This window comes from Gymnoscopelus microlampas (genome assembly GCF_963454915.1).
Source record: "Gymnoscopelus microlampas genome assembly, chromosome: 14".
NCBI classification, from domain to species: domain Eukaryota; kingdom Metazoa; phylum Chordata; class Actinopteri; order Myctophiformes; family Myctophidae; genus Gymnoscopelus; species Gymnoscopelus microlampas.
Genome location: NC_139951.1, coordinates 33,289,747 through 33,361,835, shown reverse-complemented (window position 1 = coordinate 33,361,835; position 72,089 = coordinate 33,289,747). Strand labels below are relative to the sequence as shown.

The following is a 72,089-nucleotide window of genomic DNA, read 5'->3' as shown; positions in this document are numbered from 1 at the left end:
ATATCAAAATATTTTGTTCCAGGGACCCCCAGAAGCAAAGATTTCAGTTACAAATGTTCGCTTTAAAAAAGATATATTCAAAGATTTGCTAACATTTTCTTGATTTTTCAAAAATAGCAGATCTACAAGCTCGTAGTGCGGCACTCGGTGCCGCGCTATGAGCTTGTATATCTGCTATTTTTGAATAGCCCAAAGTGTAAAATTATGCTTTTTAGCTCAAATCTAAAAGTGACACAGATGCGTTCCCGGTCTTAATGGGCTGTGAGTACTATAATCTCTTTCTGTTTGCTTCCTTCCCGATAGGAGATGAGTTGATGCGCTGTGTTGACCTCTACAACCAGTCTCAGTCCAAGTGGTTTGAAGAGATGGTCACTACAAGCCTGGTAAGTAGCCAATCATGTGTCTAATCAATGTTTCCGAATCGGCATACTGTGATGTGGGCAGTGGTGGGAAAAACTACTCAAATTCTTTACTTAAGTAATAGTACCAATACTGCAATATAGAAATACTCTGTTACAAGTTAAAGTCCAGAATTCAAAACTTACTTGAGTAAAAGTACAAAAGTATTGGCATCAAAATGTAGTTAAAGTACCAAATGTAAAAGTACTAAAATATTTGAAAATAGCAGATCTACAAGCTTGTAGATCTGCTATTTTCAAATATCCTAGGTATAAAATAGGGCTAAAGTGGTTAATACCTAATACCTAAAAAGTGTACTTAAGTACAGTACTTAAGTAAATGTACTTAGTTACTTTCCACCACTGGATGTGGGCTGTAAGTTTGCCTCGTGGTTAGAGACCTGTCCTGCAAGGTCACTGACCCATCATTGACCCTTAGAGAGGCCGTCTGGGAATCGGAAGGTCGCTGGTTCGACCCTCTCGGCTCGTCCAGTGTCGAAGTGTCCCTGAGCAAGACACTTAACCCTCGAACAGCTTCGCCCTGAGTAGCCAATGCAACTGCCAGTGTGTCCATCCATCCCTGTTTTCTTACGTTTTCCATTACCAGAACTCTTGTCTGAACTTGACCCTTCAGGTAAAATGTGCTCATAAATAAAGAACTCCAGGTATTAAGTTGTCATTGTTGCGTTTTGAAGTTATTGACCGTTCATCTCTGCCTGCATGATATAAAACCTGAGGGAGTTGATCATGTACAGATGGGAGTGAAGTCAAAAGCGTCGAATCACCAAAAAGGGTAGAAACGTAGTAAAAACTCTACTGTAGCAGAGGCCCACACACTGAATAAAAAGACTAAATACTGAAGGTCAAAGATGATCAAATCGTTTGCATTTAATATTTATTGCATTGGATTGCATTTAATATTTTTTGGCCCAACCCGTTCTCAACATAACCGCAAGCCTTTTGCTTGCGCTGATAAATATAACATTAAACATTATGTTTACACTTCTATTGCTAGAGAACAAGGTTCTGCTGATCTACGTGTATATCTATATAGGATATTTATCTGTATTTTTTTTATTTGTGTCTGATTTCGTCCCCTCTCAGGAGTTGGAGCGGTTGGAGGTGGAGAGGGTGGAGATGATCAGACAGCATCTGTGCCAGTACACCACCCTGCGTCATGAGACGGACATGTTCAACCAAAGTGTAAGTCAAACTGATACCTCCAGACAATACATATTCAACTAGAACTTTTTTTGTTTTGCTTCGGCAGGTCAATAAGAACAAAATTACATCGTTGCAGAGCAAAAGACCTTCGGCACTGCCTCGCTGAAGTTCTTTTGCGGCAGTTCTTGCACCTCCAAGATTTTCCAACTAGCCGAACACCTCCACTAGCCGTACATCGTGTGTGATTGGTCAGACACTCTATGTATGCGCTCGTGATTTATGTTGTTTTATTTCCACAATCCGCCAGCAAAGTACCATGGATTGTTTCGAAGAAAGGTTGGCTGAGGAGGGTAGGCGGCACAAACCTCTATAATCCCTGTCTGAGTGACTACTGACACAACCAGACAACAATGTATTAATAGAGAGAGATAGAACACATATTGTCCGCTGGGTCTGTGCACATGTTGTCCACTGCAAAATCTCTGAGAAAAGTTTATATCAAAGTGCTGTGCATTGTAGACTGATCACCAGCAGTGTATAGGTTCAGAGTGCAGTTTCGTCCTCGCCGAACTTTGTTCAGGAACCACTGCCCAAGTCAAACAAGTTTGGCTTTGTTTGTGGTATGCTGGAGGCTTAAGTCAAACTGATACCTCTATCCTACAGTAGAGGGAGTCAAAGGATTACTCTCCAAGTGCCTGACAAAAAAAATAAAGTGATACTATTGTATTAAAACTTAAAAGTCATGCTAGACTATTGTGCTTTCATACTTCTGTCTACTATTATACAAAACATCATACTATACAGTTTAACTAGGAAAAGTCATACTATACTAGTACTCTAAAATGTTATGAATAAGAGAAAGAGGTTGCGCATCAACAATGGGTTTTCTTGCTAGACCCAAAATCCAGAATACATATCAAAAACAGGAATTTAAAAATCCCCAAAAGGTAGGGCAATCCACATTTTGGACAAAGTACTCACATTTCCACTTTTCGTATTGGTACACACCAATAAACGAACACTACTAAAACGTTATGCTATAGCATTTTACAAATTCAAAAATCATACTATTATGTTTTCCAATAAAACATAGTGTAATGGGTAGTGTGCAAACAAAATGTATCTCACCAGCCTGTGTGGCCTGAAATTAGTTTTTATTGCCTTTGAACATGAAATGCAATAATTCTTATCTACATGAATCTGATGCAGTAAACCTAAATGAACACTTGCCAGGTTACCTGAGATTTATTTAGATGCTAAATAACAAAGTCCCACCTCCACCGCTATTGTTTTCTGACATAATAATGTGTTTCTCATAGAATGAGACTAAAAAAATCACAGGTCACAAATTATGGTTTAACCTCAGTTTCCATAGACGGATTTCCGCGCGACGTCATCACAGAGCAGAATGCGCAATCTGCGCATGCCCGGGTGAAAGGCGCGTTCGAAAATACAGCCCTGAGCGGCAGTGAGCGCACTGGCCAATACAAACTAATAGGCGAGTGTGCTCCGGTGCGTAATTTCCAAACGCACCCATAGGCTTCCCCCTCCTCTGCGCGGTCATATTCCTCTCATGTTTACTAACAGGAAACCCATCTATAGTCCATATTCACACGGCGGCCATTTTGGAATTTAACATTGCGTTGCTGTGGCAACTGGGGTGGCAACTGGGGTGGCATTTCATTGACTTAATGGCAATATGGCCGTCGTGTGAATATGGTCTATGGAAACTGAGGTTAAACCATAATGTGTGACCTGTGATTTCTTTGGTCTCATTCTATGAGAAACACATTATTATGTCAGAAAACAATAGCGGTGCCGTGTGAATATGGTCTATAGCACTGGTTCAATCTGTGGTGAGTTGATTTGACAAAATTCATGAGGGGAAATAAGTAATTTGTACTTCCAGCCCAGTACATTTTGATATATCTTGGGTGCAAATGGAAATTTAGGCCAAATAGTGGCAGTAGAGGAAGGGCTAAAATCAGTAGAGGATCAGTAGGGGCCATCCTCTCTGGATCATGAAGGTGCACAGAGTCTTCCATGGCAATGCAGTCAGTAGTTTTTGAGTTGTCGGATAATGGACAGATGCACTGACTGCATGCGTGGGTCCCCTTAACCCATTGAGGCCTGAGGTTCCGATTCTGCAAAATGTCTTCTAAATCGTTTTCTGAAAAACGTATGTTTTATATATCAGTGGTTCTCAAACTTTTTCATGTCAAGGACCCCCAAAATTATATGTACAGTATTTGGCCGCCGAACCCCATCTTAATATATTTTGTTCCAGGCACCCCAGAAGCAAAGATTTGGGTTAAAAAGGTTCGCTTTAAAAGAATATAAATATATTAATTTGCACACATTTTCGCGATTTTTCAAAAATAGACGATCTACTAGCTCATAGCGCGGCACTCGGTGCCGCGCTATGAGCTTGTATATCTGCTATTTTTGAATAGCCAAAGTGTAAAATAATGCTTTTTAGCTCAAATGAAAAAGTGACACAGATGCGTTCCAGGTCTTATAATGGGTTAAACATGTACAGCTGACTGAATTCCGAATACAAATGTTGTAATGTTGTAATGTTAATGTAGTTGCTTCTGCTACCCCCCTATACCTAGCTTACATTGTCAAAAAAAAGGTTCATAGTTTTATGCACAACAAATTGGGGATTTGGATACACTAAACATCATGCACACAACTGATTGCTGTTCCTTGTCTCTCCAGACGATGGAGCCAGTGGACCAACATTTGCAGAGCGTGGACCCAGCCAAGGACAGGGAGCTCTGGGTCCAGGAGCACAAGACTGGGGACATCAGGCCTGTGGACATAGAGATCTAAACCTCCATAAGGACTTCAACATACTGTACATTAACACCATCCATCCAGAGGCTGCCTCATGCCTTGAGGGTTGAAAGATGGATTTCATCTCGTTTTTTTTGCGGTTCATCCATTCCCCCACGTTTTGACTCCTAACAAACTGTCGAGACGTACTTGAGTGACAAGTGACCACCGTCTCCACACATCATGAGCGATGTTCTGAACTCGTACCAGTGGCGTCCCCAGGAATTACATTTAGGGCAGGCGAGATTTGTTTTTGCAACCAAAAAAACAAAAAAGAAATTTCAACTCGAAAACCGGCGAAAGTGGCCGTTTTCAAGATGTTTTGGCCATTATCTCTGGAACGGAAGGTCCAATCTGCTCAGTTCAAAGCTTGTTGGATGCGTGACTTTGAGGACATTAAGCATTGGGTTATTTGGGTTTTCTAGGGGAGGCGAGATCTTAGTTGGGCAGGCGACCGCCTGTCCTGCCTCTACAGTGGGTACGCCACTGACTCGTACATGACGAAGGTCAGGCTGCTGAGAATGAGGACAATTTCCCGTGATGTTTAGAGGATAATGGTAGATTAATGTATGTGTTGGATATTCTTGGCAATGGATGGCGGTTTGTCGGTATGCAATGACGAAGCATCCTGGTGCCTTGCTAGGATAGCACAAGACAATGGAGAATGGGGCCGTGTGCCTGTCTGAATAAAAGAGAACCTGGAAGGAAAGAATGTGTTAGAATGTGACAGTTTTCATCATCACACATCCATGGAACTCTTGGAAAGAAATTCTGTAGGGTTCATGGTAATTACAAGGACTGAACTCAGGTGAAAAATGATTTAGAAAGCAACAGTAAGAAAAGAAAATGGACCTTTCATAACTGTAAATATGAAATAGCTACTGTATATGTATGTGCGGTGGCACAGAGCTCCTGTTTGATTTTGCTTTTGCAATGCTTCTGTAATGTAATGAACTAATTCAACTGTGTAGAGACACTTGGACTGCATAACGGAAAAAATGGTTGGCAAAATGTATTTAACAAATGCTGCTTAAATCAGGCAAATCCATTTTGACCTTTTTAGAGTGTTTGTTTTTTCCTCTATATTTTAATATGGCAAATCAATCTCGATACTAGTAGGTATGTGCGGTTACTGTTGAAATCTCTGCATGCTCTAAAATTACAACTACATCTCCTGTGCTAATCGGGTGCAGTCTCAATCGAACAAATCTCAAATTTAACACTGAATGTGTTGGTTCTGTCATTGTGTCATTATGCCATTACCCATGTAAGTAAGAATGATTAATCAGCCAATTGCACTTTCTGTCCAAATGATTAAAAAAAACATTTGTTGTTCAACATGGAATCTTTTTTTCTGGAGAACATTGATTCATTTGAAATCACATTGTTTAAGGACGACTTCACCCATTTTCAACTTATCTTCATATAATTGGTCCTCACTGATACCCTTTATAATATGGTACCATTTTTGTCTTTTCACTCTGTGTCTCAGAGGAGGGCTGTGGACAGTTCAGAAACCCGCCTACCAGTGACATCATCGGTGAGGAGTCCAAGCCAATAGAAACTGCAGGCTTTCTATTCCTGGAAAGTTAGCATGTTATAATGGAAGCCATTGTTCTCGCGTTAATAAAGATCTAAATAAAAAATAAAAAATCTTGTTTGAAAAAGAAAATCTGCCTATCGATGATGTCACTGGTAGGCGTGCTTCTGAAGAACTCTGACGGGTGGTATGATGTAAGAGCAGAATGGCCGCTGTGTGAATATGGTTAAAATAAGTGTCTGCACCTTTCAATAAATAGCCTAAGCTAAGCATCTTCTACTATTCTTGGAATGTGATTTCCCCCAATGCCCTGTGGAAGGACACCGTGGCACAAACTTTACTTATATGACCATTTCTGAAGAAAGAAACTTTGAGAGAAATGTTTTAATTATTTAAATGATTGCCATGTTTTTTTCCCACCTTTTCATTAATAAATAATATATTTTATGTGAAAAGAATTTCACATCGTAATGTCCGGGGACAGAGATTATGTTTTCACCCCTGTGTAAGTGTGTTGTGCGTGCGTGCGTGTACCCAACTGATCTTACACACTGCTGGACCAATCAGGGCCAAACTTCTTGTGCAGGCTAGCCTACCACTACCAGCCTGCTTTACGTTTTTGGCCTCTAACTCTTGAACTGAAGGTCACACAATGACTTATGACTCCACATTTGGGCAAGGTGTTTCAGCCCAATCAGAGAGCCCCATTGACTTCCATGATCAAATGAAAAATGTTTTTAAGTATAAAACATACGTGAAAAAATGCAGGTAATTATTCAATAAGTAAGTACATAGGTCGGAGAGGCGTATTGCCGCCAGTATCAGCCAGAACGAGGGAGTCTATCCCTGTTTCACAATGCGCTGGACCCCTGGGAGATGGATTGCTGAGGTGGAGCGCAACAACACCTACCATCAGCTCCCACTACTTACCGCACGACTTGTTGCACCCAAGCCGTGCTACTTGGTGGCCCCGGGATCGAACCCATGACCTTGTGGTCGAAAGGCGAGTGCTCTACCACAAATATTATTCAATAAATTGAACCCTGGTCTGCTAACCAAGGTTTGGTTTATTTCTGTAGTTATATTTATGTTTACTTAAATTTTATATTTTATATGGAACTCAGTAATTATTCAATTACAACAGGGAAAGTTGTGCTCCAGTCCAACCTTTCTCACAAACTGGATATAGGGTATAAACTTCTATATAGGTCTACCCTAAAATAAATTGATACAGAATACAGTCTCTGACTGTCATTTATTTACTGTAGCTGAAGCAGTGGTTACATTGGCGGTAGTGTGGGCTGCACAGATTCATGCAAAGGCTGCATGCACTGAATTCCTATTTAATGGGATAATGGCAAATTACCTGTAGCCCTACATGTGATGGAAGACTGTGCTGTTGAATACAGTGCATGGTTACAATTCATGCTTTTTTTAAAAACAATAAATCCAAAAGATAGTGTTTTTTATGTGTATTTTCCTACCAAATAAGTTCACCATTAAAATGTATATATTGAAATTTCCCCACATTCCTGAGCTTAACTTCCCATGGAAATTTAATGGAAATGTTCCAGAATTGTACAGACCCTTTGCAAATAAAATAATTATATATATATATATATATATATATATATATATATATATATATATATATATATATATATATATATATATATATATATATATATATATATATATATATATATATATATATATATATATATATATATATATATATATAATAATAGTCTGTAATTAATTACACCATCCCCCAAATTCCCCACAGGAAGCTGTCAATGTGTTTTACTGCTATAATTATTATTTTTGTATTTTCTTTCATTTATTGTTTAAATCATTTATTTCATGGATGGATATTGGTTTGTTTGGATCAGGTATGTATTATTACCGCTATGCAGGAAGGGAAGTGCATGTTTCTGTCCGGAACTCCTTGTTGTGTTGTCAGGAGGACATAATTAGTGTTTACACTGGCTTTGAACACGTGAAGCGGCAGAAAGGTTTGTATGTAAGTTTGTGCGTCTGAAGCTTATTTTAACTCTATGGTCTGAAGGAGAATACGAATATCGCCATGTTGACGTTGTATGCAGCTGTCTGTTTGTGGACACTTGGTTTTTGGACTCTAAGCAGTTGTATACTATAATAGCCTGAATGTTCATTTCGTTTCAGGGGCTGGAGCCAGGCTAGTTGTATACATGCAGCGTGGCCGTGTGTCCACCAGTGGTGTAAAGTAACTAAGTACATTTACTCGAGTATACAGTACTTAAGTACAATTTTGAGCTACTTTTACTTTACTATTAAGCATTTCCAATTGTATATACTTTTACATCTACTCCACTACATCTCAGAGGCAAATATTGTACTTTTACTCCACTACAATTATTTGAAAAGTTTTCAAAATGGTTTGTGAGATGGATGTATAAATACTTCAGGGACTTTCAACATGAAAAATCAAGATAGGAAGCAAAAACAGTTATATACTTTGATTATAAATACTTTTATAATCTTATACTTGTATACTTACGATATATACTTTGTTTGTTTGATTGATTGATTGAATACTTTATTAGCAGTTTGCAAAAAAAAAGCACAGGAAAGTACAGTTCAATGGTCTGCAAAGAGGATTTTGATCTGCTATTTTTCTACTTTCACAGCACCAGGACACTGTCACGCAAGTATAGAACTAGGGCAGGGACGTGCACAGATAGACTCTAGGTGGTGCTGGAGCACCTGCCCTTTGCCCTCTTGACCAGAAGTGCCCTTTTGAAAAAAAGTTTTTTTTTTTTTCAGTTTACAGCAGGGGTCTTCAACAGGGGGTCCGGGACCCCTAGGGGGTCCTCAGAGTTACTACAGGGGGTCCGCCAAATCTTTATGTGATATGATTTTACTTTTTTACCATAACCACTTGAAACCTAGCGTCCCTTTTCTGAGGAGAACTTTAGCCAAAAATAGCAGATCTACAAGCCCTTGTAGATCGGCTATTTTTGGCAAAGAGGTATAGGTGTAGAGGGGAAAAAGAGCAGACCAAGTAAACAAAAAAAAGTATAATTTTCTTGAGCACCTGCCCCTCAAAATGTCTGTGCACGCCACTGAACTAGGGCATTAATTTATGAAAAAAATAAAAATAAAACCATGATCTATGTAAATGAAATGATAATGTCTTTCTTGCAGCTCTTTGGTAAACCTGGGACGTCGTCATGGCCCTGTCGGCAGCCTTCCTGTCTGAAGACCATTTCACCTGCTCCATCTGCCTGGACGTGTTCACCGACCCGGTGTCCACGGCGTGCGGACACAGCTTCTGCCGGGCCTGCATCTACTCCTACTGGGGCCGCAACCGCACCAAGCCCTGCCTCTGTCCTCTCTGCAAGGTGTCCTTCCGCAAGCGCCCGGACCTCCAGGTACGGACGGTGACCACCAGATTCAAGCCATGCGTGGGTGTGTCCCGAGTCAGCGGATTCTTGAGTTCAACAAATAATCTCTTAAATCTCTTAAATCTCTAAAAAAAACACTAAAATGTCAACATTCTCTGCCAAAATGCCCTTGTTTTCACCATAATTAACCCATTAAGACCTGGAGCGCATCTGTGTCACTTTTTGATTTGAGCTAAAAAAGCTTTATTTTACACTTTGGCTATTCAAAAATAGCAGATATACAAGCTCATAGCGCGGCACCGAGTGCCGTGCTATGAGCTTGTGGATCTACTATTTTTGAAAAATCATGAAAATGTGCAAATCTTTGAATATAATATTTATATTCTTTTTTTTTTTTTTTGCTCAAATCTTTGCTTCTGGGGATCCCTGGAACAAAATATTTTGAAATGGGGGTCGGCGGCCGAATACATATCATTTTGTGAGTCCTTGACATGAAAAACTTTGAGAACCACTCATATAGAAACATACGTTTTTCAGAAAACTGTTGGGATTTGGAAGACAGTTTAGAATCGGCTTCAGGTCTTGATGGGTTCAAATTAATTAATATATTTTTTTAACGTAATAATGTTTTTTTCAAAAGTAGCGAAAATAGCCGGTTTTAGAGATTACATTTTTTTTTTTAAATGACATGGTTGCCCTACTACCTCCAGGTCAACAGGACCCTGAAGGAGATCACGGAGCAGTTCAAACAGTTGGCCGACATGACGGCAGCGGGACCGCCCGCCCCCAGAGAGTCGGGTGGAGGTGGAGGTGGAAGAGAGGCGGAGGAAGAGAGGCGCTCTAGCGCTCGGCGCCGTCCACATCACCACAACCAGCCGCCGCCCCCCTCCCTCAGGCCCGGGGGGGCGCTAGGGGGGATGCCGGGGAGCGTGTCTGCAGAGTCGACGACACGCCGACAGCGGCCCGCGGGCGGCAGGGTCCCGCATCCTCCGCCACCCCTCTCCCATCCTCACGCCACACCCATCCAAACACAGACCCAGGCCGCCTGTGTCCCGCCCCGTTCTCCACGCGATCGGACACACCTCCCTGCACTCTGCCCACCCCCTCGCAGGTATTGAGCCGTTTAATCGAACACCTAATTTATCATCAAATATGACAAGAAAAGAGCTTTTTACTAACAAAGACAATGGACAATTGAATAGATTACCAGGACCTCATTGACAGTAATGGTAAACAAAAAGGTAGCTCCACTGGGATTTCCTGACTTTGTGGGGAGGGAGTCATAGATATAGAAACCTAGATACCTCATTGGCCTCTGCAGTTCGTTGGAGCGACCTGTTTCGTATGGTGGCCGCTAGTGATGCGCGGGTCAACCCGCGGCGCGGGTGGGTCGAGTCAGAATTTCAGAGGCAATTATGCGGGCTGCGGGTGAGTGGGTCAGCCGCACGCAAAAAAAAATAAAAAATCACATGCTCTTGTTTTGTCTTTATTCCATATTAAGAATAAGAATAATAACAATAAAACAATTTGAATACACTTGGGGATTATTTTCTAACCATGATTTTACAGAATTATAGGTACGACACGCGGGTTGAGCCATAGATTTATATATGGGTTCCGTGGCGGGGCGTGGCGGCTCATGAAAAAACCCGACCCGCGCATCACTAGTGGTCGCCATACGCGCTGTGATTGGCCAGTGCCCGTTCCCCCCCGGAAATGGGGGGAACGGTTACTGGCCAATCACAGCACGGAAGCGCGCCCGCCATACAGACGCTTCAGAGCCAGAGGAGGCGTCTACCTTTATACAGTATGTCTATGGAGGGAGTCACCTGATAACACGCACCTGGTTTCCTGCGCAAGTCCTGACATTTTTACCATTGAGCTAATAGAGCCTGCCTGCTTGCAGTTGGGATTCACTCACTAGTTCCTCCATGGAGGAACTTGTGAGGGAATCCAACGTGATCAGTCTGGCAATGCCAGGCTACTTGCTCAGGGGATAAATTCAATCTTGACCATCAGGTCAAAATTTGTGTCGGATGATCCTGTGTCTTAAGGTGAGACATGACCTTTGACACAATCTAAATGTCTCAATAGAAGAGCAGGGAGACAAAATACAACCACCCCAATTGTATAAGTTATATTGTATAAACATACTCTACCATATACTCTATCTAATTACATTTGAAAAAGGTTACATAGTGCCGTTTTAACTCAAATGTTTTTCCAATAGCTTGTCCAGTTCAAAGTTATGCACAGATTACATTACTCTTACATGACTTTATTAAAATGAATAAGATGTATCCGACTGTTTCCGATACTTGTGACAGAAGTTGCATCTCCACGGGTTTGGTCACACTTTCTGGTCTTGCCCAAGAATTTTGTTTTATTCTGGCAAAACATTTTTGCTTGGTATAGCAGAGTATACCGTTTTCATATCGAACCTGATGCACCAACTGCCTTGTTTGGTTGCTCCGAAGCTTCTCTCGCTCTGCCGTACTCTGTCCAACAGACTCTTATGCTTGGTATACTTGTAGCAACAAGAATAAGAAGAAGAAGAGTGGAAGACGTCCATCGTTCCTTGTTTCACTAGATGGCTTCATGAGTTTGTATCACTGATGCATCTGGAGAGGCTGTGTTAAGCAATATTCGAGTACATTTGGGGTCCTATCCTATCACGGGTGATCTTGACTCTGCTGTGTGGCTGCTCTGCTTTGTACAGGCCCAATTGTTAATGTGTCCAACTGTTGTATTGTGGTTGCCTATACCTCATCATGATAGGTTAATTACTCGCGTCTATTATGCATTATAGGCTGGTGTTTGTTTGTTTTATTGTTATGTCTTGTTGATGTATCTGTCTGTTATGTCTTAAAAACTAAGTTAGTTTCTAGTACTGTAGTTCTTTTGTTAGTTTAACACTAATGAGACCGTGCTCTGTCTCTGTTGTGGACAGTGTGGTGACCCTTGATCCAGCCAGCGGCCTTGCGGACTCCACGGTCAGCGACAGTGGCCGTCTACCTTGTTCTCCTACACCTTACTGCCTCTTCTGTAGGAGGAACGGGACACACTTCCTGAAGGCGGCGGACGGGAGAGTGACCTGTCCAAATCTGCGCCGCTACGTGTGTCGGATATGCCAGGCCACCGGGGATAGCGCCCACACTGCCCGCCACTGCCCACAACTCGTTCAGTCATTTTGAAGAGTCATTTGGATTCCATAGAAGTCATCATGTCTTCTATGGAAGCATGTCATGGCACCAAAAATAGCGCAACATGTTGCGCTATTTTGTACTGTAGATCGGCTATTTTCGGTTATTAGTTATTTTGAGATCAAAGAGTATTTGTTCCATGAACATGGAACCATTGTCTCAGATATTCCATGATAAACAAAGGTTAAAGCCACAATCTGTGATTGTTTCTCAAGTGGTTGGCTCTATGTTAGAACAGCAGCAACATATAGGTTTAGAATGATAAACATACTTTTACATACTGTGTTAATTGTTTAGGAAACAGTTCCAAATGTCGTGTGTGTACTTTTATGTTTCTCCTTTCATGCTGTTTTACAAATCGCAGATGAGATGTGGCATGACAAAATGTTTCAGTCGTGAGATTTTATTTTGCTTTATTCTATGGTTCTAAATGACAAAATAATATACGAAGAAATGGTACTTTTACTTTATTATTTTTCAATACTTTTACTCCCTACCATATCCTTTTATCCACGTACTTCTTACTCCACTACAATTATTTTACAGCTTTAGTTACTTTGCAGATTTATATTATTATTACAAAACATACATTAACCAATTAAGCCCTATTTTATACTTTGGCTTTTAAATAATAGCTGATCTACAACATCAGTTATTTTTGAAAGATTTTGTCACATTTAATGGGCCTTTCACTTTTAGTATTTTTTTATGCCAATACTTTTGTATTTTTATGTTTCAAATGTCTATTGTGAAGCACAATTACAAGTCTCAATTACAATGTTGAATACAGGACTTATGTGGTATTACTATACTTTTAATTTAGTAAAACAATCCGAGTACTTCTTCCAACACTGTTCAGTTGATAAAGTGAGTAATTAGATACTGCAGTGCATATGACTATGCAATAATCTGCTACAGTATGTTGGTAGTGTTTCATAAATTCATATGTTATTATTTAGGAGGAGGAAAATTTTGACATTTAAACACACCAATGCATTGATGTTAAAAAGAAAACGTGCTCCAGCAGCCTACTTTAACTCCTGGTGTTTCTGGGCACCTTTTAAAAAGAAATAAAATGATTACTATTAATTATTTTTATTTACTCACCTGTGCCCTCTACAGATCTGGTCTGAGCAGATCTTTAGAGGGCGCATGGCGAGTAAATAAAATAATTTCTCTCTGGTGGACACATTTTCTGCCCAAAAAGTGTAGCCTATCATACAAAGAAGGTGGGGTCCTGAGACATTTCCCACCGTGATCTTTCAACAACATAAAACAGACATAATTAGTGTTACACTGGCTTTGAACACGTGAAGCGGCAGAAAAGGTTTGAGAAAAGGTTTGTTGTCAGTAAGTTTGAGCGTGCAAATTGGGAAGGAATGGGATTAATTTGAGTGGACTTTTTATTTAGTCACGTTGAGTGGGCGGACACTTTTATATATAGTTGTACTGTGACGGAGTCACAGATATAGCCCAGCTGGTAGCGGTAATGCTCCTTAATTAGTTGCTAACTGCGATAAAACACGACAGAAGAAGAAGAAATAAGTTTGAGCGTCTGAAGCAAGCCCCCAGAACCCACTGCTTAAGGAGGATAAGATATCGCCGTGTTGACGTTGTATGCAGCTGTCTGTTTGTGGACACTTGGTTTTTGGACTCTAAACAGTTGTGTACAGCCAGCGAGACGCACCGTGGCCGTGTCCACTGTTGTCTTGGAGGTGCAAAGTTGCAAACAACACAGGTATCAGCACTGGGTTAATTAAGAGTTGATATATGTTTCTGTTCGTGCGCAAAATTGTGGTTTAAGTATCGTAGTTCAGGGACTTAGAATACGAGTCTCGTAGACGTGTTTATAGACCAATTATTTGTTTACCAACATTGAGACTGGACGCACATGTGATTGTTTCACGCAGTCAATTCTCAACCTGTTGTTTCGGGGTGCGCTGGTTTCAGCACACCCCAACCCCCTCTTGTGTGTTGGCTAGTGAGGCGCGTCCTAGCGAGACCTGATAGAATGGGTTTCATTGCGCGCATACTGGTTGCACGCATACTGGTTCTTATCAGTGTGACGTCGTCTGTTAAGGGGTCTATGATTCTGACGTTTTCATTCTACGAGAGTCGTAGGGTAAATCCCCCATGGACAACTGGACTATCAGCTCCTAGCCCGTAGATCTCTAAACATGAGCAAATGCACAAAAAAAAGGCGCTTATCCCCACGCCCCAAATGTTAACTCCTTCTACGGTGTAGTAGTGCAATGTAATAGTCCATATTGTTCAATAAACAAGTGTTTTAATTCCGTCTGTGGACGATTCTGTCGGAAGTTCACAATGGGCGGTAGTGACGAAGCGTATCTGGAAATACAAAAAATGTAAACAGGAAGTTAACGAGGGGGGGAGACAGACTGCATTAAAACAGTTCTTTATTGAAAAATATGGATTATTACATTGCACTACTACACCGTAGAAAGAGTTAACATTTGGGGCGTGGGGCTAAGCACTTTTTTTGTTGCATTTGTACATGTTTGGAGATATTCGGGCTAGGAGCTGATAGTCCATGGGGGATTTACCCTACGACTCTCGTAGATTGAAAACGTCAGAATCATAAATACGTCTACAAGAGTCGTATTCTACGGCTACTGTCACGCTGTCATTCCTCTCCATTCTGTTCATTAAACGAAACGTGCATACAATTAATCTCGGTCCCAGCCTGGGGTAATTTCTCCATTCCGACTCATAAGCGTGCATCCGTTGTCTGTCAACAACACAGTTCTTTCTAGTCTGTGCCTTGACTTTAGTGCGCTGACACTCTCCCCACCCGCCCCCCGGCAGAATGTCGGTGCATATCACTATCATGCAGCAGCCGCGTTCATGGGAAATGTAGTCTTTGGGTTACACGGGGGGCGGGGGGTACACGGGGGGGGCGGGGGTCAACGGGGGTACACGGTGGTCCACGGGGTCGGGGGTCCACGGGGGGGCGGAGACCCCCATGGACCCCCGGCCGCTATAAGACAAAAAAAAAATCAGGCTTGTAGATCTTCGATTTTCGATAAGTGTGGAAAAACTCATTGGTTTACGATTGGAGTCATTGGACTAACTAGCCTGGCTCCAGCCCGTGAATCGCTATCCACGGCCATTCAAAAAATATGCGATGCGAATATAGGCGATGGAGTGAAACGAAATGAAAATTCAGGCTGAGTGTCAGGCTATGGACTAACAGCTATTTCATAAAACTTGAAGAACAAGGCACTGGATTAATAAAGCTTGGCTGTTAGCCTGGTCCGAACCAGGCTAACTTCACAGCTAAATTGCCATGGTAACTAAGGCAGGATTGCTTCAATTTTCTTTCGTGAAACCGGATCATCAAATCAAATAAAAGTTTATTTATATAGCACATTTAAAAATGACCAGGTCAACCAAAGTGCTGTACAGGTAAAAGCAAAACAAGCAAAACAAAACAAAACAAAGAAAAAAAAGCAAGAGGCAAACAATGCAATGTAAGCCGACAATTGAACAATGAGTAGGCACAGACAAACAAACATTAGCACCAATAGAGGGAGGTAAGGCTGCTTTAGTTGTTGCTGAATGCCAAGGAGAAAAAATGAGTCTTTAGTAATGATTTGAAAATAGCTAATGACTGGGCTGCTTTGATACGTAGAGGTAAGTCGTTCCAGAGCCTGGGGGCAGCCACGGCAAAGGCCCGGTCACCCCTGGTAACTTTAGTGGGTGCAGTTGGCATTCCAGCAGCAGCTGGTCAGCCGATCTCAGGGCTCTGGAAGGGGAATAGTTGGAAACGAGATCTGCGAGGGACGGGGGAGCAGTGGTGGAAAAAGTACTCCAATTCTTTACTTAAGTAAAAGTACCAATACTGCAATATAAAAATACTCTGTTACACGTAAAAGTCCAGAATTAAAAATGTACTTAAGTAAAAGTACAAAAGTATTGGCATCAAAATGTACTTAAAGTACCAAAAGTAAAAGTACTAAATATTTGAAAATAGCAGATCTACAAGCTCACAACGCGTCGCGATGCGACACGTTGTGAGCTTGTAGATCTGCTATTTTCAAATAGCCTAGGATTAAAATAGGTTTAAAGTGGTTAATGTATGTTTCATTATATCATCATTGATATCTGAAAAGTAACTAGTAACTAAATTTTTCAAGTAAATGTAGTGGAGTAAAAGTACAATATTTGCCTCTGAGATGTAGTGGAGTAGAAGTGAAAGTATTGGCAAATGGAAATACTCAAGTAAAGTACAAATACCTCAAAATTGTACTTAAGTACAGTAATTAAGTAAATGTACTTAGTTACTTTCCACCACTGCGGGGGAGCCAACCCATTTCGGATTTTGAAGACAGACATTAAAATCTTAAAATCAATGCGGAAGCGGACAGGGAGCCAGTGGAGAGAGGCCAAAACTGGTGTAATGTGCTCCCGCTTTTTTATCCCAGTAAGGAGACGGGCAGCGGCATTTTGGATCAGCTGTAAGCGCCTAAGAAGTGATAGATCGATACCGACATATAATGAGTTGCAGTAATCCAATCTGGTGGAAATGAATGCGTGTATCACCCTCTCAAGGTCATTATGGGAGAGGTATGGTTTGATCTTAGCCAGTAATCTGAGATGGAAGAAGCTAGTTTTAACGACGGAGCTGACTTGTTTGTCCATTTTAAATGCTGAGTCAAAAATGACACCAAGGTTTTTAACGGAGGAGTGTATATGGGATAAACATATCCAGGTTTACTGGCTAAATTAATCTGCCGAGCTAACTCAGCTTTCGTGAAACCGATTCCTGGATAATTTAAGCCAGGATAGCCGATTAAACCCGGTTTAAACTCTGTTTATCCCTAATCCAGGTTTCGTGAAATAGACCCCTGGTTTATACCCCTCAAAGATGTCCGCCGCTACCAAAACACACTTGTTGACGCCCCCTTCAGGATTTTTGGCACGCTCTATAGCTAACCATTTCTTCCACCCACCCCCTCCTACTGTTGTTTTATAGGCTGGTCTACCAAAGAGAGACATGGCTGAAAGGATTCCAGTGTATGCCAGTGACGACGACTTTGTGTTCACGATGGGGACACATCCCAACGAGATGTTGGATGGCCTAAATAGGCTTCGGCTAAACAACACTTTCTGTGATGTGATTCTGTGCTGTGGAGGGCAAGAGTTCCCCTGTCATCGTAATGTACTAGCCTCCTTTAGCTCTTACTTTGAGGTAAATGCAGATGATCCTCAACTTTCCATGGTAATATTGACCTATTAAGGGCAGTGTTGTAAAATAACTAAGTACATGTACTCAAGTACTGTACTTAAGTACCATTTTGAGGTACTTTAACTTTACTGGAGTATTTCCAATTGTCTATACTTTTACTTCTACTCCACTACATCTCAGAGCTCAGAGAAATATTTGAAAACTTTAGCTACTTTGCAGATAATACATTATTACATCAGAAAACATACATTATCAACTTAAGCCCTATTTTACACCTAGGCTATTTGAAAATGGATCTACAAGCTCACAACGCGTCGCGATGCGACACGTTGTGAGCTTGTAGATCTGCTATTTTCAAACATTTTAGTACTTTTACTTTTGGTACTTTAAGTACATTTTGATAACAATACTTTTGTACTTTGACTCAAGTACATTTTGAATTCCGGACTTTTACTTGTGACAGAGTACTTCTACATTGCAGTATTGATATTTTTACTTAAGTAAAACATTTGAGTACTTTTTCGACCACTGATTAAGGGAATGACATTCAATTCTGAATTGTCTTTCATTTGTGAAACAAATATCATGCTATATACAATCGGTTAACTGTCGACACAATGTAAATAAAGGCTTACATTTCAAATTAAAACAGTTCACCTTTTCAACCCGCACAGGCAATGTTCACAATTGACTGGATGGAGACCCGACAGTTGAGGGTATTCATCAATGGAGTAGAACCTCAGGGGCTTGAGATGTTGGTGGGCTATGCCTATTCTTCAAAGGTGGTCATCTCCGCAGCAAATGTGCAGGTGATGTATTAATTACCCTTAGGCATTGACTTGCATCAGTGCTTTAAAAGTGGTTCTCAATCTGTCAGCCATGAATACTGGACAAAACACTAATATTCTAATCATATAACGTTAATATTTTGATAACTATTGATAACAAAATCAGAGTAAGGTCTGAGCCTCCCTGCTCGAAACGTTACTAATAAAGAAAAATACCCACGCTGGGAGCAGAATTCTGGTGTGCGGATGTTATTTCATGTTGAATTTTTGATCCAGCAGCCAGCCCAGCAGGACAGGATGTGTGTGTGCCTTTTGTCAAAATCAGTCATTGTATTTTTTCTTTAAAACATTGAAAAACATTTTTTCATTGTTTTAGGTCCTGATCCAGAAAAGGTTGAAAACCTTATTTTGTTTAATTGGTTTAGGCCCTGCTAACAGCAGCAAGCTTGCTTAATGTGATGGCTGTTCAAGAGGCCTGCTGGAATTACATGGAGCATCACATGGACGAAACCAACTGTGTGGGGATCCACTGCTTCGCTGAGGCCCACTCCTGTAAGAAGTTGGAGCAGAGCAGCATGGAGTATATTCTGACACACTTCAGTGTCATCTGCCAGCAGGTCAGACATTGAAGGATGCACACATTTCCCAAGTTTTCACCTTTAACCCATAAAGACCTGAGGCCGATTCTACAAAATGTATTCTAAATTCTAACCGTTTTTTGAAAAAACCTACGTTACGCTATATCAGTGGTTCTCAAACTTTTTCATGTCAAGGACCCCCAAAATGATATGTATTTGGCCGCGGACCGCGATCTCAAAATATTGTGTTCCAGGGACCCCCCAGAAACAAAGATTTGAGTTACAAATGTTCGCTTTAAAAATATGTATGTTCATAGATTTGCAAAAATGTTCACGATTTGAAAAAAATAAATAGCCAAAGAAATCTTGATGCGTGACACAGATGCGTTCCCGGTCTTAATGGGTTAAATCTGTGGTGACTTATAAGTATGAGAGAGGCCCACCTAAGCTGATCAAATATTAAGTGTTTAGTGTAAGTGATATATTTTGGTTAGAACAAAATGTTTGTTACAAGATTAAAGCTCTATATTCTGATCATTGCTATATCGAGTGTTTGTTCATGAATAGGGGGTCTCCCTGTCTCCCCAGCTGGTTAATAAAACAGAAAATACATTGTCAGGTGGGTTGCCAATTTCGGCCAATCAGGAGAGAGTATCAATTATCAGCTTCAATTTCATAGTATTCAACTTCATCCGCTCACGTCTTTGTGTCATCACTTCAAATTTCTCTCTCCTGATTGTATAAAATTGGTATCCCGACCTGAAAAAGCATTTTCTGTTTACTAAAGAGCTGGAGAGACGGGGAGACCCCTGTTACTGAACAAAGTAGACAAGTATTTGTCTGTAGAAACATTCAGTCAGTGATTTGATGAATATTAACCAGCTACTGTCACTTGACTTTGTCCCTCAACAAACCACCTGTCACCAGTGGGCACTTGAGAGAGGAGAAAAAGTTACTTCAAGATGTATGGAAACATCCGTAATCTATCAGCTAATCTACTGCATTCTTTATGCTCCTCCTAGGAAGAGTTCCTCTCTCTACCTGTGGAGAAAGTGACACAGATTCTTGCCAGTGATGATCTCGATGTGCCCAAGGAGGAGATGGTGGTTGAGGCTGCTTTGTTGTGGTTAAACAAGTGTCCTACCCACAGGCATAGCTTTGAAAAGGTCACTAATCATTCATTGTTTCATTGTAGCTTGCAGTCTCGGACTGATGGCTTTGTGATCTCTCGAGACCAGTTGCTGTGTAAAGGCCAGACTGCACCAATGCAACACCTTGCAACTGCCATTGCGATAATAGTTGCAAGTAGTTGCATGTTGCAAGGAGTTGCGACTAGTTGCATTGGTGTGGACTGGCCTTAAGGTGACAGGCACCCAGGGCCTGTCACAGAACTCACAAACATGGATACATGGATTCAACTTCATTAGATAAATCGTTATCTGTGCACCAGTGATTTTGATTGAAATGACAACTCTCAACACAACATCACAAAGTCGGTGAGAGGTTCTATGTTGGTTTCTGTTAAGTTTTCGGTTAATTGCACAGGCCCATCGAAGGATATACATTTTCAGAGCAATGTATTGGCTAGTGTTGTGAATTTAAATGGATAAAGTTAACCTACAACACAATGTCAATACTGCAGTGTATATCCAGGTATAAACCCCATAATGAAAATAAGTGCTCTGTGTGTGTGTGTGTGTGTGTGTGTGTGTGTGTGTGTGTGTGTGTGTCTGTGTCTGTGTCTGTGTGTGTGTGCGCCTTTGACTTGAATGACTTCATGGTGTTTTGTGTCATTGGTAGGCGTTCCAGTGTTAATGAGCAGTGGAGAGCTCTGACTGTACTCATTTAATTTATATATAGGCAATTGCATACATTGTGCATTAAGGCTGCCTGATACTGTTGAGAAATATGTTGAGTAACTTATTATATGGAGGTCAGTGGTGATATGACCGTGTTCAAAGCGAAGTGGCAAGGAAGAGCATGAGTGTACTACTCAAAACATTTTTGGTAGGTTGGCAGGTCGGATTTCACTATGTAAATGTTCAGATGTAAACAATTGTTCACCCAGTGTGCAGTTTAATTGGTAAATAATTATTGTTCCATTTGTTTTTGAAGGTGCTAGAGCAGATCCGTCTGTCTCTCATCAGCCCCTCCAACCTCCACGATGTGATTGAGTCACTGGATGTGATGAAAGAATCCCAGGGCTGTCAGAGGCTGATCTCTGAGGCCAAGGACCGGGATCTCCTGCCCCACAGCCACAGAGCTGGACCACGCAGGTGCACAGGTACCCTGCCTCACACATGCATGCATGTTGCAACTGATGGTGGACAATTTTTCTAATTGGGATTTCCAGTGCCGACACAAATTCCTCATACGTGCAAACATACCTGTCAATAAAAATAATTATGTTAATTGTCTTCTTGTGGCAGTTTGGGTTTGCCAAGAGTTTAGTTTTCTATTTGGGCTTTATAATTGTTTCATAATGTTTTATTTTATAATTCAAGCTTTATTTATATTTTCAGGTTTTATACATAAAGTTAACTATAACTTTCAAGGTTTATACTTGGCATACAATGTTTTCCTGGTTAATTCAGTCACCCATTAACCATCTTCTATCCCTCTGTACAGTATGTGAAGTAATGCTGATGGTGTATGAAAGGAATGAGAGTTACCAAGTTGTGAGCTTTTATCCCCAAATCAATCGATGGAAGACTCGTCTGGCACGTCTGCCCCTCACTGTAAGAAGTCCTAGTCTGGTTGTGTCAGGTGAGGAGCACCATCAGAGTGGACTGGAGTAGACCTGTAATCGATCCTACAATGTTTTGCCCCTGAGATGAGCTGTAGCAATGTTGTGCAGTGCTAGAAAGGACATTTTAATTCTTGGTAAGGGTATTATTGTGATGGTTCAATTATGAAGCCATTAATACTATCGGCGGTTCTGGGCAACTGGATCTCTATATATGCCAATATCTGTCGGATAAACGGGTCTGGACAACCGCCTATCCAACTGACTTGCGGCCGGGAGTCCTCGGTGACCGGCGTGCTCAGTTTGAAGTCGGTCAGTCGGACGGTTCTCGAGATATGTGAACTACAGGAGCGCAGAAACATGTGTATCTTGAGCAATGAAGATCTTTATTTCTTAAAGGATCAAGGCATAACTTGTTTAAATGATGCTCTCACATACTGTAGGCTCTTCATTGTATTTGGCTGGAGGAAAGTTCCCTGATGGTTCAATCAGTAGAGAGATGTGGCGCTATGACCTTTCCTGTGACTCGTGGTTGAAGATGGCTTCCATGATATATGCACGCAATGAATTCGGTAAGACTGTCATACTATGCAATTTATTTTAACTTTTTTAATAATCACTATGGGTTTGCCTTGGTTACACACCCAAGGAGAGACTGCATGTGGCCAAGGTCATCAGTTCTAACGATCAGTTTTTTGTTGCACAACTAACATAGACCAAGGCCTGGTGATGCTGGATGGCGATATGTTTGCATTGGGCAGCTACGGGAGCGACAGCCCCATGTTTGTTGAACGGTATGACATCAGTACCGACACCTGGCAGGAGATGAGGTCTGTCGGCAGACAAGAAAATTGCTCCAACACTGCTGTGATCGCACTAGATGGACTAATCTACGTTTTTGGTATGGAACAGGTTTATGTACCCTCAGGTTCAGCCTGCTGGCTTTCATGAGGTTGTTTATTTGTAATGTATGTGAAACATGTTAACTCTTTGACTGCCAGAAATAAAACATAATTTGCTAAGCCCCTGCCAGCGATTTTTGAGTGTTTCCACTAACTTTTAAAAACTCAAAGAATATTTATCTCCAGTATGGGGAGCGTGCCGCAAGATCATCCGTTCCATAGTTGTGGGCAGTTGAATGTAGGTTGTTTTCGTCAAAAAGCAGCAGAAACAGAAAGACATTTCTCCAAATCAGTATTTTTTTTTGCGATCACGTGATTTGCTGCTGCTTTGCTTTTCTGGGAATCAAATGGTGACTCCCAGGTTAGCGAACAGCGCCATCTAGTGGGAAACCCTAGTGAGCCTCGGGACAGCTGACGAGTGTACTCATCAATGGCAGTCAATGAGTTAACAAAAAATGTCCAACCTTTATTATTACATATTCATCTACTGTATCTCAATGACATGTTTTGTCATGTGTCCTCCTGGGCCCTTGTTGTTGCTGTTATGGAATGTGGTTTTATCAGACTTCTCGGTGCAGAAGTACGACCCTAAAACATCTATATGGACAGACTGTGCACCTATGCAAGTTCCTCGCACTGATTCAGCTGTCTGTACACTCAAAGGAAATATCTACGTTATAGGTATCATACCTTTTCTTATTGACTCTTGTTTCCATAATACTTTTCCATAATACTCACTTCAGCTTCACTGTAGTTTGGTCACAGAATAGTCAACCAACAGTTACTATTTAGTTAATTCCTGTTTATCTATTTAGGTGGTAACCGTTTAAGTGGAAAGATGACGCACAAGGTGGAATGCTACAACCCAGAGACCAACCAGTGGAGCATATGTGCCCCCATTTTCACGGGGGCACACATGCTCTACAGAAATCCTGGTGTGGCTGTGGTGGATGGAAATATCTATATACTAGTGGCGGACTTTAACAAGTAAGATTCTGATGCTCTATGAAAGCCTGGAAAAAGGTAGCTGCTTGTTCACACGAGATATTTCTCTCATGGCTTTTGTCTCTCTTCATGTAGTCGCTTTAACATCGAGCAGTACCATGATGAAACAGACAGATGGGAAATTGTGGGGCAGGTGCCCACCACCCTTCGCCCACCACCCTTCGGCCTAAATCAAATCTTCAGTTTCTCTCTCAGGATGACGGATATAAATGCACAGGTAGAAGACATTAGTGCATAGTAGTACATAGTAAAATCCTGAGTGTGCAAATGGACCCTTATGGTTCCATTTGGTTGCATTCCATTTTTACACTCACGGTGCGTTTTAACAGCGGGCAACTCTGGGCGATGCCGGGCGATATCGCCCAAAAAGATAAAGAAAATCCATCTTTTGGACGATATCGCCCGGCTTCGCCCGATCGCCGGCTCTCATAGACTTTCTTTATATTTTGGGCAATATCGCCCGAGAATCGCCCAGTATTGCCCGCTGTTAAAACGCAGGGTCAGAGTTGCAAATTGATATGATAACGGTGAGGATTTTGTGCAATATAGAAGTTGTAGTCGTTTTTATATTACCTTCTCAAAGCTGGCCTTGACCCTTCTTCCTTTCCCACCAACAGACACCCAGCTCTTCCTGAACCCTGGTGATTGGACAAGACGTCTTAACGGAGGAGTCTTCACCACAACTACTGTATAACGACGACACTGAACAATATTGTTGGGGTTCACTTTCAGAGCGATTTGACAACAATTTATCCAAATTCACTTTCAACAGCTCACTCATGCTTAACATGTTTATAGAACGTTATTGTTCGTTCATAAGCGTTGATGCTCACATCATTATAGTTATATTCATCTTTATAGTTATCATTCTTTGACCACATGAACCCTAGCGTCCTTATTCTGGGCCGAACATTTGGTGAAAATAGCCAATCTACAGTACAAGCTCCCAGCGTGTTGCGAGCTTGTAGATTGGCTATTTTCCATGAAGATATTTAGGGGGGGGGGGGGTGCCTCAATGCCTGTGGCTCAAGAGCAGTTGTTTTCCCTGGCAACTGTTGGAGCCATATGCAAAGACTATACAATATGGAACAAAACAAACAATGTTTTTGCACTCAGAACTTTAAACCCAGACAGTAAACCACGCCCCTCCCCCATTGCTGCTATTGAAAATCGTTTTCTCTTATTATGATGTTGCTGCTGTTACCACACTTGCATGTCACTGCTTCTGTTTAAGTGGTTAATATATTATGCCGTCATTGTTTCACATTATATTTGAGATTTAAATAAATATTTTTCGGTTGTGTGTAGAGATGTAACTGAATAGGCTCTATGCACAGCGGCCATATTGGACAGAAATTGGGCCCCTTCCTTGCTTCCTTCACAGCTGTTACCAATGACACTAATGAAGGCTCTGTTCCATTTAGTGTAGCACAGTGGTTCTCAATCTTTTTAATTTCAAGGACCCCATAACTCTGAGAGTGTACAAATGGAACCAAATGGACCCTCCCGGGTCCATTTGGTTCCATTTGTACACTCTCAGAGTTACACCCTCTCAAGGAACCATGAGGGTCCCTGGACCACACTTTGAGACCCACTAGTATTTCTAGTGAGCCAACATGCACAATATCAGCACCCTGAACAGAGCCTTCATTAAGAAGAGGCCCAATTTTTCTCCAAAATGGCTGCTGTGCATAGAGCCTATTACAAATGGATAAATTAACTGAGGATTTGACAGCCTGATCTTTGCACTCTACCTTGACCTTCAGCTTGCCCATCTACATATTGAAGCGTTCTGTAGCAAGTCACTTAACTACCAACAACTCGCAGTCCGGTTACCTAGGCTGCAATGCAGAATGACAGCGTGTTGCGGGTTGGAATCCCGACCCCGACAACCTTTGCTGTGTGTCACTCCCCGTCTCTCCCCATTTCCTGTCTATCTACTATATACTACCAATAAAGCCAAAGATAACTTTAAAAAACAAAACAATGAATACTGTCAGAATATAGAGCTTTAACCTTTTAACCTATCACTTACCCTTCCTTTAAAGCTGCACTATGTAACTTTCCTCTTCTACCCCGGATTTGAACCTGGTGTCCTGCGCAAGTGCTGACATTTTTACCATTGAGCTAATAGAGCCTGCCTGCTTGCAGTTGGGATTCACTCACTAGTTCCTCCATGAGGGAATCCAACGTGATCAGTCTGGCAATGCCAGGCTACTTGCTCAGGGGATAAATTCAATCTTGTTTGTCGGACACAAAATTTGTGTCAGATGATCCTGTGTCTTAAGGTGAGACATGACCTTTGACACAATCTAAATGTCTCAATAGAAGAGCAGGGAGACAAAATACAACTACCCCAATTGTATAAGTTATATCGTATAAACATACTATACCATATAGATCTGACAAAATTGCTTTAAAAAAAGGTTACATAGTGCCGCTTTAACTCAAATGTTTTTCCAATAGCTTGTCCAGTTCAAAGTTATGCATCGGTTACATAACTCTTACATTACTTTATTAAAATGAATAAAATGTATCCGACTGTTTCTGATACTTGTGACAGAAGTTGGATCTCCACGGGTTGGGTCACACTTTCTGGCCTTGCCCAAGGATTTTGTTTTATTCTGGCAAAACATTTTTGCTTGGTATAGCAGAGTATACCGTTTTCATATCGAACCTGATGCACTAACTGACTTGTTTGGTCGCTCGAAGCTTCTCTGGCTCTGCCGTACTCTGTCCAACAGTCTCTTATGCTTGGTATACTTGTAGCAACAAGAAGAAGAAGAGTGGAAGACGTCCATCGTTCCTTGTTTCACTTGACTAGATGGCTTTATGAGTTTGTAACACTGATGCACCTGAAGAGGCTGCGTTACAACAAACAGGACAGTTAAGCAATATTCGAGTACGTTTGGGGTCCTATCACGGATCATCTTGACTCTGCTGTGTGACTGCTCTGCTTTGTACAGGTGTCCAACCTGTTGTGTTGTAGTTGCCTATACGTCATCATGATAGGTTAATTACGCACGTCTATTATGCATTATAGTCTGGTGTTTGTTTGTTTTATTGTTATGTCTTGTTGATGTATTTGTCTGTTATGTCTTATAAAAATGTCTCTGTTGTGGACAGTGTGGTGACCCTTGATCCAGCCAGCGGCCTTGCGGACTCCACGGTCGGCGACAGTGGCCGTCTACCTTGTTCTCCTACACCTTACTGCCTCTTCTGTAGGAGGAACGGGTCACACTTCCTGAAGGCGGCGGACGGGAGAGTGACCTGTCCAAATCTGCGCCGCTACGTGTGTCGGATATGCCAGGCCACCGGGGATAGCGCCCACACTGCCCGCCACTGCCCACGACTCGTTCAGTCATTTTGAAGAGTCATTTGGATTCCAAGTCATCATCGTGTCTTCTATGGAAGCATGTCATGGCACCGAAAATAGCGCAACGTGTTGTGAGCTTGTAGATCGGCTATTTTCGGTTATTAGTTATTTTGAGATCAAAGAGTATTTGTTCCATTAACATGAAACCATTGTCTCAGATATTCCATGAAAAACAAAGTTTAAAGCCCCAATCTGTGATTGTTTCTCAAGTGGTTGGCTCTATGTAGAACAGCAGCAACATAGGTTTAGAGAATGATAACCTAAACATAATTTTACATACACTGTTAATTGTTTAGGAAATAGTGTGTGTGTACTTTTATGTTTCTCCTTTCATGCTGTTTTACTCATCGCAGATGAGATGTGGCATGACAAAATGTTTCAGTCGTGAGATTTTATTTTGCTTTATTCTATGGTTCTAAATGACAAAATAATATACGAAGAAATGGTACTTTTACTTTATTCTGGTATTTTCTATTTTTCAATACTTCTACTCCCTACCATATCCTTTTATCCATGTACTTCTTACTCCACTATTATTTTACAGCTTTAGTTACTTTGCAGATTTATATTATTATTTCAAAACATACATTAACCAATTAGGCCCTATTTTATACTTTGGCTTTTAAATAATAGCTGATCTATAAGATCAGTTACTTCTGAAAGATTTTGACACATTTAATGGGTCCTTTCACTTTTCGTTCTTTTAGTATTTTTGATGCCAATACTTTTGTATTTTTATGTTTCAAATGTCTATTGTGAAGCACAATTACAAGTCTCAAGTACAATTTTGAATCAGGACTTATGTGGTATTACTATACTTTTTATTTTAGTAAAACAATCAGAGTACTTCTTCCAACACTGTTCAGTTGATAAAGTGAGTAATTAGATACTGCAGTGCATAAAGCTATTGCATAAATGTATGACTATGCAATAATCTGCTATGTTGGTAGTGTTTCATAAGTTCATATGTTATTATTTAGGAGGAGGAAAATGTCGACATTTAAACACATTTAAAGCGAACATTTGTAACTCAAATCTTTACTTCTGGGGGTCCCTGGAACAGTAGGTTTTGAGATGGGGGTCTGCGGCCAAATAGTCATTTTGGGGGTCCTTGACATGAAAAAGTTTGAGAACCACTGCTTTAGAGGGCGCAGGTGAGTAAATAAGATTATTTCTCTCTGGTGGACATATTCTATTTTCTGCCCAAAAAGTGTATCATACAAAGAAGGTGGGGTCCTTAGACATTTCCCACCGTGGAGAATAGTCTTTCAACAACATAAAACAGCCTTTGATTTGATGAATAGCAAAATATTTTCCTTATTTTGACTACAGTTAGAGACCGCACAGTAGAGGAATGTTCAGTCCATGGGGGGGGGATAGCACCATCCTACAGAACAGTGGTTCTCAAACCTTTTCATGTCAAGGACCCCCAAATTGACACTTATCAGCCCGCGGACCCCCATTTGAAAAGATATGCCAGGGACCCCCATAAGAGAAGATTTTTACGGCTCTACCAGTGATTTTCAAATATTTAAAATTTCAAGGACCCCCAGTTTGACATGCATTAGGCTATGGACCCCCATTTAATGGCATTTCTATCTCTGGGACCCCAATTTATATTGTAAAATCAAGGTTAATAACTGGTCCATTTGGTTCCATTTCTACACTCTGAGTTACAGATACAAACCCATAAGGGTCCATTTGGTTCCTAACTATCCATCACTTAGCTGGGGAGTCGGGACCCCCTGGAACTCCCTCAAGGACCCCTGGACCCACTTTGAGAACCAATGCTACAGAGCGTTAGAGAGAACTCGCTAGCTCTGGACCAGAGCTAGTACAGTATAAACTATAATAAAGTGATATATTCTTCCGTTCTATCGCACAATTGTGGATAATCGTAATATGTAAATGATATGTGTAGGGTTTCCACGTTACTCAAGGCCGTGTAGTGTTTGCAGATGACACAAACTTGCTCTGCTGTGGGGATAACCTGGAACAACTCCTGGATACTGTAGGTAATGAAATGAGGAAGTTACAGAGTTGGTTTGATTCAAATAAACTCACACTACATTTAAGCAAAACAAACTATATTGTATTTGGAAACCGTCCTATTAATTCAGACAAAAACACTTTAAAATAAAATAGAGTGAATGAAATAACATTTCTTGGAGTGATTATAGATAATAAATTAAGTTGGAAGCCACATATAAAGTATATTAAATAAAAAAGATCAAAGTCATTATCAGTATTATATAAAGTAAAATGTATTATAAATCAGTCATTATATAGCTTGTACTGTTCCTTCATACTGCCATACATTACTTTACAGTGTGGAAATGTGGGGCAATAAGTAGCCTACAAAACAAACACAGATGATCTGTGTTTGTTTTGTAGGCTTTTTTTTGTTGAGAAATGACATTGGATCTGTGACAGAGCCAATGTAATTTCTCAACAAAAAAAAGCAATAAGGATAGTAAACAAAGCTGATTACAGAGAACCAACAAACCCACTTTATCAAACTGAACACATTGAAATTGAAGGAGCTGGTTGATTTCAAAACCATCCAACTCATGTACAAAATGAAAAACAGTCAACAGGGGAGAGTGCATGTTTCTGCCCGGAACGCCTTGATACATTGTGTTGTCACGGGGACATAATTAGTGTTACACTGGTTTTGAACACGTGAAGCGGCAGAAAAGGTTTGTTGTTGTCAGTAAGTTTGAGAGTCTGAAGGAGAATAAGAATATCGCCGTGTTGACGTTGTATGCAGCTGTCTGTTTGTGGACACTTGGTTTTTGGACTCTAAACAGTTGTATACAGCCAGCGAGACGCACCGTGGCCGTGTCCACCATTGTCTTGGAGGTGCAAAGTTGCAATCAACAGGTATCAGCACTGGGTTTAGCTCCGACGGAACCTCTCCCTCCGCTGTATAGCTCCGAGATGAGGTTCCTCGTTAGTTACTGCCGTCTGTTTTCGAAATGGTCGCACGTCGTCCACTTTACATGTTTCTTACCCCTTTCTGCACATCGTATCCAAAAAGTAAAGCATTTCCGCCACTCTCTCAGATGTTTGAAGTTTTAACGCGCCATAAGAGCCATCCAACGGGTTGAAGAAAGTATTTAATTTGCCTCGGTTTTCATCCGGTTACATGGTTTTTAAGACATTGCGCAAGAGTTGCGCCCGTAGAGATAACATTACTGATTACCCTACTGGTCAAATGTTGAATTGCATCTTCTAATGCAAAATATTATGGAACCGGATGAAAACCGAGGCAAATTAAATACTTTCTTCAACCCGTTGGATAGCTTTTATGGCGCGTTAAAACTTCAAACATCTGAGAGAGTGGCGGAAATGCTTTACTTTTTGGATACGATGTGCAGAAAGGGGTAAGAAACATGTAAAGTGGACGACGTGCGACCATTTCGAAAACAGACGGCAGTAACTAACGAGGGACCTCATCTCGGAGCTATACAGCGTACAGCGGAGGGAGAGGTTCCGTAGGGGCTACACTGGGTTAATTTAGACCTGATATGTTTCTGTTCTTGCGCAAAATTGTGGTTAAGTATCTTAGTTCAGGGACTTTAAACATGAAACATTTAGATGGGAAGAAAAAAGTGATCTAGCCATGCATTAATGTGATCATTTTCATCTTGTTGTCAAGCTCCATAGTTATTTGACTTGCAAAATAATGCCTCATAATCTAATGGGATTGCTTCCATGTGATTCTGTCATTCCTCTCCATTCTGTTCATTAAAAGAAACATGCAAACAATAGGCTCTATGCACAGCAGCCATATTGGGAATGAATTGGGCCCCTGCCTTACTTCCTTTTCAGGTGTTACCAATAATACTAATTATTAAGGCTCTGTTCCATTCAGTGTGGTGGCATAGTGGTTGTCTTATTTTCAATGACCCCCATAACAATTTACACACCCACCATAAGGGGCTATTTGGGAACCAAAATGGAGTGTTTCTAGTGAGCCAACATGCACGACATCAGCACCCTGACCAGAATGGAGCAGAGCCTTCATTAGTATCATTGGTAACACCTGTGAAGGAAGTAAGAAGAGGCCCAATTTCTTTCCAATATGGCTGCTATGCATAGAGCCTATTGCTGACCATTTCTTCCACCCACCCCCTCCTACTGTTGTTGTATAGGCTGGTCTACCAAAGACAGACATGGCTGCATGGAGGATTTCAGTTGCCAGTGACGACGAGTTTGTGTTCACGAGGGGGAATCATCCCAGCAAGATGTTGGATGGCCTAAATAGGCTTCGGCTAAACAATACTTTCTGTGATGTGATTCTGTGCTGTGGAGGGCAAGAGTTCCCCTGTCATCGTAATGTACTAGCCTCCTTTAGCTCTTACTTTGAGGTAAATGCAGATGATCCTCAACTTTCCATGGTTATATTTATTGATCTGGCATTAAGGGCAGTGGTGTAAAGTAACTAAGTGCATTTACTCAAGTACCATTTTGAGGTACTTTAACTTTACTGGAGTATTTCCAATTGTCTATACTTTTACTTCTACTCCACGACATCTCAGAGGCAAAAAATATTGTACTTTTACTCCACTACAAATATTTGAAAACTTTAGTTACTTTGCAGATATACATTATTACACCATAAAACAAACATTAACCACTTTAGCCCTATTTTACACCTAGGCTATTTGAAAATAGCAGATCTACAAGCTCACAACACGTCGCGACGTGTTGTGAGCTTGTAGATCTGCTATTTGCAAACATTTCAGTACTTTTACTTTTGGTACTTTAAGTACATTTTGATAACAATACTTTTGTACTTTTACTCAAGTACATTTTGAATTCCGGACCTTTACTTGTGACAGAGTACTTCTACATTGCAGTATTGATACTTTTACTTAAGTAAAACATTTGAGTACTTTTTCCACCACTGATTAAGGGAATGACATTCAATTCTGAATTGTCTTTCATTTGTGAAACAAATATCATGCTATATACAATCGGTTAACTGTCGACACAATGTAAATAAAGGCTTACATTTCAAAGCAAACCAGTTCACCTTTTCAACCCGCACAGGCAATGTTCACAATTGAGTGGATGGAGACCCGACAGTTGAGGGTAGCCATCAATGGAGTAGAACCTCAGGGGCTTAAGATGTTGGTGGGCTATGCCTATTCTTCAAAGGTGGTAATCTACGCGGGAAATGTGCAGGTGATGTATTAATGAACCTTATTCATTGCCTCTATCTGTCAGCCATGAGGATACCACAAGTGGGCCCCCAAATAGCAAAGTACAAAGTCATTGTATTTTTTCTTTAAAACATTGGGAAAAAAAGTTCATTATTTTACATCCTGATCCAGAAAAGGTTGAAAACTACTGTTTTAAATTAGATACTGTAATATATTTTGTTTAATTGGTTTAGGCCCTGCTAACGGCAGCAAGCTTGCTTAATGTCATGGCTGTTCAAGAGGCCTGCTGTGATTACATGGAGCATCACATGGATGAAACCAACTGTGTGGGGATCCACTGCTTCGCTGAGGCCCACTCCTGTAAGAAGTTGGAGCAGCGCAGCATGGAGTATATTCTGACACACTTCAGTGTCACCTGCCGGCAGGTCAGACATTGAAGGATGCACACATTTCCCAAGTTTTCACCTTTAAATCTGTGGTGACTTATAAGTATGAGACAGGCCCACCCAAGCTGATCAGATATTAAGTGATTAAGTGTAAGTGATATATATTTTGGTTTGAACAAAATGTTTGTTCTCTAAAAGGTTAAAGCTCTATATTCTGATCATTGCTATATCAAGTTTTTGTTAATGAATAGAGGTCTCCCTGTCTCCAGCTGTTCAATAAAAGAGAAAATATGTTTTTAGCTGGGGTGCCAATTTCAACCAATCAGGAGAGAGTATCTATTATCAGCTTCAATTTCATAGTGTATAAGTTCATCCGCTCACGTCTTTGTGTCATCACTTCAAATTTCTCTCTCCTGATTGTATCAAATTGGTATCCCGACCTGAAAATGCATTTTCTCTTTACTAAAGAGCTGGAGATACGGGGAGACCCCTGTTTCTGAACAAACACTCCAGTCTAGAGCAATGATTGCTATGACAATATAGCTACTTAACCTCACCTACTTCACCTTTTTAAAGGTGTTTTATTACTATTACTCAACCTGTCACCACCATAACTGACCTAAGTATTTGTCTGTAGAAACATTCAGTCAGTGATTTGATGAATATTAACCAGCTACTGTCACATGTCCTTGTCACTCAACAAACCACCTGTCACCAGTGGGCACTTGAGAGAGGAGAAAAAGTTACTTCAAGATGTATGGAAACAGCCGTAATCTATCAGCTAATCTACTGCATTCTTTATGCTCCTCCTAGGAAGAGTTCCTCTCTCTACCTGTGGAGAAAGTGACACAGATTCTTGCCAGTGATGATCTCGATGTGCCCAAGGAGGAGATGGTGGTTGAGGCTGCTTTGTTGTGGTTAAACAAGTGTCCTACCACAGGCACAGCTTTGAAAAGGTCACTAATCATTCATTGTTTCATTGTAGCTTGCAGTCTCGGACTGATGGCTTTGTGATCTCTCGAGACCAGTTGCTGTGTAAAGGCCAGACCGCACCAATGCAACACCTTGCAACTGCCATTGCGATAATAGTTGCAAGTAGTTGCGACTAGTTGCATTGGTGTGGACTGGCCTTTATGTGACAGGCACCCAGGGCCTGTCACAGAACTCACAAACATGGATACATGGATTCAACTTCATTAGATAAATCGTTATCTGTGCACCAGTGATTTGATTGAACTCTCAACACAACATCACAAAGCCGGTGAGAGGTTCCATGTTGGTTTTTGTTACATTTTCGGTTAATTGCACTGCCCCATCGAAGGATATACATTTTCAGAGCAATGTATTGGCTAGTGTTGTGAATTTAAATGGATAAAGTTAATTTACAACACAATGTCAATACTGCAGTATAGACCCCATAATGAAAATAAGTTCTCATCTAGTGTTGAGATGTTGTGATACTGTAGGTGGTGTGTGATGGCCTGCTATTACTATCGTCCAATATGCAGGCTGAGAAGATTAAGCCAAACCAATCAACACAGAATGATTATCTGACAGCATGGTATTACTTTAATTACATAAAAATGGCAGGCCACAATAACAAATGAAAACCTTAATTACCAAGCCGTGTGTGTGCGTGCGTGTGTGTGTGTGTGTGTGTGTGTGCTTTTGACTTCATGGCGTTTAGTATCATTGGTTGGTGTTCCATTGTTAATGAGCAGTGGAGAACTCTGACTGTACTCATTTAATGTATATATAGGCAATTGCATACATTGTGCATTAAGGCTGCCTGATACTGCTGAGATATATGTTGAGTAACTTATTATATGGAGGTCAGTGGTGATATGACCGCGTTCAAAGCGAAGTGGCAAGGAAGAGCATGAGCGTGCTACTCAAAACATTTTGGGTAGGTTGGCAGGTCTGCATTCATTATGTAAACTAGACGATACCCGGTCGACGCATCCGTGGGGGGATATGCGCACATGATCTGGCATCCCGGGAGGCGACATTGTTTGACACATAAACGCTAATAAGAAGCTGAGATTTGATGAAATTGAAAAACGGGCTTCACAGTTAAGTTCAGATGGTAATGGTCAATGGCTGTGTGCAAAATCAGAGCAATTGGTCCAGCCAGTGAGGAGAACCGGGTGGTGACACCACTACAAACAGACAGAGGTTACTAGAATTATAGTATGATGTCCAGATGTAAACAGATGTAGAGATTTGAAAGCAAGTTTAATTTTTCACCCAGTGTGCGGTTGAACTGGTAAATAATTATTGTTCTATTTGTTTTTGAAGGTGCTAGAGCAGATCCGTCTGTCTCTCATCAGCCCCTCCAACCTCCACGATGTGATTGAGTCTCTGGATGTGGTGAAAGAATCCCAGGGCTGTCAGAGGCTGATCTCTGAGGCCAAGGACCGGGATCTCCTGCCCCACAGGCACAGAGCTGGACCACGCAGGTGCACAGGTACCCTGCCTCACACATGCATGCATGTTGCAACTGATGGTGGACAAAATACAGTTTTTCTAATTGGGATTTCCAGTGCCGACACAAATTCCTCATATGTGCAAACATACCTGGCAATAAAAATAATTCTGTTAATTATGTCTTCTTGCGGCAGTTTGGGTTTGCCAAGAATTTAGTTAGCTATTTGGTCTTCATAATTGTTATTGCATTTTTTGTATTTATTTTACAATTCAAGCTCTATTTACATTTTGAGCTTTTATACATATTTTCAGTTAACTATAACTTTCAAGGATTATACTTGGTATACAATGTTTTCCTGGATTAATTCAGTCACATGCTCACACATTAACCAGCGTCATGCATGTGCCTAGTTCTGTGTTTATCTTCTATCCCTCTGTACAGTATGTGAAGTAATGCTGGTGGTGCATGAATCGGAAAATAGTTGCTACGTTGAGAGCTTTGATCCCCAAATCAATCGATGGAAGACTCTGGCACGTCTGCCCCTCACTGTAAGCAGTCCTAGTCTGGTTGTGTCAGGTGAGGCGCACCATCAGAGTGGACTGGAGTACTCCTGTAATCGATCCTACAATGTTTTGCCCCTGAGATGAGCTGTAGCAATGTTGTGCGGTGCTAGAAAGGACATTTTAATTCTTGGTAAGGTTATTATTGTGATGGTTCAATTATGAAGCCATTAATACTATTTGAAGGTCGGTCATATATCTGTCGGAGGTTCTGGGCAACTGGATCTCCATATATGCCAATATATGGACATATCTGTCAGATCAGCGGGTCTGGACAACCACCTATCTGACTGATTTGCCACCGTTAGTCCTCGGTGACCGGCGTGCTGAGTTTGAAGTCATTCAGTCGGACGGTTCTCGAGATATGCAAACTACAGGAGCGCATGTACACACATTTTGCACATTCATATTAGGATTATCTTAAGTGTATCTTGAGCAATGAATATCTTTATTTCTTTAAGGATCAAGAGGCATAACTTGTTTTAATTATGCTCTCGCATACTGTAGGCTCTTCATTGTATTTGGCTGGAGGTGGTTCAAAAAGTAAAGAGATGTGGCGCTATGATCTTTCCTGTGACTCGTGGTTGAAGATGGCTTCCATGAATGAGGGACGCTCTGACTTCGGTAAGACTGTCATACTATGGCATTTATTTTAACTTTTCTAATAACCACTATGGGTTTGCCTTGGTTACACAGCCAAGGAGAGGCTGCATGTGGCCAAGGTCATCAGTTCTAACGATCAGTTTTTTGTTGCACAACTAACATGGACCAAGGCCTGGTGATGCTGGATGGCGATATGTTTGCTGTGGGCGGCTGCTGGTTGAGCAACGACACCACGTTTGTGGAACGGTACGACATCAACACCAACACCTGGCAGCCCATGAGGTCTGTCGGCAGACCAGAAAATAGCTCCAACAATACTGTGATCGCTCTAGATGGACTGATCTACGTTTTTGGTAGAGGTTGGTACAGGTTTATGTACCCTCAGGTTCAGCCTGCTGGCTTTCATGAGGTTTTTTATTTGTAATGTATGTGAAACATGTTAACTCTTTGACTGCCAGAAATTAAACATAATTTGCTAAGCCACTGCCAGCGATTTTCGAGTGTTTTCACTAACCTTTGAAAAGTCAAAGATTTTCCAGTATGATCGATCCCCTGATCGCTTTAAAAGACGTCTACGAGTCTCGTGGGGTAGCGGGAGAGGGGAGCGTGCCGCGTGATCATCCGTTCCATAGTTGTGGGCAGTTGAATGTAGGTTGTTTTAGCCAAAAAGCAGCAGAAACAGAAAAAGCCATTTCTCCAAATCGAATAATGAGGAAATGAACGGGCTGTTTTTTTTTGCGATCAAGTGATTTGCTGATGCTTGACTTCTCTGGGAGTCAAATGGTGACTCCCAGCGCCATCTAGTGGGAAACCACTGAAAACACCCACTCGTCATACTCGTCAATGGAAATGTGAGCCTCGGGACAGCTGACGAGTGTACTCATCAATGGCAGTCAATGAGTTAACAAAAAATGTCCAACCTTTATTATTACATATTCATCTACTGTATCTCAATGACATGTTTTGTCATGTGTCCTCCTGGGCCCTTGTTGTTGCTGTTATGGAATGTGGTTTTATCAGACTACCGGGTGCAGAAATACGACCCTAAAACATCTATATGGACAGACTGTGCACCTATGCAAGTTCCTCGCACTGATTCAGCTGTCTGTACACTCAAAGGAAATATCTACGTTATAGGTATCATACTTCTTAATAACACATCCTAATGCCTCGTTTCCATAATACACATTCAGCTTCACTGTAGTTTGGTCACAAAATCAACCAACCAACAGTTACTATTTTGTTAATTCCTGTTTATATAGGTGGTAAGCGTTTAAGTCGACATGGGACGCACAACTTGCACAAGGTGGAATGCTACAACCCAGAGACCAACCAGTGGCGCATGTGTGCCCCCATGAAAAGGAGAGACTTGGGGCTTTTGCAAAAGCCTGGTGTGGCTGTGGTGGATGGAAATATCTATATACTAGTGGGGTCGGTGGACAATATAAAGTAAGATTCTGATGCACCATGAAAGCCTGGAAAAAGGTAGCTGCTTGTTCACACGAGATATTTCTCTCATGGCTATTTGTCTCTCTTCATGTAGTCGCTTTAACATCGAGCAGTACCATGATGAAACAGACAGATGGGAAATTGTGGGGAAATTGCCCATCGCCCCTCACCATCACCAGCTAATCGGTTTCAGGTGTTTCTCTCTCAAGATGACGGCTGTAAATGCACAGGTAGAAGACATTAGTGCATAGTAGTACATAGTAAAATCCTGAGTGTGTAAATGCATTCCACTTTTACACTCAGAGTTGCAAATTGATATGATAACGGTGAGGATTTTGTTGTGTAATATATTAGTTGTAGTCATTTTTATATTACCTTCTCAAAGCTGGCCTTGACCCTTCTTCCTTTCCCACCAACAGACACCCAGCTCTTCCTGAACCCTGGTGATTGGACAAGATGTCTTAATTCTGGAAGGCGGAGTCTTCACCACAACTACTGTATAACGACGACACTGAACAATATTGTTGGGGTTCACTTTCAGAGCGATTTGACAACAATTTATCCAAATACACTTTCAACAGCTCACTCATGCTTAACATGTTTATAGAACGTTATCGTTCGTTCATAAGCGTTGATGCTCACATCATTATAGTTATATTTATCTTTATAGTTATCGTTCTTGGTGTGGACAGACTTTGACCACATGAACCCTAGCGTCCTTATTCTGGGCCGAACGTTTGGTGAAAATAGCCAATCTACAGTACAAGCTCCCAACGTGTTGCGAGCTTGTAGATTGGCTATTTTCCGTGTAGATATTTAGGGGGGGGGGGTGCCTCAATGCCTGCGGCTCAAGAACAGTTGTTTTCCCTGGCAACTGTTAGAGCCATATGCAAAGACTATACAATATGGAACAAAACAAACAATGTTTTTGCACTCAGAACTTTAAAACCAGACAGTAAACCATGCCCCTCCCCCATTGCTGCTATTGAAAATCCTTTTCGCTTATTCTGATGTTGCTGCTGTTACCACACTTGCATGTCACTGATTCTGTTTAAGTAGTTAATATATTATGCCGTCATTGTTTGACATTATATTTGAGATTTAAATAAATATTGTTCGGTTGTGTGTAGAGATGTAACTGAATTACAAATGGATAAATTAACTGAGGATTTGACAGCCTGATCTTTGCACTCTACCTTGACCTTCAGCTTGCCCATCTACATATTGAAGCGTTCCGTAGCAAGTCAATTAACCACCAACAACTCGCAGTCAGGGCACCTAGGCTGCAATGCAGAATGACAGCGTGTCGCGGGTTGGAATCCCGACCCTGACGACCTTTGCTGCGTGTCACTCCCCGTCTCTCCCCATTTCCTGTCTATTTACTATATACTACCAATAAAGCCAAAGAATATATCTTTAAAAAACAATGAATACTGTCACAATATAGAGCTTTAACCTTTTAACCAAAAGAATATCACTTACCCTTCCTTTAAAGCTGCACTATGTAACTTTCCTCTTCTACCCCGGATTTGAACCTGGTTTCCTGCGCAAGTGCTGACAGTTTTACCATTGAGCTAATAGAGCCTGGCTGCTTGCAGTTGGGATTCACTGTGAGGGAATCCAACGTGATACGTCTGGCAATGCCAGGCTACTCGCTCAGGGGATAAATTCAATCTTGACCATCAGGTCAAAATTTGTGTCAGATGATCCTGTGTCTTAAGGTGAGACATGACCTTTGACACAATCTCAATGTCTCAATAGAAGAGCAGGGAGACAAAATACAACCACCCCAATTGTATAAGTCATATTGTATAAACATACTCTGTCTACCATATACTCTATCTACTGTAATTACATTTAAAAAAGGTTACATAGTGCCGCTTTAACTCAAATGTTTTTCCAATAGCTTGTCCAGTTCAAAGTTATGGTTCTATAACTCTTACATTACTTTATTAAAATGAATAAAATGTATCCGACTGTTTCTGATACTTGTGACAGAAGTTGGATCTCCACGGGTTGGGTCACACTTTCTGGTCTTGCCCAAGGATTTTGTTTTATTCTGGCAAAACATTTTTGCTTGGTATAGCAGAGTATACCGTTTTCATATCGAACCTGATGCACTAACTAACTTGTTTGGTCGCTCGAAGCTTCTCTGGCTCTGCCGTACTCTGTCCAACAGACTCTTATGCTTGGTACACTTGTAGCAACAAGAATAAGAAGAAGAAGAGTGGAAGACGTCCATCGTTCCTTGTTTCACTAGATGGCTGCATGAGTTTGTAACACTGCTGCATCTGAAGAGGCTGCGTTACAACAAACAGGACAGTTAAGCAATATTCAAGTACGTTTGGGGTCCTATCACGGATCATCTTGACTCTGCTGTGTGACTGCTCTGCTTTGTACAGGTGTCCAACTGTTGTGTTGTAGTTGCCTATACGTCATCATGATAGGTTAATTACGCACGTCTATTATGCATTATAGTCTGGTGTGTGTTTGTTTTATTTATAGTTACTTTGCAGATTTATATTATTATTTCAAAACATACATTAACCAATTAGGCCCTATTTTATACTTTGGCTTTTAAATAATAGCTGATCTACAAGATCAGTTATTTCTGAAAGATTTTGACACATTTAATGGGCCTTTCACTTTTCGTTCTTTTAGTATTTTTGATGCCAATACTTTTGTATTTTTATGTTTCAAATGTCTATTGTGAAGCACAATTACAAGTCTCAAGTACAATTTTGAATACAAGACTTACAGTATGTGGTATTACTATACTTTTATTTTAGTAAAACAATCTGAGTACTTCTTCCAACACTGTTCAGTTGATAAAGTGAGTAATTAGATACTGCAGTGCATAATGCTATTGCATAAATGTATGACTATGCCATCTATGACTATGCAATAATCTGCTATGTTGGTAGTGTTTCAGAAGTTCATATGTTATTATTTAGGAGGAGGACATTTTCGACATTTAAACACAGCAATGCATTCATGTTAAAAGAGTGCTCCAGCAGCCTACTTTAATGCCTGGTGTTTCTGGGCACCTTTTTAAAAATAAATAAAATGATTATTATTAATTATTTTAATGACTCACCTGTGCCCTCTACAGATCTGATCTGAACAGATCTTTAGAGGGCGCATGGTGAGTAAATGAAATAATTTCTCTCTGGTGGATATATTCTATTTTCTGCCAAAAAAGTGTATCATACAAAGAAGGTGGGGTCCTGTTTCCCACCGTGGAGAATAGTCTTTCAACAACATAAAACAGCCTTTGATTTGATGAATAGCAAAATATTTTCCTTATTTTGACTACAGTTAGAGACCGCACAGTAGAGGAATGTTCAGTCCATGGGGGGGGGGGGTAGCACCGTACGTCTTAGAGCAACTTTTTCATGTCAAGGACCCCCAAATTAGCCCGCGGACCCCCATTTGAAAAGATATGCCAGGGACCCCCATAAGAGAAGATTTTTACAGCTCTAGCAGTGATTTTCAAATATTTTAATTTCAAGGACCCCCAGTTTGACATGCATTAGGCTACGGACCCCCATTTAATGGCATTTCTATCTCTGGGACCCCAATTTATATTGTATCAATGATAATGTAACTCAGAGAGTCACAGACCCATAAGGGTCCATTTGGTTCCTAACTATCCATCATTTAGCTGGGGACCCCCTGGAACTCCCTCAAGGACCCCTGGACCCACTTTGAGAACCAATGCTACAGAGCGTTAGAACTCGCTAAGCTCTGGACCAGAGCTAGTACAGTATAAACTATAATAAAGTGATATATTTTTCCGTTCTATCGCACAATTGTGGATAATTAGTGTGGTTGCCCTAACAGGGCAACCAGACTATTGTTATCCTCCGAGGCCATAACAGTTTATTTTGAACCGCATCTCCTCCCACAATTTATTTTTCCCAATTTAGTGCCATATGTCAAAATGACCGGCTTCACCGGGAATCGTGTGCTTGTATTTTGCTAAGAGATTGGTTTCATAGTTTAATTGATATTGATTTATTAGTGCATTAAATGTCCCCATCCACTTTAATGGGAAAATGAAAAAACTCCCATTCAAGTATTTATTTCTCAGAAACCGTAAGGGCTAGAGTTTCAAGACTTGGAGGGGTGGTTCATGATTTAGTCCAAAATTATTGGAAAAAAAATTACACCAGTCGGCCTCATGGTGGCGCTATAACAGCCCACTTTACGTTTTGGCCTATAACTCTTGAACCGTAGGTCGTAAATTAAAAATATTTTTTCCCTAGATTCCTTGGGTCATGACGCATTTGTGTCAGGATAGATTTTCCGCCATTTTTAATTTTCATCAAAACACACTTTTAGCTCCTCCTCCCACATATTTTGTCCAAATTTTCTATGTCAAAAATCGGTACACATGATCTCTGGGCCCATGCGATAAACATATCCAAACGGCATTTTGATAGTCCTTACCGTTCGTCCGTAAATGGCTTCCAAAGTTAGTGGGAGGGGCCTGTTTTACCAAAAATGCCAGAAATCACGAACGAAACGTCCGGTGAATCCCAAATTTGAATCACATGTTGAGGATGGTTTACTCAACAAATCCCCAAAAGCATTTCCATTTTGACCCATAGGGGGCGCCACAAATGCACAAAATGTAACCGAGGCAAAAACATGATTTTTGGGGGGATCAGTCCTCTCAAAATGAAATAAAAGTGATATCAGGAGTGACGTGACAATACGATTGGTCTGTTACATTTGTGGGAGGGGCCTATTTATTTAGTGGGAGGGGCCTATTTCCTAAAATCAAAACGGCACGTATCACGAAGGCAGGATCCGATCGGCACCCGATTCGAATGGCACGTCGCACGGCCTCCGACGGTATTCCTCCCGGCGTATCCCTCGAGTCGTGATACGGTCGGCGCAACCACACTTTGCAATTTCCCAGAATTGCGACGCGTCTAGCTATGGATGCTATAAATCAGTAGAGACCCCCACATTAACGTATGCTTTATGGCCACGGACCCCTAGGGACCCCCTGGCCCAGGGGCCCCCATCTGAAAAATATTTAGTGCCAGGGACCCCCAGAAGAGAAAAGTTATGTTAAGAAATTCAACATCATTCAAAATGTTCCAAACATTTTCAAGATGTTTCAAACATTTAAAAAAATATCAGATGTACAAGCTTGCTGCGCCGCCTCGAAGTGACGCGCTGTGAGCTTGTAGATCTGATATTTTTGAATGGCCAAAGTATAAAATATGGATAAAGTGGTTAAAATGATTGTGATGCTGTATTTTAAATTGAATCGATTTTTTTTTGTTTTAAAACATACTGGTTTTAAATAGACAATTTATTCAAATATGTAAATATACACGATTCACATATGCAAAGTACAAAAGTATTCACATTAAAATATACTTAAGTGCTGAAAGTAAAAGTACTCATTTTGCAGAATATCCCATTTCACAAGTTTCCAAATGTGTAAAAATGCTTTGAAAACAGCAGATCTACAAGCTCACAACGCATTGTGAGCTTGTAGATTTCAAATAGCCTAAGTATGCATAGGACTGTAGTGGTTAATGCATGTTTTGTAATCATATTAAACATCTATAAAGTAACTAGTAACTAAAGCTTTCAAGTAATTGTGGTGAAGTAAAAGTACAATATTTGCCTCTGAGATGTAGTGGAGTAGAAGTAAAAGTATTGAAAATACTCAAATAAAGTACAAATACCTCAAAATTGTACGTAAGTACAGGAGTACATGTATAAGTATACTAAGTTACTTTACACCGCTGCTCTGCACAGGTGAAGATGATTTAGTGTTGATGAGTAAAAAGCAGTCTGTGGGGATCTATTCACTCTGCAGGATGAAGATCCGGTCAGAAAACGCAAATGGTTTGTCCATGTGACGTTCGTTTGAACGTGTTCAACGCACCGGATCCAGTAGGTGGGGCTTTAAACCGGATGTGAATACGGATTTAAAGAAGACGCAAGCGCACTACGTCTGCTTTCAAACATTTTAGCTTGCACCACGTCGCGCCGCTCTGCTGAAGGTAATGTTTGATTTATATCTAAAGTTTAAACACTCACTGTGTGGGGGTTTGTAGATCTAACCCTGCCATATGTTCATGTGTGTTTATAAATCTACTTTAGTCTTGGATCAAGACGGCCCGTCAGGGATTGTATTATTTATGGTGATCGAGTCTGATGTTTGTTGGTAGTTTTAAACGGATCATAAATCCTCATAAATGAACCCAATCCAACATATAAAGTGTTTAAACACAAAGACACGGATGTTACCCGTCCATACGGGTCTGTTGTGTTCCGTAATATTACGTAGAGTTTAATAAAGACGCGTCTTAGTCCCGTGTGCGTCTGAACGCCGTTCTAGTTCCACATTTACATGGACATTTACCTGCTGCAACCATAGACGCAACAACCACTTTACCAAATAGTTTGTGGTTCTGTGTTTAAGGCTCGTGCGTCTATACTTATGTATGCATTGTAAATATAAAGTGATTATCTTAAAGCCACAGATGTTATCCGTACATACGGGGTGTTGGTGTTCAGTTAATGTTCAGTATAGATTAATAAAGAAGTGTTTTAATCCCCTCTGTGGATGAACGTCATTGTATTTCCTGGATTACATGGGGTGTAATACCGGTGTTCACCTGCAACAGCGCCACTTACACCCATTGAATGATATATACAGTGATGTTCAGACAGACCAGATTGAAACATTTATTTATCGAATAATGCGGAATATTACCGAACATAAAGGGTCTGTATGGTGGGATAACATCTGTGGCTTTGGGATAAACACGTTATATTTAGAGTAACATACATTTATCAAGATGTTTGAGACTTTAACATGGAACCAACTAACAAACACTATTTTTGGAGAGTGTTAAGAATGTCAAAGATAGGATAATGATAATAATGTCCTTTTATTTGTACAGCACTTTTCACATTTCATACTTTTCATGAAATATCTAGAACAAAACAAATGTAAAAGCCTAAGGATAGAGATTAAACTGAGCTAAATTGTAACATAAGATAAATAACACTCAGGCAGGATAATAAGTGATCTAAACTAAATATCGATATCAAAATCGATAAGAAATCTGAGTCTTGATCTAAGGCTAAGATGAAACTATAAGTCTCTATCGGGAGGAAACCATGGAATGTCCCAAACTGTTACTTTTCAGGATTAAAAAAATGGCAAAAGTAGCAGATCTACAAGCTCAAAACGTGTTGCTTTGTGCCACGTTTCAAGCTTGTAGATCTGCTACTGTTGATGGTACTACTTGAAAATGTGTCCACATTTTTCAATATGTTTTTTTAAAGCGAACATTTTTAACACTAATATTTGCTTCTGGGGGGATTCTACAAATGTCTTCTAAATCAGTGGTTCTCAAACTTTTTCGTGCCAAGGACCCCCAAATAGACATTTATTAGCCCGCGGACCCCCATTTGAAAAGATAAGCCAGGGACCCCCATAATAGAAGATTTTTACGGCTCTCTAGCAGTGATTTTCAACCATTTTAAATTTCAAAGACCCCCAGTTTGACATGCATTAGGGCTACAGACCCCCATTTAATGGCATGTATGTCTCTGGGACCCCAATTCATATTGTAAAATCAATGTTAATTTAACTCTGAGAGTGTACAAATGGAACCAAATGGACCCGTTAGGGTCCATTTGGTTCCATTTGTACACTCTCAGAGTTACAGACCCATAAGGGTCCATTTGGTCCCTGTCCATCATTTAGCTGGGGACCCCCTGGAACCCCCTCAAGTACCCCTGGGGGTCCCCGGACCCCACTTTGAGAACCAATGTTCTAAATCATACGTTTTTTGAAAAAAACTTATGTTGCTATAATCAAACTTTTTCATGTCAAGGACAAGGACCACCCAAAATGATATGTATATTTGTTCCAGGGACCCCCCAGAAGCAAAAATTTGAGTAAAAGAAATTCAGAAATTTTCACAATTTTTCAAAAAATAGCAGATATGCAGGCTCATAGCGCCGCACTCGGTGAGCTTGTAGATCTGCTATTTTTGAATAGCCAAAGTGTAAGATAATGGTTAAAGTGTTTACACTGACGCGTTCGCGGTCTTAAAGGGTTAACACTATAGCATACATGGGCAACTGGCGGCCCGGGGGCCACACGCGGCCCTCACCTTAACTTAATGCGGCCCGCAGGTTAATAGTGATATATGTTATTGATTTCAGCTGCTCCAATTCCAAACATGCAATCATGACCCGCTTTAATTACTCCAGTCTATATTATTAGTTCAATGACTTTATATCCAATGTATTTGTATTTAAGTTCATAAAGTTAACTTAATTATAAGCAAATCCGTTTGAAATTAAATTTAAAAAAAAAACTGTCAGGATTCCAATTCCAAAATAGCTGATCTACAAGCTCAAAACGCGTCGCGATGCGACGCGCTTTGAGCTTGTAGATCAGCTATTTGTTGCTACTTTTGTGTGACATACTAGAATGACGAATTTAATTTACAAAAAAAAAATATGGAGATAAGAGGCGTCTGCCCGACAGTAACAATAATATGCAATGTGTCCCTCTGGAGTGAGTGTGGAAATATAGTGGCCCTATACACCATCAAAGTTGTATCACCCCTGCACTATAGCCTACTTAAAAACTGTATTTTCTATTATTGTTATTATTATACAATATATTAAATTTAATGTTGGTATATATCTGTGTCTTGCAGGTTAATCTTGTGACCTTCTGCAGAGTGGACTAAATCTACTTCATACAGTGAGTTAAAAACGCTGAGTCATGGCTCCTAGCTATGACTCAGCGTTTGACTCACTGTATGAATGCTTCAGGGAAGGTTCAAAGGATGGATGGAGTCATCAGGAGATAGCTGGTAATAGAGTGTCTGTAACTCAGGACAAGGGGCTTGAAGATGGAACCTCGATGGCGTCGACGCAACAACGAGGCCCTGAGAGCTGAAACGTATAACGGTGCCAACGAACGTTCTCCGTTTGAGATACAAGGCGTACGGTGCTCGGGACGTGGTGCCATACAACCTACGCGGCTCTATTAATACCAGCTATCTTCAACCACGCGGCGGGAGGCCCCACACGGTACGTACCTGGATCACACCTGGCCAGCAGTGGTGGAAAGTAACTAGGTGCATTTACTTGAGTACTGTATTAAGTGCAATTTCAAGGGATTTGTACTTTCCTTGAGTATTTCCAAATTTCAATACTTTTACTTTTACTCCACTACATCTCGGATCCAAATATTGTACTTTTTACTTCACTACATTTATTTGAAAACTTTATTTTAGTTACTTTGTAGATTTTGACTATAATTAAGAAAAAAATTGATTAACCACTTCAGCCCTATATACATTTTGGCCATTTGAAATTAGCCGATCTACAAGCTCACAATGCGATGCGACGCATTGTGAGCTTGTAGATCGGCTATTTTTAAAAGATTTTAATATATTTTGAAAACTTGTGAAACGGGATATTCTACATAATGAGTACTTTTTATTTTTGGTACTTCAAGTACATTTTGATACCTGTACCTTTGTACTTTTACTCAAGTGAATTCTGGACTTTAACTTGTAACAGTATATTTCTACATTGCAGCAGTAGTGATACTTTTACTTAAGTAAAAACAAATCAGTATTTTCTTCCACCACTGCTGGCCATTATAAACCAGGGCTGTGTCACCATTACAAAATGGAAGTTGACGATTCATTGTCACATGATTGATTGTGATCAAAGATTTAATTGTGTTTGACGTTGAGCATGGGAACATTATGAATACAAATGTAATTTATTTTTGGCTTTTAGGGCTTCGTAAACAAAAGTTGCACAAGGTAGATTTAATTACAACAAATACATTCATAGTGGGATTAGCCGATTGGATATAGCCAATCTACAAGCTGAAAACGTGTCGCAGCGCAACACGTTTTGAGCTTGTAGATCTGCTATTTCCACAAAATGTTTGAAAATATATGAACATTTTTAACATGGTAATGATTATGACGATTATGCAAAACATAATTGCAAATTCAAATAATTGCAATTAGGCTATTGCGTAATAATTGTGACCGGTCTAGTATAAACCCTAGGGTTTTTATACTCATGGTAACTGATGGCTGATATCAGACATCACTTTGAGAGCCACTGGTCTAGCGGCTGAGAGCTGAACCAAGTCGTCTGTGGTTTTATTTTCAAGCCGAATCCCAACCCTCAACATTCTGCCTCCTCCAGTGTTATGGAGAAATTGGTGACCTGACAAAAGATGTGTCCATCGTGTCCATCACATGTCAAACATCCAAAGTAAATCACTGCTGTTAGTTTATAAACAGAGCTGCTCTGTTCATAAACAAACGGTTGTTATTAACATTTGGACATGGTGATGTTTTTGTGAAGTCCACGAGATGGTCGCATGTTTTCTGAAGGTCACCAATTTCACTGTAACACACAACCATGCTGGAGGTAGGAGGCACAAACTGGAGTTTTGGAATCAGCGGCCATATTGGAAATAAATCGGGCCTCTTCCTCATTTCCCTTCACAGGTGTTACCAATGATGCTAATGAAGGCTCTGTTCCAAATGGACCCTTACGGGTGTGTAACTCTTGAGTGTACAGATGGAAACAAATTACAGTCCATTTGGTTCCATTTGTACACTCAGAGTTATGGGTGTCCTTTGAGAACCACTGTGCTACACTAAATAGAACAGAGCCTTCATTTGTATCATAAAAGGTGTGTTTTTTTATTATTATTTTTTTTTTGGGGGGTGGGGGGCATTTTTTACATATCTTTTAAAATAATTAAAAACAAAATGTAGGAAGGAGGGATATTTACTGAGAAACTGATTGGTTGTTTTTGCCCCCCCTCCCCTCCTCTCCCCTCCTCTCCCCAGCTCGTTCGTTGACCTTGTTCTCCCTCATCCCGACACCCACCATCCGCTCCATGCTGTCCAAGCAGGTCAAAGGATCCTCATATGGTAAGTACGCTGTGTGTGTGTGTGTGTGTGTGTGTGTGTGTGTGTGTGTGTGTGTGTGTGTGTGTGTGTGTGTGTACAAAATGCATGGTAAAAAAATGACATAATCACACAGAGTGGGTAGTACACTGTAAAATCTTGAGTGTTAATATAACTCTGAGAGTGTACAAATGGAAAGCAGAATGACACTGGTAGAGCGTTGGGGGTGTAGTTACCTTGCCATGATGTAATTCCAGATATTGGCAAGATATCTTCAATAGTTGTTCCGTTGATTCGAAATTGATCATAGGAAAGACTTGTCATTGGTTTACATTGAACAGGGACATGTTAATGTACTGTATCTCAATGTCACTCTTTTATTACACAAACAAACTCAAACAAAGATTCTGACAATGTCCAACATAACATTACAAAACCTGACACAGCATTTTTTGCATTTATGTATTTTATAAAAATGTCAGCTACATGTTAACGGAGTAGTTCACCCCCCCAAAAAAATACTTATTTTCTATCAATTACACACCCCATGAAGCCTTGAATTCATGGAGATTGTTTTTGTCGCATTCCTAAGCCAATAATTTGATGACCGTCAGTGTCATGTCAGTATAATGGTCAGTATAATGGTTAGTACCATGGTCAGTGTCATGGTTAGTACCATGGTCAGTATCATGGTCATGGTCAGTATCATAGTCAGTACCATGGTCAGTATAATGGTCAGTACCATGGTCAGTATCATGGTCAGTATCACGTCAGTAATATTCTCTCTCTCTCTCTCTCTCTCTCTCTCTCTGGACTCTCTCTCTCCAGGTATCGTCCTAGCCTCCCTTCAGCTGTCCTTCCAGGTAGCCAGTTTGGCGTACACACCAGCCTACACTAAGATCTACCAGGCAACTCTCACCTGGTCTCCGGGGTTTGTCTTCACTCTGTCCAGCATCATCTCTGTTCTGGCCATCATCCCCATCAGGTACTGGACTTTGGTGGTTCTCAAACCTTTTCATGTCAAGGATGACCAAATTAACAGGCCACGGTATTTGGCCACGGACCCCCATCTGACAATATTTTGTGCCAGGGACCCCCATACAAGATTTGTGTTTGTTAAATTGTTTAAAAAAAAGATTCACTTTTTTTTTCTTTCACATTGTTTGAAGATGTTTTGAAAATAGCAGATCTACAAGCTCACAACATTGTCTTGTGAGCTTGTAGATCTGCTATTTTCAAAGACCCGATGTATAAAGGGTTAAAGTAGTTAAACTGATTTATAACTGATTTGATATATCTACTGCTATTTGTATAGGCTGGCTGTGTTTTCCACATCCAATATTTCTGGCTTCCGTAGGGCCAGCTATCCATTGAAAAACACGTTTAATCATGCACCTTATGTATACTGGCGCTTTGTGTATTTGATTTGTCTGTGCCTTCCTGTTATTGACCTGGTCTGTGTTCATTTCCTCTTCATTCTCTCTATCTTACATTCTATTCTTCCTTAGGCCTGTGACAATTATTACATAATTGCCTAATCGCAGCTGTTTTTGCATACTAGTCATATTCGTTTCCATGTTGAAAAATGTTCATACATTTTCAAACATTTTTCAAAAACACTTGAAATAGCAGTCGCGTTGTGAGCCTCTACATCTGCTATTTCCAGTATTAGTTTTATTTTTTACATTTTGAAAGTATAAAGTAAAATATGGCAGTCATTTATTTTGTATATTTAAGTTATTTGTCACATCTGACCTTTGTATTTTTTGTTACCCTAAAGGGCAAACAGAAATATATATAATTGTATTTATATGTTCCAATGTTCAATGCCAAAAACACGATTAAATCGTTAATCACAATTATTTGCGTCACAATTAATCGTCAACAAAAATGTCACAATGGTGACAGCCGTACTCTTCCTGTGCCTGCAATGTTGAGAGAGTTTGCTCCCAAAAATAATTTCACCCACACCTGTAATCATGTGATGTGATGTGATGTGAGGATAAAGTTGAATGCGATCCTGATATGTCATCTTGTGTCGTTCCTGTTCTCCAGCATCGTTGGCTGCAGGTCACCTGCAGGTCACTCGTTGGCTGGGCGGGACTACCAGAGGATCCCGGGAGATTGGCAAATATCTGGCAAATAAAAATATCTGGCAAAGATATTTTGTTTGAGGGGAAAAGAGTGCTCCAGGTATAGAGGCAACTCATGTCCAGTTTACTAAGCATAGAGGGCTTAAGTGGTTAAACATATAGTCATTTATACTTTGTTGTATGACTATGTCACTCGCCGTCAGGAGAGGCACACCAGGCAAATGTTTGGGGCCCACAACCAAAAAGGTTCAAATGTTCCCCGGATTGCCACTAAAATTGACATATTTCCCTTACAGTTCTACTATCCCAAAACATTGAACCCCTTCTAGCTACCGTATGACTGCTGGATACTGTTACTGTTAGGACAGTCAGCTAGACACCATAACCATGGCAGGAATTTGAAAGGTGCCATGAAGACCACGTCCACCCTGCCCCCTCAGTTTGTATTTATAACGGTCAAAGAAAGGATATGCCTTGCCTCTTTCCTATCGATTCGTTTTTTAAACACTGTGTCTTCTGTTGAGATTCTGAATTCTTATGGTATGGGCAACATCGAGTGAAATGCTTCACACATAACCAGTGGTGGGTTTGATTTCAAGGCTGGTATGAACTGGTATTTATGACGATAGTTTGACACAAATCTAGGACCAGCCAATCGAACTCATCCTGATGACACAACTGTGAGTGACTGAGTGAACTTACAGTATGTTCAACATTGAAGACCTCCTGCTCGTCAAGTCACAGGGTTGTGCTCCTGCAGATTTTGAAAACCAAGCAGCATTGGCAAAATGGTGAGCAACTGGCATCACCAAAAATAGCAAACATTGCTATGTATTTCAATGTTATGTCTTAAAGTGTTTTTAAGTTTTTTTTGCACATTGAATTGCCTTGTTGTTGAAATGTGCTATTCAAATAAACTTGCCTTACACTTTTCAGTCCAATGCCAGTCCAATGACAGTCCATGTTCAAGTCCTAGACCTGCTGTAGTTGAATGTGAAATTGCTGTGAATTTGTTAATATAAACAAACTTCAAAAGTACTAAGTCATTGACTGAGTAATGTAGTAATACTCAGTCTTTCAGGAGAGTGTTTCCATTGTCACGTTTTTCCAGCTAAACTACAAGAGATCAACTCAAAAGCACTAAAAGACAAATGCGGGGTGGAACAGGAAAGTTATATAATGAGTATTTCAACTTTACAAACTGAACGCTAACATACAAAGCGAGACTTCAACAGTGCTAAGAGACAGATTTTGAGGTTAACTGAGTGATGATGTGGTGGTCTGAATTTCAGCACGGAGAGTCCATATTCAAGTCCTAGTCCTATTACCAAAGGTGACAACAGACAATTAGACAAATAAGCATATGTGAAATGAATAATCATAATCTTTACAAGAAACCAAGTTAAGAATACATGATTATGTTTTATCTTACAGGTGTACGGTACAGTAAATAGGTGTATGTTAATATTTGCTCATGCTTTTGTAACAGGAGTTATTTTACATTTATTTTATTTGATGAAGTTCGTCAACATGTAGCTAATTGAGAACCGAAGAATGTACCCCAGATATTGTAGTTCATGTTATTTTCTCAATAATACGTTGTCTGAACAACACCGCCCTCCTCTGGTGGAACTGAATTTCACTGTGGTCAAATGCACGCACATGACGTTGCTCTTTCTTCCGTGATGGATTCAATGAGCAACAATATGCTGGTGTTTACAACTCCGCTCCATTTATCATATAAATAAAGTCTTATATTCCTATATTAACTGTAATCTGTACACATGGTTAAACATATGACCAAAAATAAATATTCACCGGGACCCAGATTCATACCCATAACATCTTGGACACGGAACCTCAGCTTTTCTCTTGCACCACCAGATATTTCCAATGATCAAGATGCTTGAATTTAAGACCTCTCACCTTGACAGAATGATTGAATCTACAAATACATCCACTAACTCATTTCTTAGTTTTATGACCAAAACTATAGCAGTTTTAATCAACCAGAACTATACTAGTTTTTTGTAATCAAGAGTACAGTGGCTGTTATTGTCACTTTGGATCATTAGATTCAAAGATGTCCATACAACGTCCAAGAAGAGGTAGACCTCGTTGCTTTAGAATGTTTATGCTCAGTTTTGGCCATAATGAGCTTTCCGCCCGACAGGACAAAATATTTACATTTATATTGTACATGCAAAATTGCTGCTATACGAAAACGTATGGTTACTGCACTGTTTCTTATTTTTATTTTCATTTGTAATAAAATGTCACTGACATCACAAGGTGTTTTTATTTTACGTATGGTCCAGTATATTATTAATTCATATAAGTCACTGTATTCCAGTGGGGCAAGGCAGCCTACTGTAAGTCTTAAACAAAATATATAAAACAACCCTAACAGTGGGATAAAATCAATAGAGAGTATGCACATGCGTCACTTACTACTACTACTAATATTTTCTGGAAGTCTCCTAGCGTCAGATCCATATAGTCTAGCGATTAGGATACCTGGGGCCTGTTCCTCAAAAGGTGAATAAACTAAGCCAGGCTTAAGCTCTAATTCCCTTTTGAGGAACAGGCCCCTGGTTTCATTCATTGTCGATGCGGCAATGGACATTTAAAGGCAGGCTTACAACTACATACTTACGCCTAGTAACCTCATTCATACTTTAAAATGTTCATCTTACTCTGGACATGTTTGCCTGAAAAGGAATCTTTGAAATGTTGCATATTTTTAGAATTGTACTCCTTTAAAAGTTCAGAGTTTTTGAATGTTGGCGGATGGAAGGTTTTGGGACCTCAAAAAAACACTTTCACCTAGAAACTCCATTCACAGTTAAAAAATTCCCCCTTCTGTGGACATGCATCCTTGAGATGTTTTACTTTGAAATGATTTGTAGTTTTTGAAATATTTAACTTTAAGCGCCTAATGCATTGTCAATGGCAATGGATATTTAAAGGGAAAAGGGTACAAAGTTTTCAAGGCTAAGTTAACAGAATAAGTCAGAACCTCTGTGGTGCAGTGGTTTAGATACAGGACCTGCAACCAGAAGGTTACCGGTTCAAATTCAACCAGGACAGGTCTCCAACAAATACCTGACTCTTGCACCTTTATCTGATCTTTCACTGAACAGCGTGTAAGACACCATAGAAAGTATGTACCATGATGGAGCAGTGGTTAAGATTCAGGCCTTACACACTGAAGGTCCTGAGTTCAAATCTCGCAAGGACATCTTTCTAACTTTTACCTGGGGCTTTTACCTTTATATAATCTTTCAGACAAATTCCACGCAAGTCAACAGAACATGTAAGGACCTCTGTGGTGCAGTGGTTTAGATACAGGACTTGCAACCAGAAGATTCCTGGTTCAAATCCAACTGGCACACTTTTTTTTCTTTCCCAAGACTCAAGACCCAAAAGAGTCTTGAGTCGAACCAATTACTCCCGCGGAGACATCAAATTTCTCTTTTGGGCCATGAGTCCCAAGACTCAAGGCCCAAAAGAGAAATTTGATGTCTCCGCGGGAGTAATTGGTTCGACTCAAGACCCAAAAGAAGGTGAACTGACTGTAATGATTCAAAATGTCATATATATAATAGAAACCCCATTCAAACTTTAAAATGTTCATCTTACTGTGGACATGTTTGCCTGAAAGGGAATCTTTGAAATGTTTAATAGTTTTAGAATTGTACTCCTTTAAAAGTTCAGAGATTTAGAATGGAGGTCGATGGACGAATTTGGAACCTCAAAAAAACACTTTCACCTAGAAACTCCATTCACAGTTCAAAAATTCCACCTTACTGTGGACATGCATGCTTGAGATTTTTTCTTTTGAAATCATTTGTAGTTTTGGAGATATTTAACTTTAAGCGCCCCATTCATTGTCGATGCGGCAATGGACATTTAAAGGCAGGCTTACAACTACATACTTACGCCTAGTAACCTCATTCATACTTTAAAATGTTCGTCTTACTCTGGACATGTTTGCCTGAAAAGGAATCTTTGAAATGTTGCATAGTTTTAGAATTGTACTCCTTTAAAAGTTCAGAGATTTAGAATGGAGGCGGATGGAAGGTTAGGGTTAGGCTATAGGGACCTCAAAAAAACACGTTCACCTAGAAACTCCATTCACAGTTCAAAAATTCCACCTTACTGTGGACATGCATGCTTGAGATTTTTTCTTTTGAAATCATTTGTAGTTTTGGAGATATTTAACTTTAAGCGCCCCATTCATTGTCGATGCGGCAATGGACATTTAAAGGCAGGCTTACAACTACATACTTACGCCTAGTAACCTCATTCATACTTTAAAATGTTCGTCTTACTCTGGACATGTTTGCCTGAAAAGGAATCTTTGAAATGTTGCATAGTTTTAGAATTGTACTCCTTTAAAAGTTCAGAGATTTAGAATGGAGGCGGATGGAAGGTTAGGGTTAGGCTATAGGGACCTCAAAAAAACACGTTCACCTAGAAACTCCATTCACAGTTCAAAAATTCCACCTTACTGTGGACATGCATGCTTGAGATTTTTTCTTTTGAAATCATTTGTAGTTTTGGAGATATTTAACTTTAAGCGCCCCATTCATTGTCGATGCGGCAATGGACATTTAAAGGCAGGCTTACAACTACATACTTACGCCTAGTAACCTCATTCATACTTTAAAATGTTCGTCTTACTCTGGACATGTTTGCCTGAAAAGGAATCTTTGAAATGTTGCATAGTTTTAGAATTGTACTCCTTTAAAAGTTCAGAGATTTAGAATGGAGGCGGATGGAAGGTTAGGGTTAGGCTATAGGGACCTCAAAAAAACACGTTCACCTAGAAACTCCATTCACAGTTCAAAAATTCCACCTTACTGTGGACATACATGCTTGAGATTTTTTCTTTTGAAATCATTTGTAGTTTTGGAGATATTTAACTTTAAGCGCCCCATTCATTGTCGATGCGGCAATGGACATTTAAAGGCAGGCTTACAACTACATACTTACGCCTAGTAACCTCATTCATACTTTAAAATGTTCGTCTTACTCTGGACATGTTTGCCTGAAAAGGAATCTTTGAAATGTTGCATAGTTTTAGAATTGTACTCCTTTAAAAGTTCAGAGATTTAGAATGGAGGCGGATGGAAGGTTAGGGTTAGGCTATAGGGACCTCAAAAAAACACGTTCACCTAGAAACTCCATTCACAGTTCAAAAATTCCACCTTACTGTGGACATGCATGCTTGAGATTTTTTCTTTTGAAATCATTTGTAGTTTTGGAGATATTTAACTTTAAGCGCCCCATTCATTGTCGATGCGGCAATGGACATTTAAAGGCAGGCTTACAACTACATACTTACGCCTAGTAACCTCATTCATACTTTAAAATGTTCGTCTTACTCTGGACATGTTTGCCTGAAAAGGAATCTTTGAAATGTTGCATATTTTTAGAATTGTACTCCTTTAAAAGTTCAGAGTTTTTGAATGTTGGCGGATGGAAGGTTTTGGGACCTCAAAAAAACACTTTCACCTAGAAACTCCATTCACAGTTCAAAAATTCCCCCTTCTGTGGACATGCATCCTTGAGATGTTTTACTTTGAAATGATTTGTAGTTTTTGAAATATTTAACTTTAAGCGCCTAATGCATTGTCAATGGCAATGGATATTTAAAGGGAAAAGGGTACAAAGTTTTCATGGTTAAGTTAACAGAATAAGTCAGAACCTCTGTGGTGCAGTGGTTTAGATACAGGACCTGCAACCAGAAGGTTACCGGTTCAAATCCAACCAGGACAGGTCTCCAACAAATACCTGACTCTTGCACCTTTATCTGATCTTTCACTGAACAGCGTGTAAGACACCATAGAAAGTATGTACCATGATGGAGCAGTGGTTAAGATTCAGGCCTTACACACTGAAGGTCCTGAGTTCAAATCTCGCAAGGACATCTTTCTAACTTTTACCTGGGGCTTTTACCTTTATATAATCTTTCAGACAAATTCCACGCAAGTCAACAGAACATGTAAGGACCTCTGTGGTGCAGTGGTTTAGATACAGGACTTGCAACCAGAAGATTCCTGGTTCAAATCCAACTGGCACGCTTTTTTTTCTTTCCCAAGACTCAAGACCCAAAAGAGTCTTGAGTCGAACCAATTACTCCCGCGGAGACATCAAATTTCTCTTTTGGGCCATGAGTCCCAAGACTCAAGGCCCAAAAGAGAAATTTGATGTTTCCGCGGGAGTAATTGGTTCGACTCAAGACCCAAAAGAAGGTGAACTGACTGTAATGATTCAAAATGTCATATATATAATAGAAACCCCATTCAAACTTTAAAATGTTCATCTTACTGTGGACATGTTTGCCTGAAAGGGAATCTTTGAAATGTTTAATAGTTTTAGAATTGTACTCCTTTAAAAGTTCAGAGATTTAGAATGGAGGTCGATGGACGAATTTGGGACCTCAAAAAAACACGTTCACCTAGAAACTCCATTCACAGTTCAAAAATTCCACCTTACTGTGGACATGCATGCTTGAGATTTTTTCTTTTGAAATCATTTGTAGTTTTGGAGATATTTAACTTTAAGCGCCCCATTCATTGTCGATGCGGCAATGGACATTTAAAGGCAGGCTTACAACTACATACTTACGCCTAGTAACCTCATTCATACTTTAAAATGTTCGTCTTACTCTGGACATGTTTGCCTGAAAAGGAATCTTTGAAATGTTGCATAGTTTTAGAATTGTACTCCTTTAAAAGTTCAGAGATTTAGAATGGAGGCGGATGGAAGGTTAGGGTTAGGCTATAGGGACCTCAAAAAAACACGTTCACCTAGAAACTCCATTCACAGTTCAAAAATTCCACCTTACTGTGGACATGCATGCTTGAGATTTTTTCTTTTGAAATCATTTGTAGTTTTGGAGATATTTAACTTTAAGCGCCCCATTCATTGTCGATGCGGCAATGGACATTTAAAGGCAGGCTTACAACTACATACTTACGCCTAGTAACCTCATTCATACTTTAAAATGTTCGTCTTACTCTGGACATGTTTGCCTGAAAAGGAATCTTTGAAATGTTGCATAGTTTTAGAATTGTACTCCTTTAAAAGTTCAGAGATTTAGAATGGAGGCGGATGGAAGGTTAGGGTTAGGCTATAGGGACCTCAAAAAAACACGTTCACCTAGAAACTCCATTCACAGTTCAAAAATTCCACCTTACTGTGGACATGCATGCTTGAGATTTTTTCTTTTGAAATCATTTGTAGTTTTGGAGATATTTAACTTTAAGCGCCCCATTCATTGTCGATGCGGCAATGGACATTTAAAGGCAGGCTTACAACTACATACTTACGCCTAGTAACCTCATTCATACTTTAAAATGTTCGTCTTACTCTGGACATGTTTGCCTGAAAAGGAATCTTTGAAATGTTGCATATTTTTAGAATTGTACTCCTTTAAAAGTTCAGAGTTTTTGAATGTTGGCGGATGGAAGGTTTTGGGACCTCAAAAAAACACTTTCACCTAGAAACTCCATTCACAGTTCAAAAATTCCCCCTTCTGTGGACATGCATCCTTGAGATGTTTTACTTTGAAATGATTTGTAGTTTTTGAAATATTTAACTTTAAGCGCCTAATGCATTGTCAATGGCAATGGATATTTAAAGGGAAAAGGGTACAAAGATTTCATGGTTAAGTTAACAGAATAAGTCAGAACCTCTGTGGTGCAGTGGTTTAGATACAGGACCTGCAACCAGAAGGTTACCGGTTCAAATCCAACCAGGACAGGTCTCCAACAAATACCTGACTCTTGCACCTTTATCTGATCTTTCACTGAACAGCGTGTAAGACACCATAGAAAGTATGTACCATGATGGAGCAGTGGTTAAGATTCAGGCCTTACACACTGAAGGTCCTGAGTTCAAATCTCGCAAGGACATCTTTCTAACTTTTACCTGGGGCTTTTACCTTTATATAATCTTTCAGACAAATTCCACGCAAGTCAACAGAACATGTAAGGACCTCTGTGGTGCAGTGGTTTAGATACAGGACTTGCAACCAGAAGATTCCTGGTTCAAATCCAACTGGCACGCTTTTTTTTCTTTCCCAAGACTCAAGACCCAAAAGAGTCTTGAGTCGAACCAATTACTCCCGCGGAGACATCAAATTTCTCTTTTGGGCCATGAGTCCCAAGACTCAAGGCCCAAAAGAGAAATTTGATGTCTCCGCGGGAGTAATTGGTTCGACTCAAGACCCAAAAGAAGGTGAACTGACTGTAATGATTCAAAATGTCATATATATAATAGAAACCCCATTCAAACTTTAAAATGTTCATCTTACTGTGGACATGTTTGCCTGAAAGGGAATCTTTGAAATGTTTAATAGTTTTAGAATTGTACTCCTTTAAAAGTTCAGAGATTTAGAATGGAGGTCGATGGACGAATTTGGGACCTCAAAAAAACACGTTCACCTAGAAACTCCATTCACAGTTCAAAAATTCCACCTTACTGTGGACATGCATGCTTGAGATTTTTTCTTTTGAAATCATTTGTAGTTTTGGAGATATTTAACTTTAAGCGCCCCATTCATTGTCGATGCGGCAATGGACATTTAAAGGCAGGCTTACAACTACATACTTACGCCTAGTAACCTCATTCATACTTTAAAATGTTCGTCTTACTCTGGACATGTTTGCCTGAAAAGGAATCTTTGAAATGTTGCATAGTTTTAGAATTGTACTCCTTTAAAAGTTCAGAGATTTAGAATGGAGGCGGATGGAAGGTTAGGGTTAGGCTATAGGGACCTCAAAAAAACACGTTCACCTAGAAACTCCATTCACAGTTCAAAAATTCCACCTTACTGTGGACATGCATGCTTGAGATTTTTTCTTTTGAAATCATTTGTAGTTTTGGAGATATTTAACTTTAAGCGCCCCATTCATTGTCGATGCGGCAATGGACATTTAAAGGCAGGCTTACAACTACATACTTACGCCTAGTAACCTCATTCATACTTTAAAATGTTCGTCTTACTCTGGACATGTTTGCCTGAAAAGGAATCTTTGAAATGTTGCATAGTTTTAGAATTGTACTCCTTTAAAAGTTCAGAGATTTAGAATGGAGGCGGATGGAAGGTTAGGGTTAGGCTATAGGGACCTCAAAAAAACACGTTCACCTAGAAACTCCATTCACAGTTCAAAAATTCCACCTTACTGTGGACATGCATGCTTGAGATTTTTTCTTTTGAAATCATTTGTAGTTTTGGAGATATTTAACTTTAAGCGCCCCATTCATTGTCGATGCGGCAATGGACATTTAAAGGCAGGCTTACAACTACATACTTACGCCTAGTAACCTCATTCATACTTTAAAATGTTCGTCTTACTCTGGACATGTTTGCCTGAAAAGGAATCTTTGAAATGTTGCATATTTTTAGAATTGTACTCCTTTAAAAGTTCAGAGTTTTTGAATGTTGGCGGATGGAAGGTTTTGGGACCTCAAAAAAACACTTTCACCTAGAAACTCCATTCACAGTTCAAAAATTCCCCCTTCTGTGGACATGCATCCTTGAGATGTTTTACTTTGAAATGATTTGTAGTTTTTGAAATATTTAACTTTAAGCGCCTAATGCATTGTCAATGGCAATGGATATTTAAAGGGAAAAGGGTACAAAGTTTTCAAGGCTAAGTTAACAGAATAAGTCAGAACCTCTGTGGTGCAGTGGTTTAGATACAGGACCTGCAACCAGAAGGTTACCGGTTCAAATCCAACCAGGACAGGTCTTCAACAAATACCTGACTCTTGCACCTTTATCTGATCTTTCACTGAACAGCGTGTAAGACACCATAGAAAGTATGTACCATGATGGAGCAGTGGTTAAGATTCAGGCCTTACACACTGAAGGTCCTGAGTTCAAATCTCGCAAGGACATCTTTCTAACTTTTACCTGGGGCTTTTACCTTTATATAATCTTTCATACAAATTCCACGCAAGTCAACAGAACATGTAAGGACCTCTGTGGTGCAGTGGTTTAGATACAGGACTTGCAACCAGAAGATTCCTGGTTCAAATCCAACTGGCACACTTTTTTTTCTTTCCCAAGACTCAAGACCCAAAAGAGTCTTGAGTCGAACCAATTACTCCCGCGGAGACATCAAATTTCTCTTTTGGGCCATGAGTCCCAAGACTCAAGGCCCAAAAGAGAAATTGGATGTCTCCGCGGGAGTAATTGGTTCGACTCAAGACCCAAAAGAAGGTGAACTGACTGTAATGATTCAAAATGTCATATATATAATAGAAACCCCATTCAAACTTTAAAATGTTCATCTTACTGTGGACATGTTTGCCTGAAAGGGAATCTTTGAAATGTTTAATAGTTTTAGAATTGTACTCCTTTAAAAGTTCAGAGATTTAGAATGGAGGTCGATGGACGAATTTGGGACCTCAAAAAAACACTTTCACCTAGAAACTCCATTCACAGTTCAAAAATTCCACCTTACTGTGGACATGCATGCTTGAGATTTTTTCTTTTGAAATCATTTGTAGTTTTGGAGATATTTAACTTTAAGCGCCCCATTCATTGTCGATGCGGCAATGGAAATTTAAAGGCAGGCTTACAACTACATACTTACGCCTAGTAACCTCATTCATACTTTAAAATGTTCGTCTTACTCTGGACATGTTTGCCTGAAAAGGAATCTTTGAAATGTTGCATAGTTTTAGAATTGTACTCCTTTAAAAGTTCAGAGATTTAGAATGGAGGCGGATGGAAGGTTAGGGTTAGGCTATAGGGACCTCAAAAAAACACGTTCACCTAGAAACTCCATTCACAGTTCAAAAATTCCACCTTACTGTGGACATGCATGCTTGAGATTTTTTCTTTTGAAATCATTTGTAGTTTTGGAGATATTTAACTTTAAGCGCCCCATTCATTGTCGATGCGGCAATGGACATTTAAAGGCAGGCTTACAACTACATACTTACGCCTAGTAACCTCATTCATACTTTAAAATGTTCGTCTTACTCTGGACATGTTTGCCTGAAAAGGAATCTTTGAAATGTTGCATAGTTTTAGAATTGTACTCCTTTAAAAGTTCAGAGATTTAGAATGGAGGCGGATGGAAGGTTAGGGTTAGGCTATAGGGACCTCAAAAAAACACGTTCACCTAGAAACTCCATTCACAGTTCAAAAATTCCACCTTACTGTGGACATGCATGCTTGAGATTTTTTCTTTTGAAATCATTTGTAGTTTTGGAGATATTTAACTTTAAGCGCCCCATTCATTGTCGATGCGGCAATGGACATTTAAAGGCAGGCTTACAACTACATACTTACGCCTAGTAACCTCATTCATACTTTAAAATGTTCGTCTTACTCTGGACATGTTTGCCTGAAAAGGAATCTTTGAAATGTTGCATAGTTTTAGAATTGTACTCCTTTAAAAGTTCAGAGATTTAGAATGGAGGCGGATGGAAGGTTAGGGTTAGGCTATAGGGACCTCAAAAAAACACGTTCACCTAGAAACTCCATTCACAGTTCAAAAATTCCACCTTACTGTGGACATGCATGCTTGAGATTTTTTCTTTTGAAATCATTTGTAGTTTTGGAGATATTTAACTTTAAGCGCCCCATTCATTGTCGATGCGGCAATGGACATTTAAAGGCAGGCTTACAACTACATACTTACGCCTAGTAACCTCATTCATACTTTAAAATGTTCGTCTTACTCTGGACATGTTTGCCTGAAAAGGAATCTTTGAAATGTTGCATAGTTTTAGAATTGTACTCCTTTAAAAGTTCAGAGATTTAGAATGGAGGCGGATGGAAGGTTAGGGTTAGGCTATAGGGACCTCAAAAAAACACGTTCACCTAGAAACTCCATTCACAGTTCAAAAATTCCACCTTACTGTGGACATGCATGCTTGAGATTTTTTCTTTTGAAATCATTTGTAGTTTTGGAGATATTTAACTTTAAGCGCCCCATTCATTGTCGATGCGGCAATGGACATTTAAAGGCAGGCTTACAACTACATACTTACGCCTAGTAACCTCATTCATACTTTAAAATGTTCGTCTTACTCTGGACATGTTTGCCTGAAAAGGAATCTTTGAAATGTTGCATATTTTTAGAATTGTACTCCTTTAAAAGTTCAGAGTTTTTGAATGTTGGCGGATGGAAGGTTTTGGGACCTCAAAAAAACACTTTCACCTAGAAACTCCATTCACAGTTCAAAAATTCCCCCTTCTGTGGACATGCATCCTTGAGATGTTTTACTTTGAAATGATTTGTAGTTTTTGAAATATTTAACTTTAAGCGCCTAATGCATTGTCAATGGCAATGGATATTTAAAGGGAAAAGGGTACAAAGATTTCATGGTTAAGTTAACAGAATAAGTCAGAACCTCTGTGGTGCAGTGGTTTAGATACAGGACCTGCAACCAGAAGGTTACCGGTTCAAATCCAACCAGGACAGGTCTCCAACAAATACCTGACTCTTGCACCTTTATCTGATCTTTCACTGAACAGCGTGTAAGACACCATAGAAAGTATGTACCATGATGGAGCAGTGGTTAAGATTCAGGCCTTACACACTGAAGGTCCTGAGTTCAAATCTCGCAAGGACATCTTTCTAACTTTTACCTGGGGCTTTTACCTTTATATAATCTTTCAGACAAATTCCACGCAAGTCAACAGAACATGTAAGGACCTCTGTGGTGCAGTGGTTTAGATACAGGACTTGCAACCAGAAGATTCCTGGTTCAAATCCAACTGGCACGCTTTTTTTTCTTTCCCAAGACTCAAGACCCAAAAGAGTCTTGAGTCGAACCAATTACTCCCGCGGAGACATCAAATTTCTCTTTTGGGCCATGAGTCCCAAGACTCAAGGCCCAAAAGAGAAATTTGATGTCTCCGCGGGAGTAATTGGTTCGACTCAAGACCCAAAAGAAGGTGAACTGACTGTAATGATTCAAAATGTCATATATATAATAGAAACCCCATTCAAACTTTAAAATGTTCATCTTACTGTGGACATGTTTGCCTGAAAGGGAATCTTTGAAATGTTTAATAGTTTTAGAATTGTACTCCTTTAAAAGTTCAGAGATTTAGAATGGAGGTCGATGGACGAATTTGGGACCTCAAAAAAACACGTTCACCTAGAAACTCCATTCACAGTTCAAAAATTCCACCTTACTGTGGACATGCATGCTTGAGATTTTTTCTTTTGAAATCATTTGTAGTTTTGGAGATATTTAACTTTAAGCGCCCCATTCATTGTCGATGCGGCAATGGACATTTAAAGGCAGGCTTACAACTACATACTTACGCCTAGTAACCTCATTCATACTTTAAAATGTTCGTCTTACTCTGGACATGTTTGCCTGAAAAGGAATCTTTGAAATGTTGCATAGTTTTAGAATTGTACTCCTTTAAAAGTTCAGAGATTTAGAATGGAGGCGGATGGAAGGTTAGGGTTAGGCTATAGGGACCTCAAAAAAACACGTTCACCTAGAAACTCCATTCACAGTTCAAAAATTCCACCTTACTGTGGACATGCATGCTTGAGATTTTTTCTTTTGAAATCATTTGTAGTTTTGGAGATATTTAACTTTAAGCGCCCCATTCATTGTCGATGCGGCAATGGACATTTAAAGGCAGGCTTACAACTACATACTTACGCCTAGTAACCTCATTCATACTTTAAAATGTTCGTCTTACTCTGGACATGTTTGCCTGAAAAGGAATCTTTGAAATGTTGCATAGTTTTAGAATTGTACTCCTTTAAAAGTTCAGAGATTTAGAATGGAGGCGGATGGAAGGTTAGGGTTAGGCTATAGGGACCTCAAAAAAACACGTTCACCTAGAAACTCCATTCACAGTTCAAAAATTCCACCTTACTGTGGACATGCATGCTTGAGATTTTTTCTTTTGAAATCATTTGTAGTTTTGGAGATATTTAACTTTAAGCGCCCCATTCATTGTCGATGCGGCAATGGACATTTAAAGGCAGGCTTACAACTACATACTTACGCCTAGTAACCTCATTCATACTTTAAAATGTTCGTCTTACTCTGGACATGTTTGCCTGAAAAGGAATCTTTGAAATGTTGCATATTTTTAGAATTGTACTCCTTTAAAAGTTCAGAGTTTTTGAATGTTGGCGGATGGAAGGTTTTGGGACCTCAAAAAAACACTTTCACCTAGAAACTCCATTCACAGTTCAAAAATTCCCCCTTCTGTGGACATGCATCCTTGAGATGTTTTACTTTGAAATGATTTGTAGTTTTTGAAATATTTAACTTTAAGCGCCTAATGCATTGTCAATGGCAATGGATATTTAAAGGGAAAAGGGTACAAAGTTTTCAAGGCTAAGTTAACAGAATAAGTCAGAACCTCTGTGGTGCAGTGGTTTAGATACAGGACCTGCAACCAGAAGGTTACCGGTTCAAATCCAACCAGGACAGGTCTTCAACAAATACCTGACTCTTGCACCTTTATCTGATCTTTCACTGAACAGCGTGTAAGACACCATAGAAAGTATGTACCATGATGGAGCAGTGGTTAAGATTCAGGCCTTACACACTGAAGGTCCTGAGTTCAAATCTCGCAAGGACATCTTTCTAACTTTTACCTGGGGCTTTTACCTTTATATAATCTTTCATACAAATTCCACGCAAGTCAACAGAACATGTAAGGACCTCTGTGGTGCAGTGGTTTAGATACAGGACTTGCAACCAGAAGATTCCTGGTTCAAATCCAACTGGCACACTTTTTTTTCTTTCCCAAGACTCAAGACCCAAAAGAGTCTTGAGTCGAACCAATTACTCCCGCGGAGACATCAAATTTCTCTTTTGGGCCATGAGTCCCAAGACTCAAGGCCCAAAAGAGAAATTGGATGTCTCCGCGGGAGTAATTGGTTCGACTCAAGACCCAAAAGAAGGTGAACTGACTGTAATGATTCAAAATGTCATATATATAATAGAAACCCCATTCAAACTTTAAAATGTTCATCTTACTGTGGACATGTTTGCCTGAAAGGGAATCTTTGAAATGTTTAATAGTTTTAGAATTGTACTCCTTTAAAAGTTCAGAGATTTAGAATGGAGGTCGATGGACGAATTTGGGACCTCAAAAAAACACTTTCACCTAGAAACTCCATTCACAGTTCAAAAATTCCACCTTACTGTGGACATGCATGCTTGAGATTTTTTCTTTTGAAATCATTTGTAGTTTTGGAGATATTTAACTTTAAGCGCCCCATTCATTGTCGATGCGGCAATGGAAATTTAAAGGCAGGCTTACAACTACATACTTACGCCTAGTAACCTCATTCATACTTTAAAATGTTCGTCTTACTCTGGACATGTTTGCCTGAAAAGGAATCTTTGAAATGTTGCATAGTTTTAGAATTGTACTCCTTTAAAAGTTCAGAGATTTAGAATGGAGGCGGATGGAAGGTTAGGGTTAGGCTATAGGGACCTCAAAAAAACACGTTCACCTAGAAACTCCATTCACAGTTCAAAAATTCCACCTTACTGTGGACATGCATGCTTGAGATTTTTTCTTTTGAAATCATTTGTAGTTTTGGAGATATTTAACTTTAAGCGCCCCATTCATTGTCGATGCGGCAATGGACATTTAAAGGCAGGCTTACAACTACATACTTACGCCTAGTAACCTCATTCATACTTTAAAATGTTCGTCTTACTCTGGACATGTTTGCCTGAAAAGGAATCTTTGAAATGTTGCATAGTTTTAGAATTGTACTCCTTTAAAAGTTCAGAGATTTAGAATGGAGGCGGATGGAAGGTTAGGGTTAGGCTATAGGGACCTCAAAAAAACACGTTCACCTAGAAACTCCATTCACAGTTCAAAAATTCCACCTTACTGTGGACATGCATGCTTGAGATTTTTTCTTTTGAAATCATTTGTAGTTTTGGAGATATTTAACTTTAAGCGCCCCATTCATTGTCGATGCGGCAATGGACATTTAAAGGCAGGCTTACAACTACATACTTACGCCTAGTAACCTCATTCATACTTTAAAATGTTCGTCTTACTCTGGACATGTTTGCCTGAAAAGGAATCTTTGAAATGTTGCATAGTTTTAGAATTGTACTCCTTTAAAAGTTCAGAGATTTAGAATGGAGGCGGATGGAAGGTTAGGGTTAGGCTATAGGGACCTCAAAAAAACACGTTCACCTAGAAACTCCATTCACAGTTCAAAAATTCCACCTTACTGTGGACATGCATGCTTGAGATTTTTTCTTTTGAAATCATTTGTAGTTTTGGAGATATTTAACTTTAAGCGCCCCATTCATTGTCGATGCGGCAATGGACATTTAAAGGCAGGCTTACAACTACATACTTACGCCTAGTAACCTCATTCATACTTTAAAATGTTCGTCTTACTCTGGACATGTTTGCCTGAAAAGGAATCTTTGAAATGTTGCATATTTTTAGAATTGTACTCCTTTAAAAGTTCAGAGTTTTTGAATGTTGGCGGATGGAAGGTTTTGGGACCTCAAAAAAACACTTTCACCTAGAAACTCCATTCACAGTTCAAAAATTCCCCCTTCTGTGGACATGCATCCTTGAGATGTTTTACTTTGAAATGATTTGTAGTTTTTGAAATATTTAACTTTAAGCGCCTAATGCATTGTCAATGGCAATGGATATTTAAAGGGAAAAGGGTACAAAGTTTTCAAGGCTAAGTTAACAGAATAAGTCAGAACCTCTGTGGTGCAGTGGTTTAGATACAGGACCTGCAACCAGAAGGTTACCGGTTCAAATCCAACCAGGACAGGTCTTCAACAATTACCTGACTCTTGCACCTTTATCTGATCTTTCACTGAACAGCGTGTAAGACACCATAGAAAGTATGTACCATGATGGAGCAGTGGTTAAGATTCAGGCCTTACACACTGAAGGTCCTGAGTTCAAATCTCGCAAGGACATCTTTCTAACTTTTACCTGGGGCTTTTACCTTTATATAATCTTTCAGACAAATTCCACGCAAGTCAACAGAACATGTAAGGACCTCTGTGGTGCAGTGGTTTAGATACAGGACTTGCAACCAGAAGATTCCTGGTTCAAATCCAACTGGCACACTTTTTTTTCTTTCCCAAGACTCAAGACCCAAAAGAGTCTTGAGTCGAACCAATTACTCCCGCGGAGACATCAAATTTCTCTTTTGGGCCATGAGTCCCAAGACTCAAGGCCCAAAAGAGAAATTTGATGTCTCCGCGGGAGTAATTGGTTCGACTCAAGACCCAAAAGAAGGTGAACTGACTGTAATGATTCAAAATGTCATATATATAATAGAAACCCCATTCAAACTTTAAAATGTTCATCTTACTGTGGACATGTTTGCCTGAAAGGGAATCTTTGAAATGTTTAATAGTTTTAGAATTGTACTCCTTTAAAAGTTCAGAGATTTAGAATGGAGGTCGATGGACGAATTTGGGACCTCAAAAAAACACTTTCACCTAGAAACTCCATTCACAGTTCAAAAATTCCACCTTACTGTGGACATGCATGCTTGAGATTTTTTCTTTTGAAATCATTTGTAGTTTTGGAGATATTTAACTTTAAGCGCCCCATTCATTGTCGATGCGGCAATGGACATTTAAAGGCAGGCTTACAACTACATACTTACGCCTAGTAACCTCATTCATACTTTAAAATGTTCGTCTTACTCTGGACATGTTTGCCTGAAAAGGAATCTTTGAAATGTTGCATAGTTTTAGAATTGTACTCCTTTAAAAGTTCAGAGATTTAGAATGGAGGCGGATGGAAGGTTAGGGTTAGGCTATAGGGACCTCAAAAAAACACGTTCACCTAGAAACTCCATTCACAGTTCAAAAATTCCACCTTACTGTGGACATGCATGCTTGAGATTTTTTCTTTTGAAATCATTTGTAGTTTTGGAGATATTTAACTTTAAGCGCCCCATTCATTGTCGATGCGGCAATGGACATTTAAAGGCAGGCTTACAACTACATACTTACGCCTAGTAACCTCATTCATACTTTAAAATGTTCGTCTTACTCTGGACATGTTTGCCTGAAAAGGAATCTTTGAAATGTTGCATAGTTTTAGAATTGTACTCCTTTAAAAGTTCAGAGATTTAGAATGGAGGCGGATGGAAGGTTAGGGTTAGGCTATAGGGACCTCAAAAAAACACGTTCACCTAGAAACTCCATTCACAGTTCAAAAATTCCACCTTACTGTGGACATGCATGCTTGAGATTTTTTCTTTTGAAATCATTTGTAGTTTTGGAGATATTTAACTTTAAGCGCCCCATTCATTGTCGATGCGGCAATGGACATTTAAAGGCAGGCTTACAACTACATACTTACGCCTAGTAACCTCATTCATACTTTAAAATGTTCGTCTTACTCTGGACATGTTTGCCTGAAAAGGAATCTTTGAAATGTTGCATAGTTTTAGAATTGTACTCCTTTAAAAGTTCAGAGATTTAGAATGGAGGCGGATGGAAGGTTAGGGTTAGGCTATAGGGACCTCAAAAAAACACGTTCACCTAGAAACTCCATTCACAGTTCAAAAATTCCACCTTACTGTGGACATGCATGCTTGAGATTTTTTCTTTTGAAATCATTTGTAGTTTTGGAGATATTTAACTTTAAGCGCCCCATTCATTGTCGATGCGGCAATGGACATTTAAAGGCAGGCTTACAACTACATACTTACGCCTAGTAACCTCATTCATACTTTAAAATGTTCGTCTTACTCTGGACATGTTTGCCTGAAAAGGAATCTTTGAAATGTTGCATATTTTTAGAATTGTACTCCTTTAAAAGTTCAGAGTTTTTGAATGTTGGCGGATGGAAGGTTTTGGGACCTCAAAAAAACACTTTCACCTAGAAACTCCATTCACAGTTCAAAAATTCCCCCTTCTGTGGACATGCATCCTTGAGATGTTTTACTTTGAAATGATTTGTAGTTTTTGAAATATTTAACTTTAAGCGCCTAATGCATTGTCAATGGCAATGGATATTTAAAGGGAAAAGGGTACAAAGTTTTCAAGGCTAAGTTAACAGAATAAGTCAGAACCTCTGTGGTGCAGTGGTTTAGATACAGGACCTGCAACCAGAAGGTTACCGGTTCAAATCCAACCAGGACAGGTCTCCAACAAATACCTGACTCTTGCACCTTTATCTGATCTTTCACTGAACAGCGTGTAAGACACCATAGAAAGTATGTACCATGATGGAGCAGTGGTTAAGATTCAGGCCTTACACACTGAAGGTCCTGAGTTCAAATCTCGCAAGGACATCTTTCTAACTTTTACCTGGGGCTTTTACCTTTATATAATCTTTCAGACAAATTCCACGCAAGTCAACAGAACATGTAAGGACCTCTGTGGTGCAGTGGTTTAGATACAGGACTTGCAACCAGAAGATTCCTGGTTCAAATCCAACTGGCACACTTTTTTTTCTTTCCCAAGACTCAAGACCCAAAAGAGTCTTGAGTCGAACCAATTACTCCCGCGGAGACATCAAATTTCTCTTTTGGGCCATGAGTCCCAAGACTCAAGGCCCAAAAGAGAAATTTGATGTCTCCGCGGGAGTAATTGGTTCGACTCAAGACCCAAAAGAAGGTGAACTGACTGTAATGATTCAAAATGTCATATATATAATAGAAACCCCATTCAAACTTTAAAATGTTCATCTTACTGTGGACATGTTTGCCTGAAAGGGAATCTTTGAAATGTTTAATAGTTTTAGAATTGTACTCCTTTAAAAGTTCAGAGATTTAGAATGGAGGTCGATGGACGAATTTGGGACCTCAAAAAAACACTTTCACCTAGAAACTCCATTCACAGTTCAAAAATTCCACCTTACTGTGGACATGCATGCTTGAGATTTTTTCTTTTGAAATCATTTGTAGTTTTGGAGATATTTAACTTTAAGCGCCCCATTCATTGTCGATGCGGCAATGGACATTTAAAGGCAGGCTTACAACTACATACTTACGCCTAGTAACCTCATTCATACTTTAAAATGTTCGTCTTACTCTGGACATGTTTGCCTGAAAAGGAATCTTTGAAATGTTGCATAGTTTTAGAATTGTACTCCTTTAAAAGTTCAGAGATTTAGAATGGAGGCGGATGGAAGGTTAGGGTTAGGCTATAGGGACCTCAAAAAAACACGTTCACCTAGAAACTCCATTCACAGTTCAAAAATTCCACCTTACTGTGGACATGCATGCTTGAGATTTTTTATTTTGAAATCATTTGTAGTTTTGGAGATATTTAACTTTAAGCGCCCCATTCATTGTCGATGCGGCAATGGACATTTAAAGGCAGGCTTACAACTACATACTTACGCCTAGTAACCTCATTCATACTTTAAAATGTTCGTCTTACTCTGGACATGTTTGCCTGAAAAGGAATCTTTGAAATGTTGCATAGTTTTAGAATTGTACTCCTTTAAAAGTTCAGAGATTTAGAATGGAGGCGGATGGAAGGTTAGGGTTAGGCTATAGGGACCTCAAAAAAACACGTTCACCTAGAAACTCCATTCACAGTTCAAAAATTCCACCTTACTGTGGACATGCATGCTTGAGATTTTTTCTTTTGAAATCATTTGTAGTTTTGGAGATATTTAACTTTAAGCGCCCCATTCATTGTCGATGCGGCAATGGACATTTAAAGGCAGGCTTACAACTACATACTTACGCCTAGTAACCTCATTCATACTTTAAAATGTTCGTCTTACTCTGGACATGTTTGCCTGAAAAGGAATCTTTGAAATGTTGCATATTTTTAGAATTGTACTCCTTTAAAAGTTCAGAGTTTTTGAATGTTGGCGGATGGAAGGTTTTGGGACCTCAAAAAAACACTTTCACCTAGAAACTCCATTCACAGTTCAAAAATTCCCCCTTCTGTGGACATGCATCCTTGAGATGTTTTACTTTGAAATGATTTGTAGTTTTTGAAATATTTAACTTTAAGCGCCTAATGCATTGTCAATGGCAATGGATATTTAAAGGGAAAAGGGTACAAAGTTTTAATGGTTAAGTTAACAGAATAAGTCAGAACCTCTGTGGTGCAGTGGTTTAGATACAGGACCTGCAACCAGAAGGTTACCGGTTCAAATCCAACCAGGACAGGTCTCCAACAAATACCTGACTCTTGCACCTTTATCTGATCTTTCACTGAACAGCGTGTAAGACACCATAGAAAGTATGTACCATGATGGAGCAGTGGTTAAGATTCAGGCCTTACACACTGAAGGTCCTGAGTTCAAATCTCGCAAGGACATCTTTCTAACTTTTACCTGGGGCTTTTACCTTTATATA

General features: G+C 39.9%; 5 protein-coding genes across 8 annotated transcripts in view; all 5 read left to right on the top strand.

The window, feature by feature from the left end:
• Positions 1-5,738, top strand: part of gas7b (growth arrest-specific 7b) — a 76,086-nt gene extending 70,348 nt beyond the window's left edge. For all 4 annotated transcript variants that reach the window (XM_084077876.1, XM_084077875.1, XM_084077877.1 and 1 more), the window contains 3 exons: positions 304-383; positions 1,503-1,601; positions 4,284-5,738. In XM_084077876.1, coding sequence (XP_083934002.1) covers positions 304-383; positions 1,503-1,601; positions 4,284-4,397 — 293 coding nt within the window. In that variant the 3' untranslated portion in view covers positions 4,398-5,738. The remainder of the gene's footprint in view (positions 1-303; positions 384-1,502; positions 1,602-4,283) is intronic.
• Positions 5,739-17,596: 11,858 nt separating this feature from the next.
• On the top strand, positions 17,597-24,458 carry LOC311060613 (kelch-like protein 24). The gene is made up of 12 exons (XM_084078849.1): positions 17,597-17,741; positions 18,413-18,547; positions 18,952-19,143; positions 20,127-20,270; positions 21,220-21,388; positions 21,733-21,870; positions 22,294-22,422; positions 22,566-22,751; positions 23,317-23,433; positions 23,568-23,739; positions 23,833-23,974; positions 24,375-24,458. Exons 1-12 carry the CDS (start codon positions 17,598-17,600, stop codon positions 24,390-24,392), a joined length of 1,686 nt encoding a protein of 561 aa, XP_083934975.1. The 5' UTR covers position 17,597; the 3' UTR covers positions 24,393-24,458.
• Positions 24,459-29,827: 5,369 nt separating this feature from the next.
• Positions 29,828-35,667, top strand: LOC311060616 (kelch-like protein 17). The gene is made up of 6 exons (XM_084078853.1): positions 29,828-30,016; positions 31,291-31,506; positions 32,192-32,326; positions 32,538-32,729; positions 33,504-33,646; positions 34,989-35,667. The coding sequence occupies exons 2-6, from the start codon at positions 31,312-31,314 to the stop codon at positions 34,993-34,995; spliced, it is 672 nt and encodes a 223-aa protein (XP_083934979.1). The 5' UTR covers positions 29,828-30,016; positions 31,291-31,311; the 3' UTR covers positions 34,996-35,667.
• A 548-nt stretch (positions 35,668-36,215) lies between these two features.
• Positions 36,216-39,314, top strand: LOC311060615 (kelch-like protein 36). Its single transcript, XM_084078852.1, has 7 exons — positions 36,216-36,302; positions 36,452-36,640; positions 37,302-37,418; positions 37,544-37,730; positions 37,825-37,960; positions 38,150-39,165; positions 39,226-39,314. The coding sequence occupies exons 1-6, from the start codon at positions 36,230-36,232 to the stop codon at positions 38,165-38,167; spliced, it is 720 nt and encodes a 239-aa protein (XP_083934978.1). The 5' UTR covers positions 36,216-36,229; the 3' UTR covers positions 38,168-39,165; positions 39,226-39,314.
• A 7,342-nt stretch (positions 39,315-46,656) lies between these two features.
• LOC311060168 (solute carrier family 46 member 2-like) lies at positions 46,657-50,831 on the top strand (the record flags this gene model as incomplete). Its single annotated transcript, XM_084078298.1, has 4 exons — positions 46,657-46,678; positions 48,626-48,709; positions 49,514-49,670; positions 50,741-50,831. The coding sequence occupies 4 exons, from the start codon at positions 46,657-46,659 to the stop codon at positions 50,829-50,831; spliced, it is 354 nt and encodes a 117-aa protein (XP_083934424.1).
• Positions 50,832-72,089: the final 21,258 nt, after the last annotated feature.

Bases quoted from the DNA above. Each gene is read 5' to 3' on its own strand.
- LOC311060613 (XM_084078849.1), top strand. From the start codon at position 17,598: ATGGGGACACATCCCAACGAGATGTTGGATGGCCTAAATAGGCTTCGG. The intron at 22,752-23,316 runs GTATGGAACAGG...TGGTTTTATCAG, and splicing joins TGGACTAATCTACGTTTTTG to ACTTCTCGGTGCAGAAGTAC. The intron at 23,434-23,567 runs GTATCATACCTT...TTATCTATTTAG, and splicing joins AGGAAATATCTACGTTATAG to GTGGTAACCGTTTAAGTGGA.
- LOC311060616 (XM_084078853.1), top strand. From the start codon at position 31,312: ATGGCTGCATGGAGGATTTCAGTTGCCAGTGACGACGAGTTTGTGTTC. The intron at 32,327-32,537 runs GTGATGTATTAA...TAATTGGTTTAG, and splicing joins TCTACGCGGGAAATGTGCAG to GCCCTGCTAACGGCAGCAAG. The intron at 32,730-33,503 runs GTCAGACATTGA...TGCTCCTCCTAG, and splicing joins TCAGTGTCACCTGCCGGCAG to GAAGAGTTCCTCTCTCTACC.
- LOC311060615 (XM_084078852.1), top strand. From the start codon at position 36,230: ATGTGGCGCTATGATCTTTCCTGTGACTCGTGGTTGAAGATGGCTTCC. The intron at 36,303-36,451 runs GTAAGACTGTCA...ACATGGACCAAG, and splicing joins TGAGGGACGCTCTGACTTCG to GCCTGGTGATGCTGGATGGC. The intron at 37,419-37,543 runs GTATCATACTTC...CTGTTTATATAG, and splicing joins AGGAAATATCTACGTTATAG to GTGGTAAGCGTTTAAGTCGA.